The sequence below is a fragment of the Oryzias latipes genome, chromosome 3 (genome assembly GCF_002234675.1).
Source record: "Oryzias latipes chromosome 3, ASM223467v1".
Taxonomy (NCBI): domain Eukaryota; kingdom Metazoa; phylum Chordata; class Actinopteri; order Beloniformes; family Adrianichthyidae; genus Oryzias; species Oryzias latipes.
In genome coordinates this window covers 25,747,922-25,810,276 of record NC_019861.2, presented here as the reverse complement: position 1 = coordinate 25,810,276, position 62,355 = coordinate 25,747,922, and the positions used below count along the sequence as shown (strand labels likewise).

Below are 62,355 nucleotides of genomic sequence, written 5' to 3'. Positions count from 1 at the left end.
TGTGCAGGGTGTTAGTGAGGAAGATAAAGAAGAAAAAAAGTACAAAAGTAAAAAGAAAAAAAGTGCTGTAAGCCTTTCCCGGGAAGAGTTGAAACATGCTTTTGGTGCTCAGGAAGTTCTCCCAGATGACTGGACAGCAACAGTGATCGTGGAGACAGGAAAGAAGTCACTTTTGTTTGTCATCTGGAATAAGAAAAGCAGAAAAAGAGAATTACTAGTGGAACGCAAAAGTTCAGGAGTGCGTTAAGAAGCCAAGAAAAAGCGGGGACATTGAAAGGACATCAGATGGAAGTATACATGCAGAAGCATGATGAAGAAGGAGGTGACCAAAAAAGGGCGTGTTAGGACTTGCTAGGCCTGACTGGCTGGACTCCAAGGATGAAGAGGTGAATCTGTCGACAGAAAAGGCAGAGAAGCAAAGATGTAAGGCAGTGCAGCAGGTTAGGGTGATGAAGGACAGAGATGGGAATATGGAAGCATTTCTGAGTTTCTGACTGAACTGTTTAACAAAATCTTGAAGAATGAGAGAATGCCTGAAGAATGCAGAGTGGTGTCCAGTTTTGAGAAGAAGGAAGATGTGCAGAGTTGCGGAAATTACAGAGGAAAAGAGCTGATGAGATACACAATAGTCATGGAAAACAGAGATGGAAGCTTGGCTGAGCTCAGAAGTCATTATTTGTGAGCAACTATAGTTTCGTGCCAGGGATGAGAACTACAGAAAGAATATGTGTACATGCTGAGTGGAGTGACAGAGGTTATATTGGTAAACTGATGCAGGTTGGGGCTACTACAAAAGAGGCCCAGAAAAATACCAAAGAAGAGGTTCATGGATGTGTTTAAGGAGGACATACGGGTGGTTGGTGTGAGCGATGAGGAGGCAGAGGAGAGGATTACCGGTAGATGGAGGGGAATGATTTGCTGTGACGACCCCAAAAGAGAGCATCTAAAAGACAAAGAAGTCTGCTTGAATTCCAATATCTGGATTCTGTTAATGATTTTCACACATGCTATGGTAAATTTTACCTTAGTCTTTCTACCCGTTGTTTTTAGTATCTTTATTAGTTTATTATTATTATTTATTAGTTATTTCTGTATTTTGAAAAAATTTGTAATGTTTTTTTACAGTTTACATGTTTTGCAGACCGCATGTTTTTTACACTTTTGCAGCTGTATTTATTTAATATTTATTTCTTTATTTAATAAGAATCTCATTTTTGATAATAATAATTTTTCATAATAATTTTAGTAATATTTTTAATTATCTAATATAAATGTAATTTGTGATGTCCTTTATTGATGTTATATTATATAGATTATTTCTGAATGTCGTGTTGCTGCCACAGATAAATGAAATTTCCCCATTGTGGGATTAATAAAGTCATCTATCTATCTATCTATCTATCTATCTATCTATCTATCTATCTATCTATCTATCTATCTATCTATCTATCTATCTATCTATCTATCTATCTATCTATCTATCTATCTATCTATCTATCTATCTATCTATCTATCTATCTATCTATCTATCTATCTATCTATCTATCTATCTATCTATCTATCTATCTATCTATCTATCTATCTATCTATCTATCTATCTATCTATCTATCTATCTATCTATCTATCTATCTATCTATCTATCTATCTATCTATCTATCTATCTATCTATTTATCCAGTATAACTATTCAAACGCCTTGATCACCTGTCTATTGTAGTGATAAGTTGAAGTTCAAATAAGTTGATTTTTTTTCTCTTGCCTTCTGAGACTGAGACTTTCATTCTTATCTCAAGAATGTCATCTTAAGGTTTCCCACATTCTAACTAAATTGTTAATTTTTGAGCTTTTTGTCATTTTAAGACAACTTTTAGATTCATATTTATGTCACACAGTTCGTAAATGTAGATGCTGAAGAAAGAGAACATCATGAAAATGTACATTTTACCACATTTTGCACTTTGTTAGTTTGGTTTTATAAGGAAGTTTTGATGTGGAGAAAGTTTAATGCATTTTTATATGACTGTATTATTAAAAAAAAAAAACTGCAAAAGATTGTATATTTGCCAGAAAAAGTAACCAAGGTCACTGAAACAGCTTTGATACATTATTCAGTTTACTATACTTTCTCATGCAATTCCAACAAAGAGAACATTGTCAAATTAGCTGTCACAGTTGCATTATGTTAAAACAACCAAGTACTGTGCACATTGTTTTCCAAAATTACTCTTTAAATTGGTTTATTCATTGCTATAGCTGTCTCCCCCATGGGCAAAGTTTAGGAGAAACACTGCAGAGGAAAACAGCAGGCTTTGTGAGTAATAGTCTCTGCATTGAGTCTACCTCTTTATAATATGTATACTGAAAACGATAACAGCTGTGTTGTGTACACAGAGCAGCCAAAGTTTTAACACACCACAGACTGAGTACCTGCAAATATGTGTAGATATTGGACTAGAAACCAGGAAATGAACAATTGTCTTTTCTATCTGACATGTTGATATGAGACGTTGGCATGATAGTGCCAATGCTGACCTTAACAGGAATTTTGATGTTTTCACATAACTATAGTTATTTACGACAAACCACGTGAGGAGAAAATGTTAAATATAGTCAACACAAAATCAGCTTTTTACTGCTGCTGAATTGGAATAAAACTGCATTGCCTATTTAACTGAAAAAAAAGCTGATTTGATTATCTAAGAGAATTGATACAGAATAAAGTCAGAAGATTTTTATTATCCCTTTGAGTGAGCTGCTTCCTCTTTAGATTAAGGGGAAGGGGAGTGTAATGTTATCACCTGTCATGTATGTTAGAAAAAATGCATGCAAAGGACTATTTAAAAGATGGAGTTTGGGATTTTCTAGCTTATCATTGCTTGTTCTGACAGACCATTAACAAACGAAACTTACTTTTGTCTTTGCATAAAAGCCTATAGCTGTCATGTTAAAATGCCCTTTTTTGGTGGTTTTGCATTTTTAACAGTACAAAGAATAATTAAAGTTTTTTTTATTAGTTTATTTTTATGAAAGTAAAAATAACACAAAAGATACACCCATGAAAAATAAGCAAAGGTCACAATTGTGTACTTGAGAACGATATCATTTTCAAGGAAATGCATGCAGCTAAATTGGTAATACATTGCTAAATGTCTATATACGCAAAAAAAATCTATCCAAGAGAAAAAATGAGGAAACAGGAGTGAGGGAATGGAATGAAGATGAGATGGGTCTGCAACGAAAATCTTCTTGTCTGTCTGAAAGCCCTGACAACCTCATCCTTCAGACCCCTCCCACATTGCTCCCTGATTCTATTACACAAGCTGTGATAAAATTTCCCAGTGACACCCAGCACCATCCCATCTGCAAAAAGCAAAGGCAGAGGCCTGAATGCAATGTTCATTGAGCTGCAAGGTTTCTCATTGTGAACTGTTGAAATATTACATTAGAGGCACTGATTGCATGAGGAGACAACACTGCAGAGAGGCATAACATCAAGTACGATTTTTGATTGTAGAGGTAGCTTGAAGGATTGTGTTCTTAATTTAACAGGTATGGAGGCTCAAACAAACTGCTGCAGATAAAATGCGGAAAAAGTGTGTCCTGGTGTGATTTAGCATTAGTGTGAATGCAAACAAGCTGAAAGAGCGAAAGAGGATAAAAACGATGAGCCTGCTCTCGTTTCCCATCATCCTTTTTTTACACTCTGTTCTGCTGACTTACAGCCCCTCACAAACCCAACCTAATATAGTGACAAGCAATACAGTTATGAGCCAGATGTCGGCTCGGAGGAGGGAAACAAAGCCATATTTGGATCTATTTGTCTTTGAGTGAATAAATCAGAATGGAGCGGAGCAGTGACCTTGCGGCACACTGATTTTAGATTTTATATAACAACTACAAGTTTTTTCAAACAGCCGATTTTCATCTGCTCTTTTTTGTCACAACAATTTGAAAAAGGAATTCTCAGAAACACAATTATATACTTACTTTTCTTGAAACAAGTCCTCTAGCATAAGAAAAATGCTAAAAGAACATGTTAAAAACACCAAAAACATGATTTGGAGTGTGTTTAAAGTTGGCACCTGTCCTGTGCAGTCTCACAATCCCAGACAATCACAAACATCACACACATACTCACATAAATCGACACGAGTGAAAGCATTAGAAAGGTCAAACAGTGTCACATCAAGTGGAGTAAAAACAAGAAGGGAAAAAATGGGATGAGCACATCCCAAAAATGAATGCACATGTAAAGATAAATTATTTTGAAATTGTACATGCATATTATTTTACAGTAAGATTGAGCTTTATTAGAACATTTAGATAATCAATTTTTTGTAAAGATGTTTTTTTTTATAAAAATAGGTGTAATTAAAAAGTTCATCTTCTTTGATAATTACTTTGGTTTATACCATGGTCCAGTTGAATACTCGATTCTGATTGGCTGCTGGGCATGCATTAAAACCTGATAACCGCACGGTGAAAAAAGAAGTTTGGTCAGCTAGCTTTTATGTTTTGTATCACTGCGCCGGCTTCTTTAAAAGAACCTTTTACTTCATCATCTGGACAAAAACAAGCGGTAAGAGGTGAACTTTCTCTCTGAACTGATGCTTTATTCAAGCCATCGGGACGATCAGCATATATATATCGCCGAAACTTGACTGCAGCAGTGGTGCTGCGAGACGCGGACTCTATGTTACGTGATGCGGCGCATCCGCTTTTTGTGAGAAAAGCGATCCAAATCGGAAAAAAAAACAAGAATTAAGGACTAAAACCTGGTTAATATGTATTGCTTTTGTAAGTGACCATGGTATAAGTGGGTTAATGGCCTTCGAAGTGTGCGTTTATTACTTTTTAACGCACTTCTGCGGAGGACGGTTCAGGCTTCCACGGCCTGCGTTAAAAAGTAATAACCGCACACTTCGTCCCTTACGTGTTTGTTTTATAATGAAGATTTAGAATTAAATAGAATTTTTTTTAAAAGAATTTAAAACATATATTTCATTATTTCAGAGGCAACAGTTATTAAAAAGATTAGCAAAACATTTAGTAAAAGGAATAAAATCTTTAAGAAGCCAATTCAGCATTCACAGATGGAAGAGGTGGAGACATCCAAAGTGATGCTCCTAAGTATAAAGAAAAGACCAGTACAGATGCAATAGGCAGTCGAATGCTCAGTTAGAAAATGTTCCTCAGACAGGTGTAAAAATGATGGGAGAGATTGTAATACTTCTTCCTGAGTGATACTTTGTGTATGAGGGTTTTCTCAAGTCACCCCATGTGTCTGGAATTGAGTGTGTCTCAAAGTGAGATGTAAGCAAATGGAAATGTCAGATTTGGAGCAGAAAGAGCTCATGCTCAATATTGTAGTGAGTGTATGTCCATGTACAGAACTGCAAAAGATACATTTTGGAGTGTGATATTGCAGAGAGAAAAATATTATCTGAAGTTCTTTGCTCTATGTTTTTATTTTCTTCTACTACATGTTTGACTGTGGTGCAAAAACCTGTTTTCAAAGAAAAGACGCAAACACAATATGCAACATGCTCGCATGTAAACTGTATTTTTTCCCTGTGTGAATTCACCTTAAGACTCCTGCGATAAATAGAAGTGCAAAAAGTTTTGTTCATTATTGTTAAAACCTTTGTGTAAACACATTTAAAGTCCCGCTCCAATCATCTTTTGATCTATTTGTTCCCAGTGGTCTTAATCATGATTATGTAATTTTTAGCCAAAAATACAAAAATACTTATGTCATTTCCTAGAATAAAGTTTGTGCAAAGCGACAGGAGTTGATCAGAAATTTGTTTCGGGTTTGAGGGCAGGACTGTATCCGTGGAGGATGCTTGTGCTCATTTCCCATCATCCCTTTGTTAACACTCTCTCTCGCTAGCTTACAGCCCCTCACAACCGCAACCTAACATTAGTGGTGCAACAAAAAAGGCAGAGCAATACTGGAGCTATCCAGCAGTTCAGTTTAGAGCACACATCCGGTCTTATGGGAACAAAAAAGACGTAGTGAAACGTGGATCTTCTTGTCTACAAGTGGATGTAGCAGAGAGAAGAGCAGGGAGCTTGTGACAGTACAGTTAGCTTTGTCTCAGCAACAAGTGTCTTCCAATGGTGTTTTTTGGTCTGCTCCTGATTCACCACAATTTGAATAAAGAAATACTCAGAAACGCTGTTTAATCTTAATTTCCTTTATATATGTCCTACATCATGGGAAAATGCTGCAAGAACATGTTAAAAACACCCTTTTCATTAGAGTGGGTCTCTAAACTGTTTAGCTGTGTCACTAGGCATCTCTTTCTTAATTTTCTAATAACTGTAAAAATTGAAATTGCTTAGATGACGGCAGATCGTAGTTTAGGAACTCTTTTATATCTTATTCATTTGAAGAATGTTCTAAAGACGAACTGTCAAAAGCAACCATTCCCCAATAAATTCTAGGCTACTGACTTTAGTTTTTTTTTTACTCAAATATGAATCAACTGTTGTCATTCATTATTCAGTCCTCTTCACTGTTCTCTTGACCAAAATGTCCATGTTTCACTTCATTTTCCTCTGCTGTCCATGCTCCTGCAAAAAGGACATCTTCCTGTCCTCAGGCAGACACGGCCATTCTGTTTAGATCAGCTCCAGTTTAAGGGGCATATTTCTTCTTTATGCATGCTACATCTTCCTTTACAACTTGGGGAGCATCCAGCGCTACAAAGGCTTAAAAAAAGATTTAGAGTTAGAGCTGGAAAGTGACAAAGAGGCAGGAAGCGGCTCATTGGGCAGCTGCTGTTAGTAACCCTGAAGAGCAGCCTCTCTTTCTGCTTTGCTCAGGTGCTAACAATAGAAGACTGCGATTCAGCTGGAATGATCTGCACCCAGCTGTGAAAACATATATGCTTTACATGCAACCTGGAAACACAAAAAATGAATCATATAATACGGTGGCCCAGAAGGGTCACAACACATTAACTTTATACACAACACACTAACTTTACACACAACACATTAACTTTACACACAACACATTAACTTTATACACAACACATTAACTTTAGACACAACACATTAACTTAACACACAACACATTAACTTAACACACAACACATTAACTCACAACACAACACAATAGCTCACAACACAACACATTAACTCACAACACATTAACTCACAACACAACACAATAACTCACAACACAACACAATAACTCACAACACAACACATTAACTCACAACACAACACAATAACTCACAACACAACACATTAACTCACAACACAACACATTAACTCATGGCCCAGAAGGGTCACAACACAACACATTAACTTACCTCACAACACATTAACTCACAACGGAAGTAAAGCAGCAATTGAAGTGCTTTAATTCTGAAATTTCTACTGGGCTGAGCAGCTAACTACCTAACAGAAAGTAATGTCACAGTGAGCTGTGGAGGGAGCTGCACGCGCGCTCCTCTCCTCTCCTTTTTTATATAAAGATAAATATAAGATTAAAATTGTGTTTCTGAGTATTTCTTTATTGAAATCGTGGTGAATCAGGAGGAGATGAAAAATGCTGTTGGAAAAGGCTTGTAGTTGATAAGCATAAACTACAACCATAAAGTCTCAAGCTCCCTGCTAAACTCCATTCCAATGCATCAATTTTCAGATGAACAGATCCATCTATGTCTTGGTTTTCCTCGTCTAAACTGACGTCTGCCTCAAAAGTGAACAGCTAGACAGCTCCAATATTGCTCGCCATTGTTGTTGCACTACTGATGTCAGGTTGGGGTTGTGAGGGACTGTAAACTAGTGGGAGAGAGTGTAAACAAAGGGATGATGGGAAATGAATGCAGGCTCATTGCACCAACAGTCCCACCCACAGCTTCAAGGCAAATTTCTGATGACATCCTGCAGCTCCAGAGACACTAGAAAACCACACGGTTTTCTGATTTTGCCTAAAAATTGTTTAATCATTATTCAAAGACCACAGGAAACGTTTTTGCTATAGATCAAAAGATGATTGGCGTGGGACTCTAAAAAATCTGGTAACTGCTGTGATTGTTGTTATGCACAGATGTACTTCCAATCTGCTGTTTTGCTACTGCAATTTTCTTACACAAGCGACAAGATATATTGTTGAGATAATTTAAACATTGAAGAAATTAGGAAACTCAAAGGAAAAACATTCTCTCTGATGTTTCAGTTTTGAGATTACAGACTTACAGATGAAAGAAACACTGTAAAGGACTAAATAATACCAGCATATTCTATAAAATAGCCTATACAGAATCTTGTAAATAAGAAAAAGAAACTGTTCCATCACAAAAAATTCAGACCTACATAAAGTTGTCAGCTTAAATAAGGACAGAATTGGGGCTACGGGAGGAGTAATGTCAACCCCCGCTTCACACGTATGCTCTGTGCTGAATCATCCAGCTGTGTGAGCTGATGAGCTCCAGGAGACATGCAGATGGAGCATGTTAGAAGAACAGAAGCATCCCAACAATCAGAATATCACATTGGGCTAGAAAATCAGAATATTTCTAATTATTTGTTCTTTTTTCTGAGTTGCTTTAAGAAAGTATTCAAGCAGCGCCAGAACTGGAGTCAACACATATGGCTGCATTTATTTATAGCAACAATTAAACATGTATAGACTCGAGGTACAAAGCTGAAAACTCTTGCTCGGTTAAGTTCTTTAAAGTTTTCTGTCTGCTACCCATGTTTCTGTCAAATTTTCCTAAAAGTAAGCGGGTAAAATTTTCCCTTTACTGTCAGGCTCCATCTGCTAAGGAGGTGTGTGTTGTCTGTATGCCTGAGCTAAACACATGTTCACCAGTTTTTTGCACAAATGTGTACAGAGGTTGCCTTCAAATGTTATGTTGCGCATTATTTGTGTGCAAAACCCTTGGATTTGTTTTCTTTTTTACCTAAAAGGGGAAGACTGCTAAAAACGAAGGAAAAATAAGAAAAAAATTGTGTTGGAAAATGGTCTGCTTAATCTTTTCATAACTTACTTGTACTTTACACTCAGTTGAAGTTATCATGCAGTTCGTTCTAAAAGCTTATTGAAAAGTAAGACAATCTATAGCTAAATCCGGGCTGCTTTTGATGCTACTAGTAACAACCATGAAAGTCTCTCATATGAGTCTTTGAGAAAAGAAACCACCTGGCTTTAGATTTACATACTCAAACATTTAAATGCCATTTGAAAAAGCATGTAGTAAGGACGTAGAAGCTACAGTCGGCAAGTCACAAGCTCCACTGTATTCTGATCCATCCACCTGCAGACAAATTGATCCATGTACGTCTTGGTTTTCCTCGTCTGAACTGGCATCTAGCTCAAAACTGTATGACTGGATAGCTCTAATATCACTAACAATTTTTGTTTCATCTAATTTCATCTCATTTTATTTATTTAGCATATTAATCATGGGACATGCCCATTTATGCTCAAAGTCAACACATGTACATAATAAAACATACAAAAATAACATCCTAATTCTTGCTACATAGAAACACATACATCAAAAAGATTTGAACATATATTGCACTGATGTAAGGTTGGAGTTGTGAGGGGATGTAAGTTAGCAGAAGAGAGTGTATACAAAGGGATTATGGGAAAATGTCTCGTCCACAACTCAGAGGCAAATTTCAGATATACTACTGCTGCTCTGCAGAAACCATGTGCTAAAAGACACAGTATTTTTGATTTTTGCTTTAAAAAAAAAGCATAGTCTTAATTAAAGGACCACTTGGAATGCTTTTACAATAGATCAAAAGATGATTGGGAGTAGGATTTTAGATGAAAATGGGTTAGTCAGTTCGTGCTTGGATCCTTAATATTAAAGTTCTTTTAGAGGGAGAAAACTTTAAAAGAGTAAGATGTAATAACTTACAGTATGTAGACCACAGCACACACATGTGTAGGAGTGTCAAATCTGCAGTTCTCTAGTCGACCACTTAAAAGCATTTTACACTACAAGCCACGTTCAATCATGCACATGTTCTTTTTTAAGACTATACAGCACTTTTCTATTAGCTTATAAAGTGCTGATTTGTCAAATTTACACACATTTACGCTCCAGTGGATGCATCAGGGGGCAATGTCAGGTTAAGCATTTAGCCCAAGGACACCAAAACACAAAGACTTTTGAGGCCAGGAATCTGACTGCCAGCTTTTCGATTGGCAGATGACTGCTCTGCACCTACATCCCAAACTAAAACAGCAGGACTTTTCCTGCAAGCACAGGTCTTCTGAGACTGCTAAAATGTCGAAAGAGGCAGAGGATGTGGGGGCAAAGGATATTGGATAAAAACAGGTTTCAAAATGCTTTAAAGCCAAAAGTAAAGAAGATAAAGGAAAGATAAGCAGATATTATTCAAAAGAAAGGAAATAATCCCATTTAAGGACATAAGCGGGGACAGATGCAAGCAAGATGCCCATATTAGCTTTGTGAAGCAGAAAATCAATAGTGTCAGCTATCCACACAGCTAAATAACAGTGGCTTTCTAGTTGGCCACAATAAATAATGAATATGACTTATTAAAAATGTGTCACTGGAGGCCATATCTGAGAGAACATTGAACTGAGGAAATGAGAATGCAAAAGAATGAATGGATTATAAAAAACTTGTAATAAACACTCATAAATCCAGACTGTGATCATCCTATTAATTTCAGATATAAATGACATGCAAGAATGAAAGAATAATATGCTTAAGTAAAAATTAATGAACAATTTAGGGTTTAAGAACTTTGTTTATATTAATATTTGTATATTCCCAACAAAGGCATTTAATGTTAGCAGTAAGAGGGCTGTACACCTTAAATCCTTGTAAAAAAAACGTAAAATATTTGTTTCTCTTACTTTTTTAAACGAAAAAAAATAAATAAATAAATAAATAAATAAAATAAAAATAATAGAAAAAGACAATAAAAATTAACATTAAAAAATCCTTTCAGTTTGATGGATAGAGAGTTGACAAGACAAGTACAAACCCATAAAAAATATGTTAAGAACATTTTTTAGACAAACTTTTTTTTATCATTCTTAGAAATAAATCCACATGAAAAAGTTCAATCTTCTGACACCACTTTGAAATTGAAAGCCTTTCATTTGGATGCTTGAGCAGTAATCTGACCACAAGTTCACAAATGGCATGTTTTTATTCAGCGCAACCTTCTGATGTGTCAAAAAGATGCGACCCATGAAGCAGCGCAATGTCAGTCAAGTGTGTTTTGAGCTCTTAATGCAGCCTCCGGTCATAATATCTTTATCCACCACTTACACAGGTGACTTAGAGTCTTCATAGTCCTGCACATACTTCTGGAAAGGAAGGGAAGCTTTCTGATACCTAGAGGTACTTTAAATACATAATCAAGTTTAGTTGTTGCTTCTTGTAATCCCTTTTCAGTGTTCCCTTTATTAGAGACACACATTTACTGGTAAGTCTCTTCCTCTCATTTTTGACCTTATTCAAATGAAGTCAGCCAGCAGCTGAGAAGAAGTGCGCAGTCAGCTTCTTCCTTAAAGGTCATGAGGAAGAACTTCAGACTGGCAGTAATGGCTATATTGGGATTGAATCTTCCACCACTGCCGTTAATTTCCTTTTAAACCTGACCAAATGTCAGTAGCAGGGCTGTTTGAAGCCCCCCGCAGAATACTGTCAGTTTTTGGTGCCTGGTGTGGTAATGGATGTTGCTAAAGACATTAGCTATGATATGAAAAGGGATTGTGCAAAGTTACAGTCAAAGAATGTCTGATTAAGAAGGCACTCAGAAGGCAACGAACTCTGCAAAGGTTCACAATCTTGAAGAGATCCAGGGTCACATCAAATGAGGGATTCTTCCTAGTCTATAATTTCAGTCATGTATCTGTCACAGCACGTCTGGATATATATAGAATAGAATAGGACTTTATTAATCTCACAAGGAGAACCCAAACTGAAATCAGACAGACAACAGAAATGCAACCATATGACTGTGGAGAAGGGGCTCTCCTTGTGTAGCGTGGGTGTAGATGGGTTTCAAAAGACGGGTTAGGTCATGGGTTGCCAAAAGAATTTGCATATTAACAGTAGCCGCGGTTACATGGGCAAAATATCTTGATCGGATCAATGGTCGGATTAAAATTCAACCGTGCACATGGGCCCGTCTATGCATGAAATTAAACCAGAGCAGTAGTGACACACGATCGGAATGAACCGTTGACATGAACAAGGATCGGATCAACAATCGGCATAACCCACCTATCTCGATCGGAAAGAAATTTTGATCCGAACGAGTCTGATCCGGACAGAGTATTCTGAACGGCGTGTTTACATGGCGCATTTTCCTTCCGATCAGGCGTTCTTTCCGATTACTTTTGCCCATGTAAACGCAGCTAGTTATATAATGTGTAAATTACAAAGAAAAAAAGACATCATTGTATATGACAAGATAGTTAACATTTCTATTGTTTTCCTCCTTCTGTCTAAGAAATGCTCACCTTTTTGGCCGAAAACGCTCCTAACTTTCTGGTTTACTTTGGTTTACCAGACTTCAAATCTGTCTTCATACTTGCTATTTGAGTCAGACTTTCTAAAAAAACTAACTCTGATGTAAACCAAACAGCCCAATATAAAAGTGTACTTAGATTTTCTGAAACTAGTTAGATAGTTAAATAGTTAAATAGTTTCTGTTGTCCTCTGACCTTTAAGATACTTGGGATCTAAAGTGGTTTCACTTGGAATAGAATAAATATCTGCAACAATCACTAAACTTTTGGCAATTTTAATGCTATGTTTACACCACCTTCAGCAATGCAGGTTCAAGCAACTTCTTTAAATGAAAAGTCTATATGTAAACGTGTGTGTATGCACGTTTTGGGCTTCTGTTGTGTTCAAAACCCTCGCGTTCAATGGTCGCTACAAACGTTTTTAAGTCTGTTTTGAGGCTCTATGTACAAAACACGTAGCCATTAAATGTGCATTGTAAGTTAAACCAAACTCTGACCAGTCACTGACTTAGATTTGGTAATAATAATGAGTTGCAACCTTTTTAGTTCATGGAATTTGAAAAGTATTGGAAAAGTGTTCATGAAGAAGACAAAAATAATAGCTGTTCAAGAACTTTTAAACACTAATCTGCTACCTGTGACGAAGGAAGTGAGGCCAACTGACAAAATTGTGAATCCTTTCTTAACGTCTACAAATTAGTGAACTGACCTTTGTAAAGTATTGGTGTTTATGTAGTTTAAAATAAATATATCCCTGACAACCTTTTACTGTCAGTTTGTGACTAATTTTTTCAACATGTGTTACATTATCCAATATTAGCCGTCCATGTCTGTGACATTATATGTGCATATTAAATGAGAATCATCCTGTGAGCTTAAAAGGATGTAACACATCTGATGTAATTACATATATGCTTTTACACAGCTGAGTGCTCATCAAATTTAATAAGACTAACAAGAGACCGTCTAATGTTGTCATATAGGACCAGCACTTCCTGGAAAACAGTCTATAATGCAATTGACAATGAAAGCGATCCTTGCCTAATTTTAACGTTGCCCTCTCACTACTGTATGCAAAGCACAAAATCACTCTTTAATTAAATTTTTGGCTCAAATTGGTGCCTGCTTTCTGAAGTACAAACTGAAAAATGGGAGTGAGGGAAAGCAACCGCGGTTGAGGGATGAAAGTTCAGACAGAAAAGCCTGACATAAAGAATTTAACAAAGCAATATTCAATTGACAGATGGCGAACACAGCGATGGTAGGCAATCAAGGCAGAGAGAATGGCAGGCTTCCTTGTTTGTCAAGCTGTAAGGAGATTACTTAGCACCAACCACAACATCTTATCCCTGAATCCCCCCTCTAACACCAGACAGCCTCCTGCAAACACAGATCTCATGCTTCTTGTTGCCATCCAGTCTTGGCACGGTTCTTCAGTGATTTTGAGAATATAAAATCAACACAACACACAAAAGAAAGCGTAGATGCTGATAACCAAAACAAAAAGGGGGAAAAATACTTTTTTTTAAAAATTAAAAACCTGTGTCAGAAAAATACAAAAATTATTTTTTAAAGGTTCTTTTTATCTTGTCCTTACAACCCAGTGCTAAATTGCGATTGATCTCTATGTCGCATTTAGACTTCCGTGTCAACTGATGCCTCTTCCAGCTATTCTGGGAGGATACAGAGGCAGGCCAGACATGAGATTCATTCTTTCCAGCACAGAATCCTGTTCTTCTGGGCAATGACTATCTTTTACTGCAGCAAAACGTTTTCTAGACGAAGAATCCTGTGATTGCATGATCTGGATGACTGAAAATCTTCGCAGGCATGTTCATGAAACCTTCCCAGGTCTCACGGGGGTAAAAAGGACTGGTGCCGTTCACTGCAGATGCCCTAAACCAGCTACTCTTGATGTTTAGGAGCAATATTAGGGTGCAAAAGAATTTCATTTCTACCCCACGTATTTGTGATCTTACCTGTTCGCTCACAACGCACAGCCCCTAGGTGAGGATAAGATCGTAAATAGACTGATCAGTTTAAAGCATTGTCTTCAGACTCAGCTCTCTTCATCACAACAGCTCAATGCAAAGTCTGCATGAGACGTTGGTTGATCTCCCACTCCATCTTTCCCTCTCACATCCAGGTTCCTAACACTCTTCAACCTTAAACAGTGATTAGTTCCTAACCAGCAAGGAAGATTCCAACCTTTACCATCCCAGGACCATGAGCTTCACACTTAGCTTCAGACTGTACAGTGAGCTGGAGGTCAGCAGTTTGAGAAAGCCTAAACTGACCACTGGATTCCAAAGAACTCAAAGACAGATGGATGAATAGATGGATACAGATAAAGTCCAAAAAGTCAGACCAATGGCTGACTTTTTGGACTTTAGACTTTAGACTAGTGTCTCTGGAGCTGCAGGATGTCATCAGAAATTTGCCTTGAAGCTGTGGGTGGGACTGTTGGTGCAATGAGCCTGCATTCATTTCCCACCATCCCTTTGTTTACACTCTCTCCCACTAGTTTACAGTCCCTCACAACCCCAACCTGACAAATCAAGCTTCTTCTCTAAGTGTGCGGGAGCTGAACAGCTGTAAGCAGTGTGACATGTTTCCCACAACATCACTCACAAGATGTCCAGAGAGATGCAGTCACATGACTTCAAGTCCAATAAAAGCTTGTGGACTTGATGTTTGTTGTAAAAAAAATAGGATTTAGATATCTCTAAAACAAACTTTACATTTAAAAACATGTTTGCTAAGTAGTGGAAAATGTAAAAAAAAAAAAAATACTAATAACTCCTCCGTGGTTTATATGTCACTTTATCAAATTTGGAGGAAATTGCTTCTTTTACTTTTGTCATTACTGCAGCCGACTTTAACAGGATCAGCGTTGCTCATCCAGTAGCCACTATGTTTAAAAGTCTCCATTAGCAAACATTTCCACACAAGAGCGTGCACACAAACAAATGTGGCAAATAAGAGTAGCTTTTTAACAGAACAAGCCATCCCAACAAAAGCCATCCCCAAATAAATGACTATTAAAGGCAAGTATCCTTAAGATCAGTTCATTTAGGTCTTAAACTGATTTACATTTTTTTTTTTTTTTAGTATTGCTACCAGTAGAAAAATAAAAATAAAAACCATCGGGCACCAGAAGGGGGCGGTGGAGACTCCGTTAGTCGGGGGGGGGGGGGGGGGGGGGGGGGGGGGGGGGGGGGGGGGGGTCAGGGCCGGTGCCTGGGTGGGGCAGGCTGGGGTGCTGCGTTTTCTTCCGGGATCGGGTGTGGGGGATGTGTGGTTGGGGAGGATAAGTGGTGGTCTGGCTTGACTTGGGGGGTGGTCTTTTTGCCTGTGCTGGGGGAGTTGGTGGGGGGGCCCTGCTCGGGGGAGGGTCCATGGATGGGCGACCCATCTGCACCTGGGGCTGGGATCACTCCTTCCCCGCCCCCGGCGTTACCTGGGGGCGGGGGCCTGGGCTTGTTCTGGGGGGGCGGCGCTTTCTGGCTCCTCTCTCTTTCTGTGGGTGGTGAGGGGCCTGGAGGTCGGCGCTTCGGGGCATGGGACCCCTGTCAGACCCTTGGTAGAGGGGGGGGCACTTGGACATCACTGCCAGCAAGCAGGAGATGTCCTCTCAGTGCCCTACCCGCCAATTTTAACTGCACCGTAGACATTTAGGGCCCCTTGGTGGGGAGGGTGATTGGACATCACTGTGAGTAATCACGAGATGTCCTCTTAGTACCCTACAATTTTAACTGCACCCCTCCTCCTGGGCAGGGATGGCTGGCCCCTGCCTTGCTGTCTCCTGGACCAACCGTGAGCCGGGTGGGTGGCTGCCTGGAGCGCGGGACGGGTATCCCTTGGGGGGTTCTGGCTCGCACCTGGGGTTGGGATGGGGGGATGCCCAGAACTCCTGGGTGGTGGTGGGGTGCTCGTCTGGGGCTGTGGGCACTCTTCTGGGGCGGGGCCCGCGTTGGGCCCTCCCGGTGCGGCGAGGGGGCTGCTCTCCTGGTTGGGCTGGAGCTTGCACTCTCTGTCCCCCCCATGCCTCCCTGCTCTCTGTCTTTGAGGGCCCCTGTGGCGGTGCTGCTGCCCCAGATGTGATCACCTGGGGGGCGGTTGTTCTCTCTCTGCTACTGTGCAGGTGTTGGGGGGTTCTGGCTGCCTCTGCGGCGGGGGTCTTGGTGGGGGGATGGCTGGGCACTCTCGCTTCTTTTTACATTCCATCATCCATTTCAGAATAACATAAACACTCACTTGAGCACAAGTGTTAGCTCACCTTTGCAAAAATACTTGGTGTGACTGAATGAAATATTTCACACTAGTTGGTTTGAATGCATAGGTATGTGTGTGGGAACATTATTTGTATTGTGTACATGTTGACATGTGAACATTTTTGGAGCCAACAGGTATGTTTGTGACATTTGGGTGTGTGTGTGGACTGGCCCCGCCCTTATAGACTTGTATTACATCTGACCCTCACCATAATGAGTTCAACCATCCAGAAACTTGTTGGTTTATGCTGCTTGATGGTTTTACCTCCTCCCCCCCTTCTACAATCACCCTTCTACACCCCCGTCTCTAACATCCCTCTCTCTTCTTCCCTCCTTTCCTTTTCCATCTGGTCCAACACCAAAGACTTTCAAATATGATTAAAATTAATAAAGTTTGGCCTTGATTACAAAAGGAGTTTATTCAGACATACCTCTGGTTTGTCAGAAAATTCATAACCCCTGTTGTTAAAGTAAAATATGTCCAACACAAGAGGCCTTCATCTCTCATCTGTTTGCCCAGCCGTTGGACAGGAAAAGTTAAAAAATAATAATCAAACAAAAAGAAAAATCAAAACCTCCATACACAAGCAGAGGAAGTTTTGGGTGGGTCTCAAACTCTACAGCACACACAAGAAAGGTAACTAAAAGAAATTCATCGTGTCAAAGTAAAAGAGTGGGGGGATTCTGTTTGCTGATGCACACACCAGAACTTTTTTCGCAAAAACTTTGATCCTCCCTCTATTTTTATGTTTTTTCCCAAGCAGTAACAAAATGAAAGATCCAAATGTGTGGATGGTGATCAGAAGAAAATCTAATTCCAATGCCGTCATATAATTTTTTAAATTATCAAAGCGTATCAACAAGGTAAAGTTCTTTAAAAGACTTTTGTTTATGAAAGGTGCTACACCTTTTCCTGCCAATGGTTATGCAACAGGTCATCACAGGAAAACGGTCTCTCTGAGTTGAGAACAATTGTTGCATCTGGTGTGTGGTCGCTTTCATTGATCTGAAGTCTAATTGCCTCCTCTGGAGGTAAAACATTTTTAGCCAAACCCTTTGCACCTCTGTTTCAAGGATTTAAGCATATTGTTGAGACTTTAATGGAAATCCAGAGAGATGAAAAGACCAAGAGATTAAATGTCATTAAAGGAAGTGAAGCATCACACATCAGTCACAGACAAAAAGTTATTTGGGTGCAATATTACTATTATCTGATTTTTTTTTTCATCTGTAGCACAAGCACCCCCCCTCCCCATCATGGCAGTAAGTGGACTAAAAGAGTTCATATTTTTTGTCTAATCCAGTTTATTCTTTCTCAGTTAAAGAAAAAAAGTTGGAGAGGTAAATCAAGATATAAAGCAAAAGAGAAAATATATAGTCTTTCACATTAATTTTTCCATTTTTATAACCACATTACAACCAAAATTGCAGCTCAACACTTAAGTCATGTAATCCTGAAATGTGAAAGAGTTTAAACAAGGTTTTCTTTAGGATACCCAAGATTTATTTATTATGCATTTTCTCCTCCATTTTTTCACAATCCACCAGGAAAACATTTTAATGGTTACCAGTTTCTGATTTTAATTTTAAGTACTCTGCTCACCACAGCCCTAATTTTTATCTAAAGCAAAACAACAAGAGGGAAGAAATAAGGCAGAGTGGGTACAATATGTGGAAAACAAAGCAATCAATACATCAAAGATGAAATAAATGTACTGAAGAGAATGGAAGAAGAATGCACATGATCTCATCATGCTAGTTTAAAATTAAAACATTTTGTAAAGGATAGTTGTGTATTGGTAAAGAGTTAAAGCCAGACATGTTGCTTCAGGCCTGGAACGGAGAATTAACTGCAGTGAAGGTCTAAAATAAACCTGAGACCTAAACCGCCATCCCAACCCAAAGTGGGACACTCTGTGTCAGCTAATACAGCTTCAGTCCACACACAGTGTGCAACAGTGTTTGATTTTACCTGTTTGTGCTCCGAGCAAAAACAACAGCTGAGCACAGAAAACAACACTAGTCACACTTGTGTGTTAGCAAAGGTATAATATCACGTAACGATGCAGATATTCCAGGTCCAGTCGCTTCTTTTACAAGCAGTTTTGTCCCCCCCCCCCCCCCCCCCCCCCCCCGTGTCCTGTAAATGCGTCTTCCTGAAGGGTGTGTACATCCGGCAAACAGAAACTCCACAGTTGTTGAAAAAGACAATCGAGTTAGTGAGGAACTTATTATACGTGAACGTTTTGTATGGAACAAAAAACAAAGCATATCAGGGAAGACAGAAACAACTCTAAACAAATGAAATTATCAGTCACTTCTTGACACTTAAGATCAGTTTATGCGTAACCCAAAAAAAAAAAAAAACACACAGCCAGTTCATTGTCCTGAACGTGTCAGATGCTGTCCCATGCAGCCAGTTGTGAAGAATATTTATATTTCGGATCCCAATGCTTCACTCGTCCACAGTGGCACAAATCTTCACGACAATCTTAAAGCAAAGGGGTACATGGAGTCCTGTGGAGGAAAAAAAGGTTGTAGGAGAGTAAGGGCAGGCTGAACTTACCTGAGGCGGGTGATTAAAAGGTTTTTGTTTATTATTTAGGATTACAGGTGGCGGAGGGTCTGGGAGTAAGACATGACTTCAACTAAGGCTGGCTATGTGGCTAGCCTCAGAAGGTCTACACTTGGCGCAGAGAACAAAGCAGCTCTGGTCTGATTTTGAGGTAAAGAGCACAGTCTATAAACAGCGCCAAAGCCAAAGTGTACAAGAAGGATGACAGTTTTTTTTTTTTTACTTCCCCCTCATCCTTTTCATCATTCTGCTTTTTTTTTTATCCTTTGCATGTCTGAGGTAAAGAGTACAGTCTGGCTTCCAAGACAATCATTTGTATAAAGCATTGCATTTCATCTCTTTATTCTCTCTTATTCCAGTCAAACTTGTGTCGTCAAGAGCTTACAAGACGGTGAAATCATATTTCCTCTGCTCTTGATTGTTCTGTCTGTATGCGATTTCTTTTACTTTTTCCAAAAAAAAAAAAAGGCATCCGAGCTGCAGGGATATGATCAAGCCAGTGGGATCAAAAAATAAACAAGATGCTGGTTATGACAGAATTTAAAAAGAACGATAAACATAATTCAAAGAGGAAAGCTGGAGGGCCGCATCTCTCCACAAAGAAAAAAAAAAAGTTAGATGGTTTGAAAGACTAAGTGAGTAAAAGAGCTAAATCATATCCCTGGCAGTGCTGAGACACCGGCTGCACACGGAGGTTTCGAGCTTGGGGGCCTGGAAGCTCAGGAGCACTCCTCTCCGATGCGCTGGCAGGAGCGGCCCACCTTGCGGTCAAGCTTGACCATCTTGAGGACAGCCTCTTGACGCCCGCGACCCAGGTGGTCAAAGAGACAATCGTGTTGCTCTGGAAGACGATGGAGCATGCAGAAGACGTAACCTGAAGGAAGGATGGGGGGATTGACAAGTGAGTTAAACAAAAAATGATGAATGAATTCACCAAATCACCATAAAATGTACTTAAAATTACAGTAATACTACCAACATAAAAAATAGACCTTCTAATAATCAAAAGAAGTTTGTTTTTTTTTACCAATAAAGACATTCTACTTGGTAGTTTATTCTTCTTACTTAGTCAGCAGCAAACCTTAGTCCACTCATCATTATCTGTAATTGGCCTTGAAAGTGCAGGAGACTCATTAGTTTACACCTTTATGATTTAGAATTATTTACCAATTCAATGCGTGAAAAACACTGCTGGTTCTTGGTAACTAGTGGTTAAAATCTCAGTTTCCAAGAACATCTTGTTTTTTTATGGAAGCAAAACCTGTAAAATTATGTTTCTTACACATTAAGTGTGAAGGACAAGGCAGCTGATAATAAAAAACACAAATATAAAAAATAACTCATTCTGACAACATTATCTTCACAGTTTATTATATTTCAAACTGATAATATACTGTATGTTTTCAGGTTGTATTTAAAGCCCCACTCCAATGAAAATTGTGTTTTTAACATGTCCTTGTGGCATTTTTCCGATGATTGAGACTATGTTTAAAGAAAATTAAGCTGAAATTGCATTTCTGAGTATTTCTTTATTCAAATTGCAGTGAATCAGGAGCAGACGAAAACAATGCTGTTACAAAAAGATTGAGGTTGTGCTGTCGAAAATACGTTGTGCAGGCAACAAGTTTCCTGCTCTGAGCTCTCAGCAACGGGCTTCGCACCAATGGTTCCACCCACACCTCAGAGGCAAAACTCTACAGATATACAAAGCCGCTCTGCAGAAACTATCCTAAAAAATGATTTTTTTTTTGTTGCTAAAAACGACAATCATAATTAAAAGACAGCTGGGAACCCTTTTATATTAAATCAATAGAAAATTGAAGTGTGACTTTAAACACTAATCCGAAATTTAAAAATAAAATAAAATGTGTGATGATGATCTTGTGCTTATCTTCTTTCCACAACGCCATGATCAGATAAACAACGTATTGTGAATAAACACAAAACTATAACTATAGCTTTGCCCACAGGGTTCACAAAGCTGAAATAGTTTCACCCACAGGTTCAATTCAGTCTGTATGTTTACAAATTGTGTGCCCATCTGGCAAAAACTAAGCAGGGGAAGCTATTAAAATCCAAACACATAAGTATTTATCGTATTTTCCTCAATAGATCAGCACTCCCTTTTTATTACAACACTTGTAAGTGGTTAATGGATGACTCTCCCTCACTGGAAAGTCCTCATCTACACTTCTTTAACTGCTGCTGAGCCTGATGCTGGCAGAAGTTTACATAGTCCGGTAATTGCAGAATGGACATTATTCACAGAAATAGCCTAATTATTTACAGTAAAAAAGTTTTCACAATCTCTGTTACTGCAGAACATGCACCTTGCTAACAGGGGCAAACAGCCTGCAACCAATATGAGATTTTAATGTCCTCGAACCACATCTCATTTTCACACTTCGGAATAAGGTCAGACGACCAGCAACGATATTAACTTTGGTCGTGTGGCATAAGCTCGGGCACATTTACTGGCCACAACTTGCAATTTTGAAGTGAGAGCCACAGAGAAGACAAACAGCTGATGAGGGTCATTTATTTTCACGCTTTTAAAAGAGTTTACTGGATGTGAACAATAAACTGCAGTCATTTGTAATCAGATTCCTATTTCAGATTAAAGAACCAATTCCTGTTCATTAAGGAAGGAGATGGTTAAGGCCTTCATTGCTGGGGTTCAACATGAACGATAGAAAGACGTCCATCTGTTGTTTAGTACCAACACCAAAATGATGAAACATGGAGGTCCCATAATAGCAGATGACTTCAGAGAGTGGATCAGTTTCTCTGCTGTGGCGAATCTATTCTGCCGCATTTGCAATCTGAAAAGCATTCATCCTTTTAACTCATTATCAGATCTTCTTGGCTTACACTCAATGAAACATTTTGCAGGATCATTACCAGAGTAACCCAAAATTACTCCAAGAGCTAGAAATCATGGTAATTGCAGCCATTTCCTCTTTTGGTCTGTAAAAAGCATGTTTTCTTATTAAGCGCAACACTTATTAGGAAAGGGTAGCGCATGAATTAAGAAGTGTCAAGTGGAAAAAAAAGAGGAAGTCAATTTCTAATTTAGGCTTTATAGCTTTGGTTTAAACAGACTGTTCTTTAAATAGTAGAAAGCTGTGACTTTATAAGTAGTTTAATTTATATGCAAACAAGTTGATTAGTAAGCCAACTGTGGATTTAAACTCTATTAGTGTTTGTGGTAATTGGCTAATGTTTTATGTGTCAAGAGAAACACTCAAGCTTTGTGCGACGGTTCCCTCCAGGCTAACAAAAGCGCTTTAATCACAGACGTTCTTTGAACAAACAAACAAATGCTCAGGTAATGGAAGCATTCCTCATCTTTGAGTTTAAAATTAGGTAATAAAACTGTGGCTACGTTTACACACGCATTGGGATATCTATGAGAACAATAAATAACCACTAATTAACAAACATTTAAGGTGAATTTGCTGTTGTGTGAGAGGGCGTTTGTGCTTGCATTTTCCTTCATGGGTCACACGAGTGGTTAACATGCACAAAGTAACGCAGTCGTACCACAACGGCAGGATCCCAGCTCTTGCTGTACCAGCTCGAGCTTGGTTTGGCAGCGATGGCAACGCTTGCGGCTCCGCTGTTTAGTAGTGCTGCGGGATGAGGATGAAGATGCCGACACAGATGATGATGAAGATTCTTCACCCTCTGAGACTTCAATCATTCTCGCTCGCTTTTCAGGTGATGCGTCATTTTCCGACTCTGAAGCTGAAAGCACATGAATGCATACTGTAGAGACAAACAGCCACCATTTGAGCTTTAGGACTGCACATCTACGATTTAGCACATTCATCTGTAACTTCATCCTTATTTAAAATAAAATAACCGACATTACAAAGTTCGAGATCTCAATCCTTCTGTTCTTAACCAATCAACTGAAGGCAATTAGAAAACAAGTGCAGAAAAATTGTGATGGCAGCTTAAAACAAAGCTTTTTATTACAGTATTAATACATTTGAAGCTAATTAGTCTGCTAAAAATTATTCAAAATAATTGACCGAAAATTCTCTCAGCCCTATTTCACAAAAGCAAACTTCTAACTTCCAGCAGCAGAATGGAAGGTTATGTTTTCACACCAAATCCCCTTTTTTTTTGGTGTTGAGCTTAAAAAAAAAGAGCAACTAATAAACTCTGTCATGAGATTACAGGATGCCCTGCATTGAGGACAGTAGGAGCCTTTGGCGAGCTTCCGCTGGGCGCATATTCCTCATCAATCCTGCAGACTTTTTTCTCTGGGCCGGCCAAAATGCAGATCAGCACTCAATAAATCTCTGAGAACTGGGACAAGCTGAGCTGTCAGACTCACCAACCCTCTTCTTGCTTCATTGATTTTCCTATGCGTGGAGGCCTGTATTTGTGAAACCTCTTGCCAGGAAAAATCGTTTTTTCCTTTTTTACCTGAAATTTTTTACATCTTTAAACCTGAGTGACTTGATTAGATGTAACATACTTTTTAAATTATATTACTCATACGATACTTCAACATTAGACAACAGACAAGTGTCTTCTCCTAAGCTGTCTTTAGTATTCATTTTTTGTGACTGTACATGTTTGAGGGCAGCATGTAGAACCATACTACATGTACAATCCATGATTTTTTTTTATTTCTACATCATGTTTCAAAATATTTTGTTGAACCATTTCCTAGTGTCCCTCCTATCCTCAAAAAGTACCAATAAGTGATATTTTCCTCAGCTTTGTCCAAAGAAATCATTGACAAATGTCTAAATAATTGACACAAAGTATTGGTAAAACTGAGACATACCTGACTCAAATGGGCGTTTTGTGGGAGTAGAAAGTGAACCCAGGACTGTGTCTGAGGTGGATATTTCTGAAGAGAGAAATATATGTGTTAAGATAATATTAGGAGAATGGCATATATTTATATTTTCCTACAAAATACTTTACTATACTTTCTCGAACAGATGAACCACAAATACAAATTTAGATTATACAACACAAGTATAAGTTATTTAAAAAGGCAAATTAACATGAATAAACACGTCTCATAACAGAGTGGTAAAGTGGCTTGTTATTTGCTAAATGACCTGGAGTTAAATATTCTTTAAAATGGTCAAGACCAAAAATATAGAAATAATCTAAGCTGGTCAGGTTTCGTTTTTCTTTTATATTTTAATCATTTGCCCAACATGTACAATCTTTAATGTACCGGTAAGACTTTAATTATCAAAAGATCATTCATTTTAGTCAAGCTTGTCCAAAGTCCGGTCCATGGGCCAAAAGCGGACCACAATCAAATTTCCACCAGCCTACAGGCTCCTTTCATAAAATCAATAGTATGCGGCTCCCAGCAGTATTTTAAAACTGTGTGTATGATTTCTTGATTGTGGTTGGCTAAAATACATTTTAAGCCGTCGTAAACCTGTGGCAACATTGTCACAGGACCCTTTTGTGACACTTCTAGCTCATATCTAAAATATCAAATGTAAGTTTAAAAGAAAAAGAAAAATTGACAGTGAGGGCCAAAGTTTCCAGGAAAAGTGGAAATTTACTTTTTCTAATGTGCCATGAGACTGCAGCTGTTTTTAAGGAGTACAATGTCAAGAGGGACAACCAGACATGACAACCTAACTGGGAATGAACTATGCAAAAAAAGTGACAGTAATTTTGGTAAAAATTTATTTAGATGTATTTGTTTTCTATGTGAAGAAATATAAAGTATGCCCAAAGTTCGAAGATTCTGACCTCACATTTGTTGGACCTCCATTTTTACTTCTGGCATTCTTTACTAAAATTTGGTTAACCCTGATTTAAGTCTTGTAAAGTTTGATCAACAAGCGGGTTTTATTTAAACATCAACACGATAGATAGAATTTCAAAGTATCCCATACTTTAGAAATATGGGAAAGGGTGTTCATTTTAGAAACATCTCAGCAGGTCACTGTGCAGAACCCTATTCTTGATCTGGCATCACAAGAGCTCAAATGTGACTAATAAATGCTTGCATGTGCACTTTTTTCTCTTTGTGTTTCAGACTACCGTATTTTCCGGACTATAAGTCGCACTTTTTTTCATAGTTTGGCAAGGGGTGCGACTTATACTCCGCAGCGACTTATATTAGAAATAAATTGAAATAAATACATTGTTAACCCTCCTGTTATGTTCATTTGTGAGGAACAGAGATGATGTGTAGTAGTGTGAGGACAAGCAGAACTCCCTCCATGATTCTAATCAAACCATGGGATTGGACCAGGAGACAATTTAAATCTGTGTTCGTTTAGTTCCAGCACTCTTCACCTCTACTTGTCCCAACATTAGCCAATATTCTTGTACACTTAAGAAAAAAAAAATGCCACATGAGCTATAGACTTTCTGACGAAGAACCTGAGTGTGTTTCAAAGTAGGACTGAGAAGCTTTTGTAGTTTGAGCTCATCTTTCCATGGCTCTAAATTATGAATCTGGTCAATTCTGTGTTTTCTATGTTTTTGTTTTGTTTGTAAAAAAAAAAAAAAAAGGTTAGATAGTATCAAAGGTGTTCTCTTTACCCTCTACTCCATTGCTAAATAAGCTTTTTTTAATGTTTGATTTTGAAACTGTAAAGGCCTGTTCACACCGGGACGAATTTCGCCGGCGATTTTCGCCGACGTTTAACGCCTCGTGACTAAACAAAGGGCACCAATGAGAGTGTGCACACCGACGCGAAAAAACGCCACGCGACAAAGCGTCAAAAAAAAAAACGCCTCGGGTTCGTTTTTTTTTTTCGACGCATCGCGTCGAAATCTATTCGACCAATGAGAATGGCGCTTTTGCACACGTGTCTGGAGCTTCTGAAGTTACAGTAAAACACAACTTGGGGGCGCTCAAACACAAAACTGCCTTGCGGAGCACACATACCAGCGAAGAAGATAGACGCCAAGTAGCGTCAACACTGCCGCAAAGAAATAATGACGGACATTCTTAAATATCCCCTTACCAAGTACCAGTTGGAGCTACTGATGCTTGAAATATTCATGTTTTCTTTGTATTATTCTGACAAGCGCGTAAATACTTGCTATCTTCTTCTGAGTGAAAAGCGACTTTAAGAAGCGTAAAGTTGCGCAGCGCCACCTTGTGTACAGGAGTATTTCTGTTTACATTAAGCGCCATCTAATGTCAGGGAATGAAATTGCATGTTCGCTCGGCTCACCGTCAGCGAAAATCGCCTGGGTGTGAACACAAAAAACGTGGCGAAAAACGCTGGCGAATAACGCCTGGCGAATATTCGTCCCGGTGTGGACGGGCCTTAAGGACTTGCACAACTGGTACCAACCTAATTACTCCTCGTCTAGGATGTTCCAGCACTGTTCTGCAATGCCCACTACAAAAGCTAGTCAAGGTTTCTTGTTTGAGCCTTTGTCCCAGAGTTAACATCTCCTCCTACCTTTTACTGTGTACCACTAGAAGGGTTTTCAACCCTCAAGTATTTCAAGCAATGTGAGTTGTCAATTCTTTATTCATTTACAAGTACAAAAGCTACAATCAAAGCAGGCCTTTATTTGTTTGAGTGTGATCGCTTGACTCTACACATATGTAAGGAAAGTAAGAATACCTGGATTAAATCGCCTTACCTTCTTGAACAGGAACAGATGTTGCTCCAGAGTCTCCTGGCAAAGGGTCTTCTGAAGTGTTAGGCGTCGTCAGGGACTGACTTATAGTGCTGTTTGTTTCGTTACAGAAGACGTCTGGTTGACTGCTGCTGGTACTAGAAGTGGCCTTTGGGATACAATCGTCATTTGGTTGCTTCTTTTGAGTGTCTGTAAGAAATTGATAAGATAGTGTTTCAGTGTGGCTGTAAGTACAGTACATGTACAATGATCTTTGGGATAAAAACAAACACTTTGACCTGGAAAAAAGGCCAAAAGCTTCATTTGTTTAGGCTGATTTGGAATTGCTAATATGAGAAGCTTTATTCCAATTTGTTAATTTTGTATAGAATAACCTCATTGTAAAATGTGCGAAAAAGAGGAGATGTTTTACTCCACAAAAGACTGCTTAAGAACGACTTTTGGTTCAGAGGCAGTTTGAAAAATGCCAGGTGATTATTTCAAAGCTTGGGAAATACGTTTGAACAAAAGGAACTGCAGTATGACATACTTAAAATAAAGACAAAGGGGTTTGATCTGTGAGTCTTCAAAACCATTTTTCTGGAGGTACTTTTTTCAAATGTCATGTCAATGCAGATTTTTTCGGACAGGCAAAAACTAAGGAATGGAAAATGAATATTAGGACTGGGTTTTAAAATTAAAATAAATCAACTGGTCAATTAAGAATTGATCTTTACTTGGAAAATTCAATTTGTTAAACCCACGTATCAATTTTCTTTCGAGGCATTTTAAAGCTTTTTTTTGGTTTTGATCTTTTTTAAATTAAACATACCACTTTTATCCAATTAAAGTTAATATTTATTAAAAAAAAGCAGTTTTTCATCAACTAACAAAATGTATTTTAAAATAGAAATTCGACCAATAAACCAATATTTAAATCATTGGGTTGAACCAAAAATCTAATTTAATTGAGTATTTTGGCAGTGACTGCCAGTTCTATTCAAATAATAAAATATCTTGAATGGATGCAGCATCTAAAACAGGGCATGTATTTAAAGAAGCTCAGTTGCCATGTAGACATTAAATGTTTTTTTATTTAAATGAGGAACAATACCTGCAAAGCATTTTGAGCAGAGGTTCTTAGTTTTGCTTGACCTAAAGAGAATGGAGAAAAGTGTGTTACAGGTTGGCTTCATACAAACACAACATAAAAAACGAGATAAATGCAGGATCTACAATTTCTACAATTATTATAAATAGAAAAACACGAAGTTGTGACTTAATTTTTCTATACATAGCAGAAATATGTATTTCACAACATTGCTTAGATAATAAAAATAAATAAATAGAGAGTTTACTATTCTATTTCAATATGTCCCATGAATAATATTCTGGGCACTTGTGCTCAGATTATCCTTTAAATAAAAAATGAGCAGATAATGAAGTTAAACCGTGACACTACAGTTACCAGATTACAGTTAAAGTTATCTAAAATTGGCCTAATTTTCCAAGGACAAGTTTTACATTCATATTCAGAAAGTAACATTATCATTACAAATATTATTTTCAATGGATGAAATATTATAAAAAGGGGAAAAATAGTACTTTCAAATATTTCTACATATTTAAAGATGTACACCGTGAAAGACAACAGAAGTGCAACCATTTCTTCCACCTTTTGTCTTTATTAAGAACAATAAAGGGCTGCACTATATTCATGGTGATTTACTATGCCCTCTTCTGTTTATATAAATGACAATTTGAAATGTTTTCCGTTTGCAATCTTTGCTTCTTTTAGACATTTTTCCCATTTGTTCAAGTTTTAGTCTTGTTTTTGCTCGTTTTTTTGTTGCCAGATTTGTTGTATAGTTTGTGCGTTAGAACTATTATTCATCCGGGCAGTCTGACATCAATTTTGATCCACTGATGTATTTTCTGACTACGGCACAAATTTCCCAGTTTTGTTTACCTTAAAATTAATTTTAATCAAATAAATTCCAAAAGTCCCCATCTTTCTGCACATTTTCTGAAGTGCTTAATTTTTCAACATAGTTTAACAAACACATTTAAGTGCAGTGTAGTTTGCATGTTTGGAGATTATTTTTCCTTGGTTTACAAACGCTAAATTAAAGGGATTATTTTATCATCAGATAATATGTTAGCTACTAAAGCAATATTAAATTTACCAATGTTTGTATCATGGTCCACTGAATTAATGGGTTTTTCCCTCTGTATGGTTGTAATTATTGATCATTGAAAACATTGTCACTGAACTGCCATCAGTCATAAGCTCTCTGTACATTACATGGCTCATGAAATAACTAACTGCGGGGTTGAAAGAAAGTGTGTGGTGTGAAAATGCATTCTGCCTTCAATAGAACACATTGAAATTATAGGTAGTGTGGTTTTGTGCCATTATTTCTTTAAATTCATAAGACCTATAAACTGTGCTTGTACCTAACAAACAAGAACGTTCAAATAAAACTGGCATTCATATGGAGTTGACCACTGAAGCCTTGCTAAATTGGCATTTCTCTAACAAGGCTCTTCTCATTTCCCCTCCAGCCCATGTCCTTACTATCTGTGCACTGAGCGTGTCGGTCACTGCCATCAGTCACATGCAATTTACTTTGGGGGCTTTTTGCACACCTTTGTCCTTGTTTCTAAACGTAGGGTCAGCTTCAGTCACCCTATCTGTCAATCTGCTGGTGTGCTGTCTTGTGTATAAAAAGAACAGAAACGAGCATTGGAAACCTGTGTGGCCCATGCAGAGAGGAAACAGGTGACATCCTGCTAACAACCTCACAAATCAGAACTAAATGACCTGCTGGTTAATTAATGAAGTGAAGATAAGGAAAAAATGCATGGGGAAAAATAGTCTGTTCACAGCTGCTCACCTAAGTGAAGTCTAAACAGGGTAAAAATAACGCTTCATTACTGGCCCACCACTGTTACTAATGGGAATATCTAATTAGAACTGACAAGAGGCAGGGCTTGGTCAACTTTACTGTTGGTGACACAGAGGAGCAGTGGATTGTTAAGTGCTTGAAGAATCTATATGTTCTGCTGAACACCAGTGACATGTGCTGAAAAACAGAACTGTTAATCTGCCTGCAGCTACTGATGCTAACATACCGGTACATGGATTAAAATTATAATAAAAAAGAAATTGAAAAAATTGCAGATTTACATATAAGCACTAAAGAATTCATTTTACTCAAGAACTGAAATAAATATAACATTTAAAATGTTTTTTATACCAAATTGTTGGGATTTCTATGTACTTTTCAGAGTGAAGAAGAAGATGAAAGGATTATTTGTGTCATTTTTTGTGTTAACAGCAAAAGATTAAGTATTCTCAAAATTCAAGGAATTGCAACTCACTGCATATTAACAGTTTACACACCCCACTCCCTTTAACTCACCACCCCCACACCCCTTGGCCAAAGGCCACTTTTGTTCTTTCACAATATCTTGATTATCTTGCTGGATGTCCCTTCAGCTCACGTGAGTACAGTGGTTGTTTTACAGATATCGTAAATTGTTCATTACTGTTCAACAATTTATTTCACACTAAAGCCTGCTAATTTCTGGAATACAGAAAAAAGGCCATTATGTTGTGAAAGCTAGAAAGGTCGTGTGATGGTGGAATACCTGATTATTAATGTTTTAACGGAAAAACATTAGGACTTAATGGCCTGACAGTTGCTCCAAATATGACCTGTTATTTATGATGTACACAAATCTCTTCCTGACACATTTGCCTTAAAAATCTACATTTACATCTGGATCAGGGAATTTGACAAAAGAATGGTCTCACACAAGGACCAGAGAGGGCAAGGTAGGTAAATTCTAACTGCACAAATTGTAAAAGTTGTTGTGTTTTCTTTTTTACAGAAAAATAAGGTACAAACAACAAAAACAAACAGAGATATTCCACCACCTGTAGCATATATTACTGATTTAAAATATGTATATTTTTTCTTTTGTATGTATTGATTCCCTCCCTGAGCTCCTTTGCATTTTGTGTCTTTGAGAGTTTATTTAGAGATTTAAATCACAAGCAGTGACACAGATGTTGGGGTTACTAAAATGTGCACACACCCCGCTAAAATTAAACACAAAGCTGGCCAAGAGGATTCGTATACTTAGTATCTCTTTAGACACCACAGCAACTCAAAACCTATATTAAGAACCCAAAGAAGCTCAAATCTCAAAAAGGTGAAAGAATTTGTAAACTTGATTTGGTGTTGTCTGGTGATGAAGTAAAAGAACTAAACTAAATCTGGAGTGATTAACACAACACTAATAGCAATGGCTTATCTGAGTACCATTTTTGATTTAAACCTATAATTTTATCTGAGTTTTGCAAACTGCAAACTACGCAATTATCCACTACAGTTAATATTGCTCATCTACTAAACTAGATTTTTACATTTTTAATGGTTTTAATACCTGTGTATTGACCTACTATGCAAAAATTTATGCTACATTTTTTTCCTAATCAAAGCTCAACTTAGAACCAATGCAAATCAAAAAGATGCCCATCTGTTCACTTTACTAATATTAGTCTATTCGATACTTTAAACACCATGCCCATTTTAAAGAAGTCTCTGGAAGCAAGTAATAGCAACCAAAAACGTATCCACATACCTGCAGGACAAACCTGCAGGTTTAAATTGTACATAGAGCTAAATAAATGCTGAAAAACACTGTTTTTTGTGTTGTTAGTAGCATGTATTTTAAAAGACATGCAAACACACAAGGTTGTACATGTGACATAGGATCAAGACATATATAACTAACTCACTTTAAGAAAGTTGCTCAAAAATCTGAGCTAATGTCAGAATGAGGAGACGTGCAATTAATTTTTTTTGTATTTTTTTTTTGTCCAAGTCCAATCCCACTAACAAAACAAGTAAGTCAATCGTTTTTCCCTGTTTCACTTTGCAATTATAGCAACAGAATGTCATTTTTTTTCTTTTGTATGTCAGTAAAAAGTGAAATTCTGCAACAAAGCTTTAATACTTCACAGCATTAAGCATCATACTAATTGAGTGCGCCTAGTGTCACCTATAAACAGATGATTTCCTTACATGTTTAAACAATTATTCATATTTTGCTAATTTACACAACACCAAAAGTCATGTCAAACACAATGTGGACATAGTAATCTAATAAAATAATAATTTATATGTTGCTAATAGTATTAAAGGAAAGACTAAAAAAACATTACGATGACCTGACATATAATTTTAGCTTGTTAACACACTTTGATTAAAAGTGGAAAAAACTGATAAAGATATTTTTGCATTACATTTTTTATGTATGAAGTCCATCTACATGAGCTTAAAAGCCCAAACGTTTACACCACTGAAACATATTTTTAAGTGCCAGCTAGCCATGACCGTCTTGACAATATTTAAAAGTATCTCCATCATGATATGATACTTGAGGAATTTGAATATAGCCAACTGTTTTTCTTCAACAAAATGTTTTGCTACGCCAGGATGTTTTATTTACATTGTGTTAATGTAAAACAGGACATAATGTAATGAAATGTCAATCCCAACAGCCTAAGACAATTTACGTCATCGCGTATTAAAGAAATCCGTTAAGACAAATCACTTTTAGAAATTGGTGATTAATTACTATTTTAGTGTATTTGTTAAACTTTTGTTTCAACAGTAAATTATCGACGTATAAGCTGCTTCAGTCGTGTTTATGGTCAATCAGCCGTAGTTGGTAAGCTCCAACCAGCCATTTAACTTTTGAACGCGGAGCTTTAGCTGTTTTCTTGTTTACTAACGACACCATTCTTGTGTCATTATGTGTTCACCTAATCTCCCACATCTACCTTTTTGTGCTCCTTCACATGACAAGGTTACCTAGGCCAGCTGGTTTAGGCTAACAGCTAATGCTACAAAACAATGGGAACGGGTACTGACAAGAAAAGCAGCTCATCCCTGTCCTGTTTCGGCGGCTAATGCTAATGCTGGCTATTAACTCAGCTAACTCCTGGTAGAGAAAGAAAGTATTTAAATTGTAGGTTTCGACAAAACTGTCGGCTTACCCCCAAAAGCCACATGGGCAACGAGGGGGTAAAACGTTGACTTTGCCCGGTAGCTTGCTGCCTTCACTCCCGGTGTCCCCCATTTCGGTCAGCCGTGACAAGCTTTCCGTGTAGCAGGTGAATCCGTGGATGGAGTAAAGGCCTCACTCGTATTTGTGTATAGAGTCCTTCGCTTTGACAAATAACTCGATGATGCTCTAACTAGAAAAATACACAGACTTCCAACTAAAAATTAACAAATTGGAGACAAATAAACGTAAAACTAAAACAGCCGAAGTCGGCATTCGAACCGTCAAAGCCGACGACGGAGAGGGCCACCGGGCACACTGGGCCGATCAGCTGGAGTGCGGAGCGAACCACTGACAGACAGGGGACGTTTGTGACGAGGATCATAAACCACCATAGAATAGCGTATTTTTGCTGAATCCAATATCTTTTTAAATATATATTCAAAGCCATTTAACTTTTTTAGATATAAAATATAGCCCGAAAACTGCAAACCACTTTAAAGAACTAGCATAAAGGAGAACTTGAGTTGTCATGGTATGTTCCACACAAAAGGACTTGCATTAAGAAAACAATTGACTACTGACAGCGTACATTTTCGTTGCATGTCATTCGTTGACGTTGGAAAACTTTGACACTTATTTGCAACTTACACAAAAATGACACTGTGTAACAATTATGATGGGCAATTAGTGCCATTTCCCTTTTTCATAACGATAATTTCCCCAAGTTATCCCCATTTCAAGCTAGTTGGACCAATTGTTGAAGCAGTACAACAACATCACCACCAGATACTGCTTTATTCAACCCTTTTTGTCATGATAAAACTTGTTTGTTTTTTAGCAGAAGATGGAAAAATATAGAATTTATGACTCATACCCAAACAAACCCTTAATCAACAATTAAGATGGGGGGCAACAAGGCCCACCCACAGTACTATTTAGTAACAACAACTAATAGGAATAAAATAAAGAAGTAGAAACTTTTAAAAAACACAAAAAAACATTTATTTTAAATATAGGAGGCAATTAAAAAAAGGGGCTTTAGTCACATGACACATTTTTAAAGTAGCGTAGGTCGTAGGTTGTCCTTGTGTCCAACATAGATGGCTGGTTAAAAAAAGAGATTTGGAAATGCTTAGTGGTAACAACATATATATATAATTTTGTTTATATTATTATAAGTGCACTTAAAAACAGGACACCTGAAATGTTGCTATGGTTGGTATATTTTTCATCGTGTAGTATATTTAATTCAGATCTGATAAGTTAAAAAAATTCTCACAATTTCCAGTTATTTTTGCCATATCACAATTGCTGTGTCGGCTGTGCAACAGACATAAAAAAAAGCCCAACCTTCAAATAACTCTAAAATAATGCATTTAAGAACCAAATGTATCTGTGCTACAACATTATATGTTTGCATGTACCTTGGAAGTATGTTTTTGAGGTCTTTGAAATCACTATTTGTATCAATAAATCCGTCTGTCTGTTAAAAAAAAAAAAAACTGCTACAGATGGTATCAAGGGTTAGGAAGATGTATGTAGTTGTAGATATGTGCAGAGCTCTTGGCATGCAAATGGTCTTCAAATACCACACCTGCACTACTCTGATCTGTGCACAAAAGTTTATGTGCTATCTTGATCATTTAAAAGCATGCAAATGCTTTCAAAGGTGTGTGTGCACGGTAAACTTTTCTGTTGGTGTAAAATAAGACAATCATTGTGGTTGATATAAAAAAGACTCATATAGAATTAATATTTGAACAGAATGATTCATGTGCATTTAAAAAAAAACACACATTTCCAAGTTCCTAAAGTTACATGGAAATTTCCGACAACAGTATTTTAATAACATTTTTCAATGATTTTTTCCTCCCCCAACATCTTGGCTTCTGCGACACCTTGCAAACATAGATTGATCAGTAAAATAATGATATTATTTCTGCTGGTATTTAGCATCCCTCTAGGTCATTCCATGAGACATTCCATGATGCTATTTGGTCTTGCCAATGCTCTAGAAGTTTTTCAGTGTCATAATAATGAAGTTTGAGAGATGTCCTGAACAGTTTTGTCATTTGTATATCTAAAGTAACATTATTGTTGTCTGTTAGTATGACCAACATGTGATACATATCAGAAAATATCAGAAAAAAAAGAAAAAAACTGTCACTGTAAAGACTAACACTTTTACTTTCTCTCACCGCGGATTTCTACTGAACTATAATGTTTCTCTTTATGAGCGAAACCTCCCACTGACATGGTGTCCTTTTCCTCCAATATAGCATAACTATGTCGTCCATCTTAGACAGATTTTCTAAAGCAGCTTACAGTTTTTCATTACTTAAACTTCCCTCTACATTTGAAGGCACCAGTCACCTGCGGTCACCATCTGAAGCTTCCATTTATTTATCCAATGCTAAATAGGCTCATAACTTCGAACCCCCAATAGCCACTGGTCTGACAGCTATTAAAAACTTCTCCAGATTGCACGCTGTCTTTGCTATTTCACCCTTTAATCAGCACATCAGTGTCTGTACAAAATAAAAAACCTGAAGTGCACTGCACTGTAAAAAGATTGCTGACTGCTACCCCGCTAGCCTGCTTACACTCCCCTTGATCCAATGTTGAATGATTCTCAAAATGTTGTTCTATTAAAATCCTATAAATTCTAATTTTAATACTTAGAAGTTTTTGAGATAAAATCCAATTAAACCAGAAAAGTTTAGGCCCTATTGGACAGCTTTGATTCCAATGATATATCGTTTTACGGCTCTTAAAATTTTACATCTTTGACATCGAACTGGCTTCTTCCATCTTAAGCATGTTTTTCCAAATGACGGAGGGCTGGTGCTCTACACATTATCTTTGGAATTCATGGTCAATTGTTTTTCAAAAGACCCACTCCGATGGAAATTATGTTTTTGCTGTTTTTAACATTTTGATTTGATTTGATTTGATTTGTTGAGTTATTCCAAGCATTGTAGTCAAAGCAATAAAGAACTGTGTATTTGTCAAACTCATTACAGAAATGTTGAAATGCATAGTTTAAAAGGCATAAAATAAAACAAGACAAAAAAGCCACTTAAATCACATTTTGCTTAAATACAGTGATCAATAACTAAAGTCAAGTAGAGCTTGATTTATTGCTTGAAAAGGAGTGGGAAGAAGCAAACTTACATAATCCCACCCTGACTGAGTTCAGTAAGGGTTAATGGCCAACGAAGTATGCATTATCACTTTTTAACGCACGCTGTGGAAGCCTGAACCGTCCGGCGCGAAGTGACAGTTTGTAACGCACTTCCGCGAATGCACTCCCCTCTCCTGGTCTGGCTGGCTAGGATCTGGTTCCCCTTATGAACACACGGTTCACTTTGGCAGCATGCATGTATCTCCACCCCCACGTGCACGTGCACACTGCCACACTGCTCCCTGTCTGCTTCATCCCTCGTCCTAACCCACAGTGTATTGATGGGCAGATGTTTTCCACTCATCTTAGTGTCAGAATTTCACCTTTGATGTAATATTTGTCTTTCCAGCAGATCTGGTATAATTCTTACAGCTTAAAATAATAACTTATTCAAATCAGTACTTCTATCCCCCATTTTCTCACCTCTTTTCCTTTTACTCTCCCCCCCCCCCCCCCTCACATTCTTCCCCTCTCCGTCCCCACACACACTAGATGTAACAAATAAATAACAAATAATACAACAAGAAGGGGTTTATACAAATCTACACCCTGGTTTCTCGAAGGCATATAACCTCTTTGTGTGATAGTAAAACCTGTCCAACACAAAAAGCCTTCAGCTCTAATCTGTTTGCTCAGCTGTTGGACAGAACAAGTTGAAAAAAAAAAAAAAAAAAAAAAGTGATAATGCATATTTCGAAGGCCATTGACCCGCTCATACAATGGTCACTTACAAAATAAATAAATAGTAACCACTTTTTACTCTTTAATTCTTGTTTTTATTCCAATTTACAATTTCTCACAAAAAGCGAACTATTTGTTTGTTACGCGCCACACCACGTGACAAATAGTTTGCGCCGCGCCACCACTGATTTGGCGACATAAAGCGATATATATATTTGCTGATCTTTCCGATGGGTTGAATAAAGCATCAGTTCAGAGAGAAAGTTCACCTCAAACCATTTTATGTGGCCCGCGAGGCCATACAATTTTTTCATTTCTTAAAATAAAAATTTTATTTAGCTGATTACATGTTATTTATGTGTAGTTGCGTTTATTATTCAATGGTTGCAGGTCCTATGTGTGTATGCAGACTAAAAGTTACACGTTTTGTGTAATACATGTTCTTTCTAGCTCAGTTTTATGTTGTTTGTCTTTATTCACTTGGACAGTTTGATCCTTCATTAATGGAGTTATGTAGGTTTTAATAAGCGGAGTTGTATAAGTGATATTTGGCCCTTTGAGGACAGCAGCTTTGCTGGTGTGGCCCTCGTTGAAAATGAGTTTGACACACCTGGTCTAGATGATGAAGCAAGCAATTGTTTTAATGAAGCCGGCGCAGTGATACAAAACATTTAAGCTAGATGACCCGAACATCTTTTTTCACCGTGCGGTTATCCCGTGGTATATCACTTTTTAATGTACACCCAGCAGTCAATCAGAATCGAGTATTCACCCGGACCATGGTATTATTCATTTTACAGTATTACAGTTTTTGTTATCCGGTTCTGATCCGATAGATTCTTTTCAAGTAACAAAATGATTGATTATCTTCGGAATACATTCATTCATGATTTCAGTAAACAGTATCGATAACTAATATGTAATAATCATTGATTATTATTGGAACACAAAATCACAATAAACCAGTAATCATTGCTACACATTGCAGATCAAGTAAAGAAAATCAATAGCATATTGATTGTAATTTAAACATTTCAGTAATCATTAATGCACATTACAATGTAATACTCATTGATTGTCATTAAAAGAGTTTTGATTATTTCACCTCAATCACGTCTTTCATCATTCCTCATGATGAAGGACATATATAATATAATTTAAGCTAATTACTGCATTTCTGAATATTTCTTCGCTGCCAAACACTGGCGCCAACCTCCCACCAGAGGCAAGGCGGGGTTCAGTGTCTTGCCCAAGGACACTTTGACACATGCAAGGCGGGAATCGAACCTGCAATATTACGATCATGGGTCGACCGCCCTACCGCTGCACCACGGCCGCCCAACATACAACACAGGCCTTTTAACTTTGGCTAAAAACTGCATAATCACAATTAAAAGACCACTGGGAACTATTTTACAATATTAAAATTAACTTGGAGTGGGACTTTAAGCCAGCTCCAACTAGCCACAGTTCAAGGGGCACCTGTTAATTCTTACATTGTCAGCTGAAGCCCATTGATGCTGACTGTCAGCTGGTCCTCGTGAAATAGCTAGTATGTCAACTGTTACTTTGCTTGTTGTTCTTGTTGAAAACATTTTTGAAAGACTGGCTGTCCCACTTAGTTCAAAGTTCAGTAAGTGGTTAGTCAGATGCCATGCAGTCGAATCATTTCTCTTTCCTTCATTTATTTACAACATTTTATTATTTTGAGTTTCTCCTTTTTTGGCATTTGAGTTACCGTAAGTGTTTACATTACAAAATGTATTCTTAAGCAAAAATCAGAAGTTGGATAGAGTCTAACCACAAAATATCACACATCGTATTAAATATGTGTAATTTAAGCTAGGAAAAAACAGGGACTTTAACCAAAAAACACCATAACAAAACTTGTATTTGTAATTACATGCAAATCATCTTGTTGCCATTAAATTGAGGATGTATGCTGTGACATCAGAATCAGAATCAGCTTTATTGGCCAAGTACAATGCATGTACAAGGAATTTGGCTTTGGTGTCTTGTGCTCTCATGCAAACCAGCAAGGTATACAAAGGTGTAAAGGTTAAGACAAAAAGGATAAATAATAAAGTAATATAAGGTAGCTATAGGAATAAATAAGCATAATAAAAAATGCAACAGTAGGTGTGACAGTTCTTACGTTTGTGTTCCGTGCTCTGTGAGTGGTCAGGAAATCATCAGAGTGACGGCTCGGGGGAATAAGCTGACTTTGTGGAGAGTGGTTTTGGCCCACATTGTCCTAAAATGGCCCCTGACAGGAGAAGGCTGAAAAGGTAGTGTCCGGGATGAAAGGGGTCTTTGGCGATTCTGCCAACCCGCTTCCCTGGACCCTGGACCGGTACAGGTCTTGAATGAGTCGAGAAACATGTTCTGGTTGTTTTCAACTTGTTTCAGCGGCAGGCAGGAGGTGGCGTTATTTATCCTCCGCAAAACGCTACGATATCACTGTTTTAGTTTTGACTGATGGGACTCTGGAAATCAGCTTCTTTGTGGTGTTGTTTATTCGTCCATGAAAAGTTTAGTTGATTTCTGTTATTTATCTTTCAATAACTTTTTAAAAAAAGCAGTTCTGTACTTGAGACCCTGGAGGTTTTCCCTTTGAGGAGAACCTACCAAGATGGAGCTACTGTCTCCAGGGAAGGAAAAGTGGGCCCTTTTAAAATGGAGAGCTGGATAGCTGATTGTTCATTAGCTAAGTTGGGCACGGAGAAGGGTTCCCCACAGAGGATAGCAGAATTTTTTTTTCTTTGTTTCACTGTAGTGTAACACAATGCTGGCAGTCATCTTGTTATGTGTGCTTAGTCACAATCAAAGCAAACACTTCTTTCTGTTGACATTTTTGTGCTCTAAGACACTGGATTTATGATGTGATGTATGGTTCCAAATACACAGATATTGAGAGGCGTTCCAGTTTGGAAAACACGGCCACTGCCAGCCCCGTCTTCGGCCCCACTGTGGAAAAGTGGTTGTTGCTTCTCTCCACAGCCTGAGTCCAGCCTGAGGCTTCAGCATCCTCAAGAGGCTTGTGGAACACCACTTCAAAGACAAATCCCCTCTCTTCTTATTCTGTATACCCCCTCACCCCTTCCCTGCATTGAACACAAGAACTTAAGAAATTAATTCGATATGGGATCAAACATGCATTAGAAAATGCAGCTCGCAGAGTGGTGATGCCACACGTGGAAGTGGTAGTTCATTTCAGACGCAGAATGACAGAATAAATTGGCAGTCTCTTGACCTTGCTCGCTTTCTGTGAGAGATATATTTGGACATACTTTGCCAGTTTTGCTCTTCACACAGAGGGACAGCACCGCAGTCGTGAAACAATGCACGGAAAATTGTCCTTGATACATGACTGCTTTTTGAAGGTCCCCTCTTTGAACGTTTGAGACACAAAGGCACTTTTCTGATTCATTCTCAGTTCAAGGATTCAGTGACATTACAAAGGGGGTTAAAGTATTTTTGAAGAAAATATAATATAGCTTTTCTGTGATATATGAGCCGATCACTATATATGATTCCAGAGCTTTTTTTCTAACTATTGTATTTTTATAAATAAATACATGAAGTTGAGTTGGTACTGCAAATACTGGTTACACAGTTTTGATAGTCAGTGATACAATTGTTTGCAAGTTCTTTTCCTTCATTATTTCTACTAGATAGAAAACTTTGCAGGGATGGTTGTTGTGGAAAATGTCTTTTGTTCTGGAGACAAACACATTTGATGACTGTAATTACTAAATAAAACAAACTTTGGAAAAAAAAACGCTACTTAAAAGCTAAATGCCAACTAAAATTTGGGAAAACTGAGATGTGGAGCATTAAAATGCATTAAAACAGTCTATCCATTCATCCATCCATCCATCCATTCATCCATCCATCCATCCATCCATCCATCCATCCATTCATCCATCCATCCATCCATCCATCCATCCATCTTTTTCCACTGCAGTCTAAGCAGAGATGCTCAGAGTTTCCTCTCTCCAGCTCCTCTTAGGGGACCTAAAGGTGTTCCCAGACATAGTCTCTCCAGCGTGGCCTGGCTCTTCCCCAAAGCCTTCGCCCTGTGGGAAATGCCTGGAACACTTCCCCAGGGAGAATGATAGCTCACTTGGATTCTGGTGCAAACTAAACATATGAAATCAATCAGCCTTGATATCCTTCAGGTGAACTCTTGTCGATTTCATTGATAGTTTGGACAAGAATAAGTGACATAAATGTTTTCTATAATAGAAAGGAAAAAAAATTGAATTAAAATAACACATTACAAAAACTGTTGGAAAATATCTTATCCCATGGTTTAGTGAGTAGCTGGTGCAATCTAAATTCATGAATAGCAGGACATTCTGGTCAAGGCAAGTTTTAAGCAATACGTCCTGCTAATAAACAGTTGTTATAAATGTGTAGCATTACCTGGCAGCTTTATCAACATTGAAATGAAATCAATCAGAGCCAAAGAAAGGTGTGAAAACTAATGGTTTTCTCCACCCTTTTTAAACCAAGTAGAAGACTAGTGTGCTTAAGTGACTCGACCGTAGTCAAACAAGTTCCTATTATGCAGAGCACTTTAAAAAACACTGACATACATTTTTAGCATGCTCAGTAAGTTTGCTTTCTGTGGATGTATTGACTCTGCAGTATAAATGATTTTATTGTTTTTTTTATCCATATGTTGTTCTCAACTGAGCAAATGCTGATTGACAGATGAGGAAAGCTTTTTTGACAAGGGGGTGAGAGATCATAACTTGGCTGTGAAACAGCACTGGCTGGAGGCAATTTTTAAAGCACACACAAGGCTGGATAAACATCAGAGAGGACACTGCCAACTAGGCAGTCAGTAAAAAGTGTTTGCGCCTATTCATTAAAGCCCCCCTCTCTATTTTTTTAAAGTCTCTAGCTCTCATTCGTTTCAAATATTAATATCACACAATTTTACCTTGCGCCATTTTTCATGTCTTCAAGTGTTTTCAGATTTTCTTTTGCTTTTTTGGTTTTATCATGTGTGCAGTTCATACACTTTCAAAGTTCATCTTGAGCCTTTAAGGTCACAGCCACTGTGCTGGAGAGGTGTTGTGAAGCAGCTTGTGCATCCCATCTCACTATCTGTTGATCAAAGAAGCGCAAAAGCTGAGTGTGCATAGCAACTGCTTTCCTTTACATAATGAATTTCATCATTGGCCCCTGACATTTCTATTAACAAATGCAGTGGCGAATATGTCTGCAAAGTGTAGGAGCAAACAAATTTGATGTTTTGTACTTGCAAAAACAACAGTTTTGTTTTATGTTTTCACACTTGTGTTTAAAGTTGAAAGTCTCTGATAGGCAGGCTGTTCAGATAAATTGAGTGAGGAGCCTCGGTAGGGTATGAGCAAAAGAGGGGGAAGAAAAAGATTTCAGCACAGTGAAATGTTGTGAGCGACGCTTCCATCACCCCGTCAGCATGTGGGGATGCCTAATGTGTGCTCTTTATCTAAATTATACTCAGTTTATTCATGAACTCTGGCTCTCATTAAGACAAGACTGGTACATCAAACCTGTGTTGCCTCTTATGACCAACAGCGGGCAATCCCATTGATTGTGGATTTCCCACAGTAGCTGCATTCTCCTCAAAGTTAGCACTAAATGTAAATACACTAGCATGCATGAGAGTGGGACTGTTACTCTATATTCTCAGTTGTAACATTAAATTAAAAGCCTCTTTTAAAGACTTTACATTTTTTTATCAATGTAATTTATCATTTTAAGCCTGAAAATTAATATTTGTAGTTTTTTCATTTATTTTTCTGTCACAGGTATTTTGAACTTGCACGAAAATATATCGTAGCAGTCACCTTTGCCAGACAATGGTAAAGCACAAATCATTACTACTCTGTTAACCCTTGTGCTATCCTATGGGGTCAAGATGAGCATTGACGTGTTCTCCCTACCATGACAAAGGTGGATAAAGGTGGAGAGGATTTCATGTAATCCATGAACACCAGTGAAGATCACAAATCATTGAAGAAAAAAGGTTCAGCGCACTGTCTAGTGGGTCTAGATGACCCCACTCCCAATGTTAGAGTGCCTAGGATAGGACAAGGGATGAAGCGGCTCTGACTTCTTTTATTTTAAAGCTTATTCAATTGTGCCCTCCAATGGAGGGAAACAGATCTTGTTTACCTGAAAAAAAGAAATCCAGTTTTGGATGTGGGTCTAAAATGAAGTTCTTCTGGACTGCACTCAAATCTTTTGAATAAAAACAAAACAGTGAAACATGTACTTTACAGGAAAAAAACGCAGAAACAAGGCTGTTCTAAATGAACAGAAGTGTCCGTGTTTTTTTATATTCCCAAGAAATGACCAGCTAGGAAAAACAAAGAAATAAATAACCAGGGAATTTCAAATCCCAAACAAAACTGAAATTGTTTAATGTTTTTACTTTTTTAAAGCTTGAGATTTTACTTCTAATAATCTGACACAATCAGAAAAAGAGCACACATAATTTGTAGCACATGTACACTTAATGCATTTTAATGTAGTCAATGGAAAGGTTATTGAATGATTGCAACTTTCTAATCCAATTGCTAATTTGGTCACTGATTGGGAAAGCTCAGTAATGTAATGATAATAATATGCAGATGAGTTCTCATCTGAGCTGCTATCCATTAACGAGGCGATATTTGACTATTGTATTTGTGAGAGTGTACACATTTCCAGTGCGTGCCTGCACTGCTGCACACATACGTGCAGAATTTTTGTATAAGTGGTCACACGCACTGTTACCAGAACATTTTAAATATTAATGTTTAATCAATCCACCACCATAGCAAGGTAAAAATTTGATTAAGAGAGGCCACAATCAGCAGTTATCAGATGGAAGTAGCTGATTGCAGTTTCCCAGACTGTTGGCTCCTTTTTTAGGAAAGTGTTAGAACTAATGTTTTAATCTTTGGAGATTTTAGATTTTTAATTCATTGTGTTGTTCTGTTGGGGTTGTATCATCAAATAAAAAGGCAAAAATATATATCATAGATATTTCAAATATACCATCTGTTTGCAGTGCAAAAAACAACATCAGTGCTATCGAAAATTAAAATAAAAGTTGGGGCCATGGTGTAGGGGTAGAGCGGTCGTCCTTTGATTAGACGCTTGGTTCCGTTCCTGCCCTGCCTGCCCGTGTGTCGAAGTGTCTTTGGGCAAAACACGGAACCCCACATAGCTCCTGGTGGTTATAGGTTGGCGCCAGTGTTTGGAAGCGGACCCACCTTGTGTTGTAGAAGTATATACCACTTACCATCTTTCCCTCTCGTAATCCCTTTTAATATCATTTAGATTTAGTTAACTGTAGTTATTGGACTTAAAACCAACAATTCTACTGTCTGCAGCTAGAAGTTTCTCCGTTTTTTTGTTTTGTTTATTTATTTCTTTATGTTATGTTTTAAGTGAATGCAAGGAGGGTCTAAGGGCAGGGATGTCCAGTTTAGTTTAGTCTGTTTAGTTTAGTTTAGCCATTACCTAATGAATTGTATTACTTCCTATTATTTATGATTTCATGTTTATTATACAATTACCGGTATGAAGCCCATTGAGACGACTATTGTTGTAACATTGGGCTATATAAAAAGATTGAATTGAGTTCTCTTCTATATAAATGTGATAATAAATGTGCCTGCAGAATATTTTTTGCAGGAGAACCTGTTTGTTGCCCAATAACAGTTAATTCAACTTGGAATATATTTGATCTGTAGACAACTTCAACCACTGATTCACATTTCTTTGCTTATGTGTGTTTCTTATGTGACGCCATCAGAGTAATAAATCAGCGATTGTTTTCAGACGATCTAATTAGCAGGCAAATATTCATGAGTTTGATCTGAGAGGTAAGCTATTTCATCTTTTTTGATCTTTCACTCTTAAAACACCAGAAAAAAATATGCTTCATACTGTTAAGTGCACAGTTTAATTATTCAGGACTTCCTACGCAAATCTAGCTGAAGCACAATTTAAATCTTTTTTTCTCTCTCCATTTCCACAATTTCGGATTCTCCTGCTGCCATCAAGTTCCTGAAACCCCTTAGACAATGAATGGTCTGTTTACATCACCTCAAAAGCACCAACAACACATAAAACAGAAAATAAATTATAAATGTACATTGGTTTTCTTCTTCTTCTCTGTGTTACCCAAAGGAAAAATGGTGTTTCTTTCAGTCGAGGACCCAAAACCCATTGAAGAGTGATGAAACAAAATGCAACTGCCTATCTCCTCTCCATTTTCAGCCCACTACACTAAATGTTTGACAATGACTCACAGAGCAAGCTCATATTACTTTACACGTTGACATACCAACTCACCATCATCACTTTAATATCCCATGTGTGATTAAAAAAATTTATGAGATTTTTTAAAGGACTTTGTTTTAAATTCCTCTTAAAATGCTTGCGATAAACTACCAAAGGCATCAATAAAACATCAGACAACACAGCCAGCGAGCTACTTTTATAGAAGTATATTTTGTTACTTAGCAAGTGTTGACTGTCCAGACTTGTTTCAAAGTCAGATCTAATTCTGTAGAACATTCACTTTAATGCTCTGGACACTCAGTTCCAGCAATCCTGTTAATCACCACTAGAGGGCGACAAATAACTAGAAAAGGTTGTGAGAAAGCCTGCTTCCTTTGTGAGTCCATTTTTCAGTTCTAACATCATAATATCAAGTCACTTTTCCAACAGTCAACAAGGTGGGATTATTTCACTTCAATTTTATTAATATAATCCAATATTACAACAATAGTTGTCTAAATGGACTTCATACTGGTAATTGTATAAGAACATGAAATTAGTTTTAAATTCATTAGGTAGTTGCAAAACCAAACAAACTAAGCTAAACTGGGCATCCCTGTCCTTAGACCCTCCTTCTTAGTAATAAAAAACTCCTAAAAAAACAGATTCCGGTAAAAGAAAAATAATGAAAACACTTCAGGGATGTCCACATGAAAGAGGGATCCTCTCCCAGGATGGAGAGGCAATTTCCCAGAACTCTTAGAGAAGAATTTGTTTATCTAAATCTACAACTACATGTTTGAATAGTGTGGCAGATGGGCCTTATCAAGATGGGACTGGGGGATGGGTGTGGGCGCGAGACAAGCCAGAGGCAAAGTCCATGGCCAGGTACAGGGGAACAGACGAGCCAACTTAAAACCTGGAATCACAAAGAGGGACAACATATGAATCGCACTCCACCAACAGAGGCATGGGGAACTAAATGATAAATTAATGATAAATAATAGAGGAGAGAACTAGATGAGAACAGAGGACAAAAGCCCAGCGCACCTACTTTCCCCAGCTTCTAACTTCTTGCAGCCTGCTTGCATCTAATTGATATTGTTATTGAGATTTAATTCAAACATTTTACTAGAAAGATGGTAATAATAAAAATAACAATGATAATAATAATAGAAAATCAAAATTTTTAGGATATCAATATTAATACAATATGGTATTAATCGAAGCAGGGGGAATGGGCCGCCCTGGCCCTGTTTATGAAACAATCTTCTCTCTGCTGAGAAATTTGTATAATGGATGCTGCCGGGGTGGCAGTCTAAGCAAAGATGCCCAGACCTCCCTCTCCCCGGCCACTTCCTCCAGCTCCTCTGGGGGGACCCTGAGAGATGACCCAGAGCTCATGACCATAGGTGAGTATAGGAACGAAGATCCACCAGTAAACTAAGAGTTTTGCTTTCTGGCTCAGCTCTCTCTTCACCACAATGGACCAGTACAGCAACCCCTTAACTATGGGCGCTGCTCCGATCCCCCTGTCAGTCTTGGGCTCCGGTCTTCCCTCACTCGTAAACAAGTCCCCAAGATATTTAAACTCCTCCACCTGGGGCAGGGACACTCCACTCACCGAAATTCTGTCCTCTATTCTTAGACCTGCTAAATTCTGCTACAAAAGAGCCGTGAAATTACAATCTTTGACTGTTGACAAATGTCTGTCTTGGCAAATAAAAGCTCCTAGGTTTAGCCCCTCCGCCATTAAATGAATTTGTGAAACAGAAATCTAGGGAGTCTTCAAACTCGAGCCACTGTCAGACGGGACTGTGAACTCCCATTCAGGTGAACGTCTATCTCACAAAACATTTTGTCTTACCAGGTTTTGACTTTCTGCAACAGCATACCTATTACAATAAGAGAAGGCACAGGTTTTGTCATCTTTAAAACACAATTGAAACTGCGGATTCAGAAATCCCAAATGTGTAATCACATGTGACTAGGAATCAGAGCATTTTATTGGTTAACAGCTTGATATGAAAACATTATACTTAGTTTTATATTTCTATTTGTATTTTATTCCCTTTCACTCTAATTTACATTCTCATGTGTCATTTCTTCCTCCCTAAAATCTGTTTTATCTCTTCAAAAACATCAACCTACCGGGGGACTGCAGATGGAAATTAGCCTATGGTTAGAATCTGGTATATTTACACTTTGTTTTTTAATGATATTTAAAATGCAGTGTCCCTTTCTTAATAAATACTTGTTCAAAATGAGTACATTGTAAGTTTACATTTTCTCACATTTTGTTTAAACCAGGGGTGTTCAAACTTTTTGCAAAGAGGTGTGAGGGCCAACCATTCGGCTTGCATTCTTTGAAGCCTTTTAAAAATATTAAATGCAAATGAACTATTTAATTTAAAAAAATGTTTGTAATGTTTAATTTCTTCACATAGAACAGAAATGCATGTAAATAATTTTTTACTCAGATTACTGTGAACTTGTGGGCAGAGTTAAAATGAAGAAAAAGTCTGTCTGGAGAAAAAAAAGCCTTTTGTCAACAATAAATTTGGGTTTACGGTATATGAAATGTTTCATACAGTAAACTTCAAAATTTAAATCATGTGAACATGAAAATAACACAAATAGTTATCTCCTTCAGAAGTATAATCATTGTTGTTTTGAAACAAATAAATCTGTTTGTTTGACCTTAAAGGCTCTTAAGGTCACAGGTTTTTGCCACATGTTTACAGCGGCTTATAACATCATTTAGCCAATCACAAATCAATAAATCAAATGTGCTGTGGGCTGCATGTTATTGATTTTATGACAGTATGATTTTATGGTGGGTCAGTAAAAATTTGAACAAAATCATGTGACCCCTAGGCCGGACTTTGGACATGCCCGGTTTAACTGAAAGGGTTAATTTCAAACAACCTGTATGATCATCAACATAAATATCTGTAATCAAACACCAAGTCAACAAAAACAGAATTACTACAAGTTGTGCTACCAGTGAGCGTGAATTTAGTCTTTACACATGCATCATAGAAGACTCCTCAATATTTTCACTTTTATCCTCAGGAGCAAAATGTTGTCATTTTCTGTGGCATGATCTGCAGAGGCTTAATGTCCTTCACCCTTTAATACTTTCAGCAGTATCCCCCATGCCTCTAAACTGAAGCCCTTAGAAATACAGTACCTACAGTAGTGCTTGCCTCCAGTCTTCTTTGGAATTTTTTTTTTTTTTGCTATGAAAGGTGGTGCCATTGGAATCTGTTTGAGCTGATTTAGTTGATGCCGTTGGGGGATTTCCCCAAAGGGAAGATGTGTGCAGAGAGTAACTGTATTCTTAGGTGATACTTCAGAGAGACTATTAATGAGCTTTGTTCTCAAACTTCACATGACTGATTCGGAGGCACAGCTTGAAGAACTTTGTGTCTGCCGTTTTTTCAGAAGAGGCGTGGTCTGTCTGACTCTGGTCGTCACTGGGGTCCACGTAGGTGTGGACCAAGAACTCCACACATCAAGCTGGAGATGCTTTTTTTAGAACTTCACAGACTTCATAGGGTCCTCAGGTTCATAATCTTCTGGAGGAACTACCTCCATGAACAGCTGGAGGTGCATGGTGATGGGCCCTATAGAAGAGTGGAGACCAGAGATCACATCAGATCCAAAAGATCCCGGCTTTCCTCTAACCACAACACCACTTCATCAATCTTCTGTGAAACTTTTGTTGACATGCTTTTAAACTTTCGTTTCAGTTCATAAATAAAATTTGAAGATTTTTTTCCTAAATCACTGTTTTTGGTGGAGAAATGTAACCAAACTTTTAACTTACTCATGATCCTGCGTGCCCATCTGGGTTTAAGATAGACAAAGGGATAGTAAAGGATGAGTCCACTAAAGATGAAGATTGTACAGTAAAGGTACTCAAGTTCTGGCTGATCAATAATTGGAGCCAAGACGAGATAGCAAGAGACCACAACAATCAGGGCAGCTATGACAATTGGCACCTGCAGATAGTCAAACACACAGAAAAAAAATCCATTGTAAAAATTTGCTCTTTTTTGCACCAAAGACTGGAAGTAAAAAGTGAAAGCTCTTTCTTCATGTCAATAACAGAAAAAAGAGCTGAAATACATTTTATTTAATATATGTTATTGATTACGGTAATAGTTGTGTTAAGAGGTGTTATCTGAATTATTGCAAAACCAAAATCAATGACAATAAAAAACAAACAAGCATCAGTTCCGCTCTATAGGCCTCACCCTAACAGGTCTGTGCAGTTCCTTCCTGGTGAAGCGCATCACTATAAGAGACAACGCCGTCAGACCATAGAACGCCCACTGAGCAAAGCTGAAGTAGTTTATGAGGCTGTTGATGTCAGCTGGAATGATGTAGAATAAAGACAAAATACCCTAAAAGAGAGAGAAATCCCACATTTTGAAATGAAATACCTCAATTAAAGTAACTGTTTTATTCTGAAAATCCTTTCAAATTAAGCAGAATAGTAAACATTTTCAATATGATCTTTGAAACCTGATTTTGCAAACTGTGCTCAAAAAATCTGAGTACACTAACCAAAATCCGTATCATAGTTAAAGGTTTCCAGCCTTATATACATGTTTTACTTTATTTCAAATATTTAAAAAAAACAAAGAAAAGCCAAACACTGAGGAAAATAAAAAAATGAACATAAATCAAGAGACAGTACATAGTCAACATCAATGTTATTCAGTAAAGATTGAAAACAAGAAAAAAAAATTTTTAAATCTTACCCCTAAACATGATTTATTGATATATGAATTAGTTCAAACTTTAATTAATTCAAATCTTAGACATTAATAAACACATTTTAATAAACCAAGGATTCTACATGCAATAAGAGCAAAATGGATTGTGTTAGTACCTACATTAAAAATAAGAGCAGGTGATGGGGTGTAGCGCCTCAGGCTAACATAGGACAAAATTTTCACCATGTGACCTTCTCTTCCGGAAACAAATGCCAGTCTAAGGGGAAAGAATGACAAATTTACTGTCACACACACAGTAAGGTTCTGCATGCATGTGCAGAACGTGACCTTGATCTGCTCGTTTTACCTCCCAGCAGTGAAGCAGCTCCCGTTAGCAGCTCCAAAGGTGGAGAAGGCAACAAAGAGGGGAACAATCCAAGACAAAGGGTAAAGCACTCTGTCTCCAAAAGTCTATGGAGGCACAAACAAATCCTTTAGAGAGACAAGAAGAAAGAATTGAACTAACATAATGAAGACAAAAATGATCATCAAGCATTACATAGAAGAAATGGATTCCAAAGTTTTCATTTAAGCCTATTAATATTTTATGTTTTCCTGTACTGATGAGTAATTAAAGCCTAATTTAAGCTTTTGCAGCTCTTGGGTCTTGCGTTAAAACACCCCGTTGTCCTTACCACAGCCACAGCTGGAGACACCAGTAGTTCAGAGGGGGTCAAAACCGTGAAGTAGGCAATGTTGACCAAAACATAGCACACAGTTACCAAAGGAATCCCAATGATGATGGCCAGGGGCAAATTTCTGAGATGGAAAGAGAAATATTTCCACATTTTAACATCACACATAGGGGTTTTTCTTTTTTTTTGGCAAGCATGTTCATGTGAACTGGATCCAAACTGGTATTTCCTTCTTTAAATATTCTGATCCAAAATGGTGATGACAAGACAATTTTTACCTCTAGGTTGACTAAAATTAACAGTAAAATTGTAAAAGCATTTATAAAGGGGGTGATTTTTACCTGTATGGGTTTCTCAGTTCCTCTGTGATAAAATTTAATTGATTCCTGAAGGGAAAAAAATAGAAAATAAATAGTTAAGAGAAGTATGGATTTGCTTTATGCTCTGAAAAAATTCTAGATTTATAGTTACATTGTTTATTTCCCTTAAAATTGATGCTTTTCATAAACAGACTGTGGTTTTACGGAGAATACAATTTTTCAGCCTTTTGTTTTTAATGTTTGTAAAATTCTTCAGTCTGCACAACCAAAAGGTACACAATATTAAAGCAGCACTGATTTCTAACAGGGAGTTTGTTGCCTATTGTGACAAATAGCTTCCAAAGTTGCAGCCGGAAACACAGCTCTCTCATGCCACACAGTGGACTTAGAAGGGAAGTGATATTCTTTGGACATCAAACCTGCCAGTGCTGTCATGTAAGTGTCTAGTCCCCGTCTCATAGCAAACTCCCAAAATTCCCACAAAATTTTAAATATTGTTGTGAAATAGTGACATGTTGTAATTTAAAATAGGAATCACAGAAGGCCAAAGTAAATAATACGTTTTTTTTTTTCTTGGTAACCTTTCTGGATGAAATGATTGATGCCACAGGAAGATGAAAATGATATCAATTTCAATGCAAGGGTTGTTAGCATCTCCACAAAAACACCATAGTGAATTGAGCATAATTGTTACCATCCGTCATAAGCCCAAAGACCATTATAAAAGGCAAGTCCAATCGCTCCAAAAGACATTGATGAGCCGTCAAAGGCATTTGACAAGTTCTGTGTCTTTCCTGGAGACAGACAAAACATTTGATTTCAAAGACACATTTTTTTTAAGTATTAAAAACTTTTTAAATTTGGTTAATAAGATATTTAAGGAACACAGCTATAAACCACAAACAATTTGAATTTTAACAGGGCTTACCTTGAGCTAATAAAACAATACCAGCCACTACAATGACGAGAATGATGACAAGCTTGGCTGCTGTGAAGAAGTTCTGCACGTAGCTTGCCAGTTTGACGCTTATACAGTTGATAGCGACAATTATCACTGAAAATAAATAAAAACAGCATCAATATAAACCAGTGGTCTGTAGCCTATAATGCTAGAAGAGCCATTTGGTCTGGTTTCTTACTGACCAAGCGAAATCTGCAAAGTCCTACTTTATGTTTAGAAAAAATACACTTTCTTCATATTTTAAGACCTTTAGCCCTCTTGAATATTTACAATAATTGAAAAAGACCAGGGTCATATTTGTCTGTAAATAACGGACTTTTGTTTTTACTTTTGCCAGAAGCACATTTAAGTTCCTTTCAAAATAAAATCTTCCCTGAGTCAAATAAGATCCTCCTGCTGCAACATTAAAAATCCAGCATGGATGGATGGATGGATGGATGGACCGTAGATTAAACTTTTTACTATCATTTTGATCAGTTATTTGACTTGTTAAGAATTAAACAGAATTGATTAAACCTTTTCATTCATTCATTTATCTTCTTAACCGTTTATTCCCTTTCGGGGTCACGGGGTTGCCGGAGCCTATCCCGGCCACTTGGGCGTAGGTAAGGGATGCCCTGGACTGGTTCGCCAGTCTGTCGCAGGGTAGAATATCTTCAACCACACATCCATTCACTATCACACTCACACCTATTGGACAATTTAGAGTTGCCAATCAACCTATGAAGCATGTTTTTGGACGGTGGGAGGAAGCCGGAGATCCCGGAGAAAACCCACGCATATACGGGGAGAACATGCAAACTCCACACAGAAAGGCCCCATGTTGATGTTGTATTTTTGACTTGAACCAGGGGCCTTCTAGCTGTGAGGCAAGAGCAAGAGCGCTAACCACTGCGCCACCGTGTAGTTAAAACCTAATTAACTAAAAGAAATAAACCATAACAACAAACCCAATAAATAAAAGAGATGGATGTGGCCATGGAGTGGCAGGTTGACCCCTGGTATAAAGGACTATTTATTGTGTGAAGAAGATAATTACTCATTTGACCTGCTTTTTTTAACTTTGACTTGCTTTATACTCCAATTCAGTGAAGAAGACATTTGTGTCCTTTCACAAATGCCAACTTTCAGCAGAGCTACAAAGAACAAAATGAGCTATTCTGTTTCTAAAGTTTTCAACTATTATGGTAAAAAAAAATGTTGTTTTTCTCTTTTTATGACTTTTTAACAGTGCACAAACAGTCAATTTTAGTTGATAACTTCCAAGCTTGCACTTACAAAGAGACGCTATAGCCAGACACTTGATGATCACAGTAGGAGGAGTACAGCCAGGGTAAAAAGGAGTAGCTGTGTATTCTGCGAAGCTCAAAGCGATGATAGCAAAGGAGGATGGCTTTAGAACAATGACTGTGGTCCAGGAGTAGAGGTAAGCCACTATGGAGCCAAAAGCCTCCATCAGATAGGGATACTCTCCCCCAGACTTGGTGATCATGGTACCAAGTTCAGCATAACACAGAGCTCCTGAAACAACAAATGTCCAGATAGAAGCACATAAACAAATAGACATGGAGAAAGAAACAGAGAGTTACAACAATCATTTAAAATTCGTCATCCTCTGTTTTTGATCAACTTTTTTTTACATATTTGATACATATATTTTTTTTGCTTTTAATTAAGCATTAGCTTTGAATAATTAGCTTTAATTGGTTGAATTTGTATGGTCTTTAGTTTTCCACATTTCAAAAACATTGAATTCTTCTGATCCTATCCCATTTATCACCTAATGAATCATGGAAGAGACTCTAGTTCTTGTTAAACAGCTGACCAGTATTTGTGAAAATGAATGGATTTTTTTGTCAATAGCAAAGCAGGAAATCCGCCCAAGCAGTGGTTTGGCTGTAGATTTTCTCCACTAACCCTGGAAAAAAGCTGGAGAAAAAAAAAGCCTTACCAAACAACAAAAATAAGGCTCAATCTCGTTTCACGCTTAGCCATGGGTTGGACCCGAAGAATAAATTACCAAAGATATCCCAACAGAAACAGATAACTACCATTCCATCAGAAAAATAGGTCAAAAGCTGTGCACACTCATGTAAATCGATGGCTCTTTAACTTTAATGACACCTTTCGCTTTTAATAATATCCTACTCTTTTTTTTTACTTGAAATTTCCATGTTGTTTTCTATAATTATGCTTCATGTTACGGTTCCTTTAAACCTGCTTGATTTGTCAAAACGTAACCATGTTGGCGTTCCCATCTTCTCCTAATTACATATGTAAAACATTTAACAATGTTGGTAATTTGCAATCTGCGTGTTTGTGCTGCTGATACTCATTAACATTTACTACCCTGAAAACCAGAGGACAAAGTCCTTTGCATCCAGATTCTAGAACGTGCTACACTAAAATTACTTTTTTAAGCATGCCACAGTGGGATTTTATGGTCTTCATTAAACTTTGACTACCAACTGCAGTTCTTTCAGAAATAAACTTGCAAAAACAAAGATGGTCTAAATGTGTGTGTGTGATCTTAGAGTTTCTAAGAATACTGGAACTATGGAAAAAATAAATTGTGCAAAAGAAGAGAAAATTAAATTCATGTGGTAATAAAAGTTATGATCAATTGTCACATGAAAAAAAAGATTATATATGAAATTATGAAGTATTTCATGTGAGCCGCCCAAGTCACCACATTGACTCATTCAGCTTTAGATAGGACAGAAAAGAGAAGATCTGGTTTCTTCATGTGTTCTTTTTTTCTTTCGCTCTGGATTGGTGTCTCATCTTTGACCTCGGTCACAGCTAATCATCTTGTGGTGTCATAACATGGGACAGCAGCAAAAGTTACTGAGATTCCCCACAGCCATTCTACCTACTTTTAGAAGTGCAAGGCCAGCTGTGACCCAACAAAACATTGACTAAAAAAAACAATTGCATGTTAATAAATAAATGGTATTAGGGGAAAAATGCCTAAAAAGTTGGGTTTTCTAAATTTCCTTCAGACATTTCTTGATCTCTGGATAATTGGTGATAGATTACCCCATGAACAGGCAAGTTATGAAAAACTGGAACTTCTTGCTTTATATACACATCTAGGTACTAGGATTTTTAAAGAGAAAACTAAAAGTTAAATGTATAAACAGCACTTGAAATCATAAATATTTCTGGAACAAAGTCAGTCTCACCTAAAGTGGATAACACTCCACAGGCTGTCCAGATGAGGAGGCAAGGTCCCACAGATCCAGAATAGAGCAAAACAGACTTGGGAGAAATGAAAATCCCTGAGCCAATCATGGTTCCAACAATTAGACAAATCCCACTCAGCAGGCCAACCTGAGCACTCGCAAGGCAAGGTTAAAAAAAACACAGAACAAGAAGAAATATGTTCAGTTGTCATCACTGCAAGAAGCTGTATGTTTGAACACTTAGTGTACATTGAATGACTTCATCTTAGTCTACATGTCTACAAGTCTACTATTGCAATCATTTTCCAACGTCAAGATCAAATTAGATGAAGGCAGGGAGGGTCTATGGAGCCAAATCGGGGAAATAAAAGATCTGAAACCCATAAATAGTATAAAATAGTATAAAATAACTTGAAAAATTCAAGCTGAAATATTGGTGTAAATCTGAAAAAGTGTCTGAAACTATCTGCAAAAACTTCAATATTTTCAGCTTCAAATTTTCTGTTTTTAGGTTTCAGTTTCAACATTTTTTTTTTTTCACTTTAAAATTTTTTTTCTTTCTTTCTTCAATCTAAAGGTTTTTAACTTTTGTCCCCTTTCTGGCGTGTGGAGGCGGGGCTTAGATGAAGGACTAATCAGAATGATGAGGCTGGAAGCTTTCGGCACGGTGCATTCACTAACAATGGAAACTTGGATAATTACGGACAGAATAATAAAATACTTACTATTGAAATGGTCATTGTGAACAAAGTGGCCACAATAGACTTAACTAAGCTTGTAGTAGAACTGAAGGAAGATTCAGACACCAATAACACCCAGATCAACACCCAAATAAAACCAAAGAAATTGCTTTATTTGGCTTTCAAATCTTTATGGCCTGGATTAGTCTCCATAAGTGTACAAGAACTATCAGCGCACAAAGTTTGAAGGGCCTGCATTCCACCAAGTTGAGCAGTGTCTTGACATGATATTTATCTTTGTGCAATCTTGATTTAGTGATAAACCATTTACTACATCTTGCATAAATGAAACTCTTTTTTTAACTTCATTTACAACTTTATGATCAGTAATTGGTGCAGCAACTTGAGCGGCTCAGTTTTGCAATGGAATAAATCAAAAGTATAAATCCAGATGAAGTTCTTTGCGTGACAGATGATGATTACCGCCGTCTGTGTGTGTGTGTGTTTTATTGGGTTTAACAACTAGAAAGGTTTATGTTTTAAAAAACTGTGATATAAATTATTGTCATGTGCTGGATGGGCTTTATCAATTTCACCTGGTTAAGTAACATTGATGCAGCATAACAAATGAGAATCTAGAGTATTTTTAAACCAAACACCATCACACTGAGTATGATGACCAGATATATGTTGCAACACTATATCTACTAAAGTAGTGGGGCAAAAAATACTTGCTGATCTATGAGTTGTTCGACAAAAAATGAAAAAAGGTCTGTAATGTTTATCATATAGAAACTAACTGTGAGAGACAGAATGTAAAAAAAGAATCGAGAAAATCACATTGTATGTTTTAAAAGAATTTATCTATACAAAGGTGCAGGCGATACATATTTTTATATTAATATTCAAACTGGCTATCAGTAACCAAAGATCTGTCCAAGGACACTAAGATTGTACAACTGAACAGAACTAGGCGGAACAAATCTACAATAAGGAAGCAACTTGGTGAGACGAAATCAACTACAAAAATCATTGGCAGCTTCCTCCTACCTGGGGCTCCATGCAACCTCTCACCTGGTGGGGTACAAATTATTCTATGAAGGTAAGGAAAGATCTCAGAACTACAAGGGAGGAACTGATAATAAAGACCATGTAATAAAGGAGTAACACGCTAAATTTTCATGGATTAAAATCCTGCTGTACTCTTAAGATCCCCCTGCAAAGACACGAACATGTCCAGGCCCATTCAAGGTTTCCCAAAGACCATCTGAATGATCCAGAGGAGGAATGGGTGAATGTCGTGTGGTCAGATGAGACCTGAGTTCCATTTCAAGAACACCACATCCACGGTGAAACATGGAGGTGGAAACATCATGCTTTGGAGCTGCCTTTCTTCTAAGGGAACCAGATGACTGATGCATTTTAAGGAAATGAGGAATGCGTCCATGAATGCTAAGATGTGGGGCAAAAATCACCTTCCATTGGTGAGCCCATTGAGGATGAAACGTGCCCTGGTTCCAAAATTACAATGATCCCAAACATAACAGACAATAAAGGAGCGGCTACAAAAAAAAAGCTTCCCAAGGTACTTGAGAGGCCTGGCCAGTTTCTGGACCTAAATCCAGTAAAGAATCTGTGGAGGGAGTTGAAAGTCTGTGTTGCCCCAAAACATCAGCTTCATGGAAGACTGGACCAAGGCAGCAGGTGCACTTTGTGCAAACCTGGTAAAGACCTACAGGAAACGTCAGACCTAATTGATAACCAGGATTACCTTACTAAGTATTGCGGTGAACTTTTATTGTTGACCAAGTTCTTATTTTTGTACAATTATACCAAGATTTTTTTTTTAAATCTTATAATTACAATCATTGAGCGAAAAAACACTTTTTACCCCAACATACACATTTGTGAGCACACATTACATTTTTGTTTAAAATGTCTAAAACCCCCAACCTTCCCAAATCCCCACACGCTGGCAGTTCACTATATTTCAGTCAATTACCCATTTGAATGGGCAGCATCCTCATGTATTTCTACATAGGAAATGTATCGTTGGAGGAGCAAAGTAGTTTGTTCTGGCCATATGTGGGGTTAGCTTGCAGTTTCCAGTAATCATTTATATGTTTTTAAAGTCATGATGTGCTTTTTGTAGCCTTCAAAATAATTGAATTCCAATCTGATCTGTTGGACAAGACCTTAGGAGTAAAATGTGCTCCGCAAGTGTACTGGGGGTTTCAGGTGTTGCATCTGATAATGTAAAAATATTTATCTACTTTTTCATAAAGTGAAAAAGAAATAATTTTGGTGCTAATAACAATTACAAATACAACTCTGCATGCGCAAATAAACAAAATTTGGCTAAAAGCCTGATTAAATTTCTGTATGTTCTCCACATTACAATTGCAAAGAAAAACAACACAAAAAAAGTTAACATCTTGAAAAGAATCTCTGAAAATGTTTTAATTTCCTTTTAATTATTTTTATGATGTGAGTTTAGCTGGAGTTGATTGAACTGAACTAACTCAATTCAGTGGTTAAAAAAAACTGAATGCTCAATTGATGTTATGTATTTTTAAAGGAACACAATACATAAATTAGAGGTGGGTTTATCACAATACAATAAAGGTAATAGCATCTCTAAGGATTTTGACGTGCTGAAAAAATTGCTGTCCTGTGAATACAATAAAAACTTTCAAATAAAACTTTAATAGAACTTTTGTTTGACATTGAATAAATCTAATTAAAGATTTAAAAAGATAAAAATGATCCATCAAAAATAATAATTTTACTATATTTATGTAAAAAGTTATGATTTGGTTTCCTGAATTTGTTCAGCTGAAAGGTCAGATTGACCTGAACTTACAATATAATTTTACCAGACAAAAACTTAGCTAGAGGTTTTGTAGTTTCTCACTGCCAGAAAACTGTTTTGCAAATGCATTATGAAAAAAGATGCTGTCTACATCTGGGATTATTTTACAGGGATTATTATTCTGTCTGGACGTCAATGGAAAAATTGATGGTTCTGCCAGTTGAGTATGGGTTGTTAGGTAAGTGTTAGATACAGGTGTGTTGAAATTATAGCTCAGGAGAAAGGCATGATTCATGTTATTGCGGTTCTATGTTTAGAATAAAGATAAGAACAAATGTGTTTACGGCGATGCACAACAGGAGCCTTCTGTTTGTCTGTATTTCCAAATAGACTTTTAATTATTTGTAGATCAAATATCATAAATACAATCTCAAGGCTAATGCTTTTACTTTGAAAATCTACTTTGACATTGATAATTTTCTGCATTATTTCTGGGATTATTCATCTGATTATTCTTTCTGGGATAGTTTCATCTGATGCTGTAGAACAATTCCTAACCTCCTTCTCTCAACATATCTACTAATCATTTGTGTGGGTTTCTTTGCATAAAAAGAACAGAAAATCCCAACCTCTGTGAAATACACCAATTATTAGAAAGCCAACATATAGCTGTGGTGCTGCCAACTATAAGAAACCTAGGGAAGCATCATCAGAAGCTGCTTACGTTAGACGGGCAGACACATAAGAAGCTTAATTAATCACTTTCTGTTACGTCAGGTTTCCCCTGTCACCAAAAAATATCATTAATGCTGGTGTAAAGGTAGAAAAGATGAAGAATAGAGAGTTTCGTAATGTTATGACCTGCCGTCTTGAGTTAAAATGACGTTTACCATTTTTGTTTTTGGAGTGGGTTCATAGCAGTTTGTCTCACTTTCTTTTGCAGTATGTTTGTGAAACGTTTAAAAAAATTACTTTTCTCATCATAATTTCCAGTTTTCCGATGTTGTGGTTCCTTTACATTTACTTAGAAGCTCAGGAATTTAAGGCGCCTGGACAGTTCCAGGGTTTGAATGATTGCTTGGGTTAATTTGCTGACATTTTTGTGGTACAGCCTGGTACTCGGTTTCAGCACTCCTCTGAGCAAAAAAGGACAGATAATGGGATTGTATGGTGTGAACATTCAAAAAGGCTCTTTCTCAGGAACTCACAAGGACAGCCAAGCAGGCGCAGACTCACATCTTTTTGAAGCGCTGTGGCCTTCTCAGTCTTTTCCTTTTCGGTGGGACCAGTGGTGCCGTTGTGCGGCTGCCTCTTCTTGATACTTCCTTCTCCCATGCCTGTCAGCAGACGCTTTATAAAAAAGCAATGTCGTGCCATTTGGGTTAAATTTTGCAGCTTGTCTTTGTTGTCACAATCACAGGTTATCACACAGGTCACCATGCATGATAAGATTTACAGCCGAGAAGCTTTACTGTCTGTAAAGTTTTATCTATTTTAGATAATGAATGACGTTCAGATCGAAGTAAATTCTTCTGTAAGGATTCACTTACACAAGATTATTTTGCATTTTTAATCCACTATTGTACATTTCGAGCAGCTGCAAAGATTTCCACTGGAATAGTTTAGTCTAAGTAAAGGAATTCATCTTTTTTTTAAACATTTTAGACTGGCAGCGGCACTGTGAACCAAAAACTACTACTGTAATTCAAATATAAGTTAACGTTTTTGCTTAAAGCCGAAGAAATGATAAATAAGAATGATACATTCAGTGAAGTCTTGTAGATAGATTTGAAGTTAAATTCTGCACACATCAGCAGATTCACCAGGACTGTTTTGGTAACCAGTGTGCCATGTTCCATCTCTTTCTGGGTGTCTTATGAAAACTTTTCTCCAAAGTTCAATCACTGAAGCACATTTTTTAAAACAAGCAGTACCTGCAATAAATAGAGAAGACTAGATGTGTGTTTTTAGGGAACAGTTTTGTATCAATACCACTTAAAAAAGAAAATGTTGATCAACCTGATGTTACAAATTCTAATATTAGCCTATGACTGAAAAATCCAATTAAATGGCATTAAATTAAGATTCCATATGTATTTATATATTCTGAAAATTACAAGATTTTGGCTTCTTCTCTGACTTGCTGAGACAATATTTAACTCCTCTCTGTGTTAATGTATAATCAAACAAATCTTAATAAAGACTAGAACTTAAGAAAAATATATACTTGTCACAGTATCTGGTGGAAAATAAAAAAACTTTTTTTTCACTTACCTTAGACACTTGGAAATTTTTTGTAAAAAAATAACTTGAATGCAGGTTTATTTTAGAAAAGGTTGATGTGAGAAGGCAGGTGATGCTTAGCCAAGTTAAAGGAAGGATACCAGGAATGTCTCATGCAAATGAACACCACAGATTTCATGAAGACCGAACACACTCCTCTGGTGGGAGTTTCCTTAATGTGATTGGACGAGCTGGCTAGACCTGAGTGAAAAAACAGGGGGGGGGTAATCAAAATCTAAGCAGTGCACTGATCTGAGCTTAAAAGAAGCGGGATATAAAGTTAGGAAAATGTGGACGTCGCACAGCTAATCCATAAAAATGTGAAGATTTTGACTCATACTATACTTTGGCGCTTAAAAATTATACAGTGTCCCCAATCTCACTTAAGAATAACAGTAGAGAACTGTGTGTGACTTTAGTAAATTGTTTTTGACTGAATTTCGATGCATTCCTAATGCTATTTTGAGAAACTGAACTAATCTGATGATCAGGTTACAAACCTGAAGCACTGCAGTGTGAGTCAGAATGTAAAGGCCATGCCAGTGTGTTTTTACACACACATACAAAAACAAGAACACTTCCTATACTCTGAGCTTACCTAACCCGACTGCCTTCACAATGCTTCTTTGATAAAGATACATGACACCACTGAAGATGTGCTGTGTACATTTGTGTGTGAGCCACATTTCTACCCTGCCCTACTTTTCTTCTTTTTTTTCCTTTCGGAAGTATTTTCTTACCAGGTGCTTTTTCAGATATTATCATTGTAATCATCAACATCCCTACTTTTAAAGCTTAAAAACTCTCCGTTTTTTGTTTGGACTCTCTGCTTAGTCATTTTAACTATGAAATGAATGTTTTATAGACATAATGCAAGAAAATGAATGAATGTCTTGTAATGTCACCACCAAAAGGTGATTTCAAATGCCACCGTCTTGGTAGTGTGGAAAAACTCAATGTGGAGTCCAAAAGGTTCCTACTCTGCAACCATGTTGACTACATAGTAGTTAGCTTTCAGATTTAATATAGATTTTTAACATCGACTGACGGGAGGCTGAAACTTTTGTACATTTAATAAGCTTGAAAAGAACTTGAATTTTTTTTAAAAAGTTTTTGTGAAATTCATTGGAGAATATAAACAGTTCTGAGATCGCTTTAATCAGCTAACAGAAGAAAATCTCAGTATATGAACTTGTTAACCTTGAGAGCAAGAACAACATGACCACATTTCTGACACATAAAAGGGGGGCTTAGGAACTGACTGTGTGCATTTACAGTAATAAAATGCCATGTTGGTAAGCCAGTTTAGGAGGAATTTATTGAGCTGGAACTGTATTTATTTGGTGCAGGGTAATCCTTTGTTCAGTGGGTCTGCACACAGCTTAGACAGAGAATCTGACTCTGCAAACAAGGATGATTGAACAGGAGAGGTTCAGGGAACACTAACAAGTGAGATTATAAAGACAGTGTCAAAATATCACAACTTTGGACCTTCTTTTACTTATTGGCATACTTATCATTAAATATGAGCCAAGAGAAAATA

General features: G+C 37.4%; 2 protein-coding genes across 3 annotated transcripts; both read right to left on the bottom strand.

Annotated features, from left to right (window-relative positions):
* Positions 1-18,891: 18,891 nt before the first annotated feature.
* On the bottom strand, positions 18,892-33,356 carry LOC101163559 (AN1-type zinc finger protein 3). The gene is made up of 6 exons (XM_023953564.1): positions 33,000-33,356; positions 28,041-28,081; positions 26,951-27,136; positions 24,147-24,212; positions 22,886-23,089; positions 18,892-20,216 (listed from the first exon to the last, which is right to left on the bottom strand). The coding sequence occupies exons 1-6, from the start codon at positions 33,080-33,082 to the stop codon at positions 20,062-20,064; spliced, it is 735 nt and encodes a 244-aa protein (XP_023809332.1). The 5' UTR covers positions 33,083-33,356; the 3' UTR covers positions 18,892-20,061.
* A 13,777-nt stretch (positions 33,357-47,133) lies between these two features.
* On the bottom strand, positions 47,134-60,915 carry slc7a9 (solute carrier family 7 member 9). 2 transcript variants are annotated; one of them, XM_004067392.4, is made up of 13 exons: positions 60,804-60,915; positions 59,766-59,879; positions 55,038-55,185; positions 53,131-53,373; positions 51,820-51,945; positions 51,586-51,685; positions 50,913-50,957; positions 50,572-50,695; positions 50,244-50,347; positions 50,057-50,153; positions 49,412-49,561; positions 48,982-49,156; positions 47,134-48,778 (listed from the first exon to the last, which is right to left on the bottom strand). In XM_004067392.4, the coding sequence occupies exons 2-13, from the start codon at positions 59,862-59,864 to the stop codon at positions 48,687-48,689; spliced, it is 1,503 nt and encodes a 500-aa protein (XP_004067440.1). In that variant the 5' UTR covers positions 59,865-59,879; positions 60,804-60,915; the 3' UTR covers positions 47,134-48,686. The 2 variants fall into 2 exon arrangements, with proteins under 2 accessions (XP_004067440.1, XP_020555468.1); XM_020699809.2 differs by having other exon boundaries at positions 59,766-59,866.
* Between the last annotated feature and the right edge of the window lie 1,440 nt (positions 60,916-62,355).

What these genes read in the sequence shown, in the direction of transcription:
- LOC101163559 (XM_023953564.1), bottom strand. Translation starts at nt 33,082, where the DNA reads ATGGGGGACACCGGGAGTGAAGGCAGCAAGCTACCGGGCAAAGTCAAC. An exon ending in CTGCTCAAAATGCTTTGCAG is followed by an intron (nt 27,137 to 28,040) that starts GTATTGTTCCTC and finishes AATTTCTTACAG; the next exon opens with ACACTCAAAAGAAGCAACCA. An exon ending in ATCTGTTCCTGTTCAAGAAG is followed by an intron (nt 24,213 to 26,950) that starts GTAAGGCGATTT and finishes TTCTCTCTTCAG; the next exon opens with AAATATCCACCTCAGACACA.
- slc7a9 (XM_004067392.4), bottom strand. Translation starts at nt 59,864, where the DNA reads ATGGGAGAAGGAAGTATCAAGAAGAGGCAGCCGCACAACGGCACCACT. An exon ending in TGGAGTGTTATCCACTTTAG is followed by an intron (nt 53,374 to 55,037) that starts GTGAGACTGACT and finishes TTGTTGTTTCAG; the next exon opens with GAGCTCTGTGTTATGCTGAA. An exon ending in CTTTGGGCTTATGACGGATG is followed by an intron (nt 50,958 to 51,585) that starts GTAACAATTATG and finishes TTTTCCCTTCAG; the next exon opens with GAATCAATTAAATTTTATCA.